Here is a 72,089-nt window from a genome sequence, read left to right as displayed (position 1 = left end):
ACACAATCTCGTGGGAATCCACCCGTCTAACAACTAATCACCAATGATCCCAGTAACATGGTCGAGTAACTGTGTGGTTGTAACATCAGGGGGACTCCGAGGTATCATCCTCGCTGGATTCCGAACGATGTATCCGTCAAGGTGGGCTTAAAGGAATCACCCTCGGGGGTCCCACACTTGAGGGGTTGCAAGATAGAGGCATCGTCGGGAATGGTGAAAGAGGAATCACCCTCGATAACCACGACCGACTAGATGTACTACAGAGATATCATCAGGAGTACTTAGCGAGGTGTCACCATCGGTACCCGATAGTATCTCTATAGCCTCGTACAACTAAGGGTGTGTATGTGTTGTGTCGGGTCTGGCTCGTCGATCAGGGATAGAGATTTGAAAACAAAGCGGGGCAACTGGACTACGTAGTCAGAAGAGATGACTGCTCCACCTATACTAAGCATATTTGAAGTACACTACTGAAAGTAGCACTTCATATGAAATAGGCTATGCATCTGATATAGGAGCTAACTACAACAGTAGCAAAATACTAATGCAAGCATGAGGGACAAAGACATAGGCGATATAGGAATGATCAAGGGGGGTTTGCTTGCCTTGCTGCTCTGCGGCAAAAGGCAGGTCGGCAGGGTCATAGATGTACCCGGCACGGGGTCTACCGGTAAGAAGAGGAGGAAGAAACAATAAATAATAGGAATGGTGCAACACGATGCATGACATGACAATATGCAAGCTAGGCATGAGCTAACGCAGGAACATCTGTCATAGACGGGTCGGAAGAATATCTGACGATATTTTCCGGGTCTCGGGCTACTACCGGTCAGATGGAAAATGATGGAAAAGTTCCACGTTTTATACCCTCGGGACACGTGATAGACGAATGGACCATGTATCCAGGTTCGTCTCGCTCTGATGATCAACTTTGATGTTGAAATTTTTTTGATCTGACTTACGGTTTATTTAATATTAATTTTTAAAGTTTTATTAATTATTTATTAATTAAAAATAGATTTAATTAAATGCTATTATGACTTCAGCATGATGTCATGGTGACATCAGCAGTTGACTGGTGAACAGACCAGTGGGGGAGCCACGTGTCATTCTCTATTAGGTTAATTATTTATCCTAATTAACAGATTATCTTATATATCTATTTAATTAATTAACTAACTAATTAATTAATATATCTATTTATTTACTTATTTATTTTATTAATAAAAATATATATATATATCTTTCTTTTTTCTTTTTTCTATCAACATGCATACATACCCAATACATACATACATACAAAATACATACGACATCTAATACATACATTTTCTTTTTTTATTTTCCAACACATCTCTCTGTTAACACTCTCACCTCTCTGCTCATCTCTCAACAAAGAGAAAAGGGACACCTCCATCTACACCTACACGATCCTAACGACGTCAGATCGGAACCGTGACCGTGCAAGGAAGAAGACGGTGGGAGGAGCCCGAAAAAGGGCTCACTGGCATTGACGGAAGGCCCAGTGAAGCCGGAGTTCTCACGGACGGGCGGAGGAGACGACGAGGACGAGCTCCTAGTGGTGGTGGTGGCCGTCTGTGGAGCTCTGGTGATGGGGCGGCGTGGCGGGGGGTCGCCATGGCCGGAGGTCGTGAGGGGACAACACTGTGGAGGCGGTGGTAGTGGTGGCCTTGTCGGCCGACGGTGGAAGTCAGTGCGGGGGGGGGGGGGGGCTTCGGTCCGGGGAGCCCGAGGGCGTGGAGGTGAGGTGGAGGCGCGGTGGGGAGGTGTGGTGGCCAGGGAGCACCGTGGGGAGAGGTGGAGGGAGCAGGGTCGCTTGAGGGAGAGTGCGATGTGTGGTTGACGAGGGGCGACGGGAACGGGGGTAGGTGGGGCGACGGGGAGGTCTAGGGGAGCGAGCGACGCCGGGGCCAGCTGGTGATGGTTAGAGGGGGAGCCGGTGAGATGGGTGAGACTTGGGAGAGGAACCGGTGGCGCCCGAGGGAGAGTGCCCTCGGTCGCCAGGGATGACGGGAACAGGAGTGTGACGAGGGTATGGGGAGCGACGTGGGGGATGGGGCTTACGAGGGGCTCCCTCCCCTCGTCAGATCTGGCGACGGGTGGGAGTGGCAGCGGTGCAGGTGGGAAGAGTGGAGCGTGGGAGGATCGCGTTAGGGTTTGCGTCTGGTGGGAGTGGGCCGGCCAGGCTGGGCCGAGTCTCAAGGGAGAGGGGGGTTGTTTCCTTTTTTTATATGTTATTATTTTACTTTGTTTTAACAGTTTATGTTTTATTTATGAATAGGCTATAATTCATTCCTAAAAATATCCAATTCGATTTCATAAATCATTAGGGAATATTTGTAACTCACCCAACATTTTGTTTTTGCATTTGAAAACTTTTCTCGTTTGACATTAAATTAAATATGATAATTTCTTTGATTTTTATTAAGTGACAAATTATATTAGATAAACTTGATGATGCGGGAGAATTAGTTTGTGATTACTATAGCTTAATTTTCCGGGGCGTCACATGAGCTATGGTATTGAAGTGCGATTAAGAAAATGAGAGTTATGGCTTGCATGGGATGAGGGAACCATCGGGAAGAAGGGCGAGAAGCTCGCGAAAGGAATTGCTGGAAACAGTTCTCTCTCAGAAGAGGGGCTGTTTACGGCAAGGGCAACATGGTCATTTTCACTATGTGATCACATGGTGGAAATGAGACCATCTTGTCACGCTCGACGAGACGAAGACGTGGGCTTTGGAATCACTGGAATCGGAGCTACAGGTAAAAAGATATGATGGTTTTGGAGTCAGGGACTATTCTGCAATAAAAAATATTCACAACGGGGTCCCTGGCAGCTAAGTTGGTCGCGCACTCAAGGAGAATACGCTTTCCCTTGACAAAAGCGTAAATGCTCCCAAAGCGTTTCCACTTAACTAACGTGGCAAGGCGGGGCCGGCCTCTAGGCCACTCACGCCTCGGGCCCGCGTTGACCTTTCCCTCATGTATCTCTTCCCCATTGGCTCCGGCCACCATTTGTTGTGCTCCGACTACCGTCGGGCTCATGCGACCGAGCTGCACCCGTTCCCCCATAGCATGAGCACGAAGGGTTGCAGAACGTCGATGACGTGACCCATGGCAGACGACGGCTCGGGCAACGACGACCTCAGTGCTCCGGTGACGGGGAGGGCAAGGGAATATGGGGGAGGGCTTCGCCGCGGATGGGTAACCCCACTAAAGAATATAGAGAGGAGTGAGGGGCTCGGGACCGTGCCAATTTAGGAGAGGCTCGGCGGCGGCCATGGCGACAATGGAGGGGCAGGAGAGGCTCCGCGGCTCGGGCAGGATGCTGGGAAGGGGGATGGGAGGGAGAGGAGGCTGCATGTCAGCTCGAGGTGTTCCGGGGTGGCCTATATATAGGCGCCCGACGACAAGTGGATGAGCTCGGCCGCCGTGGCGGCCTTAGCCACCTACTGGTGCTCCCCGGCGATGTGGCTGGCAACTTGCGGCCTTGGGAAGCCTCGAGGAGGGGAGGGGACAGCTCAAGCGAGCTCGAGAGAATGGAGGGGGAGAGGGCTCCAGGAGGAAGGGGACGACGACGCGGTGCTGCTAGACATGACTAGAGCTCGAGGGAGAGGAGGAATCGACAAAACCAAGGGTTCCATTGCTCAGAGCATGGTTATTGCATGCCAAAGGCATGGTCAACACGTGCACTAGCACTGAGAGGACAAGAGAGGGTCGCTCACCATGTCTAACAGATAGTCCATCCAAAGAGGGGTCCAACAGAGCTGATAGATCACCAAAAGGAGCTAAGTGTTGATGGGAGGCTTCATTGGAAGTTTCCTGCAGCAGGCTTGGTCCTTTTATCATGATCAACAGAGAGGAGATAAGAGAAAGTAATCATGTCTGGAGGTTTAGGGTAGGAAGGACTACAATACTGTGAAGTTTGAGATGAAGAGGACTAGGATTTAATATAGTTGCTTTGGTAATGGCTAATCTGGTCCAGAATAGAGATTTTGATGTGGCACTCACCTACTTGCTTGGATGGAGCTGAACCTTGGAGGAGATGGATATTTTAGGGTTATGAAGATGTTGTATAAATTTCATGCCATCTTGATAAGCCAAAGTGGCACTTCCTTCACACAGCATCCCATTGGACAGAAACTTAGGAGAATTACTGGGAATAAATGGTCTAGATAAAATGATCTAAATATTGGTTTAGAAAGGTTTTATACATAGGAGAATGTCCTGGTAAAATTTCAGAATTTATGGAGCAACATAAAATATAGTTGGTTCACAATCCAAAATAATGACCACAGACAAAGATTGGATTCTATGGTCACATGGTTGAAGGCGTGATGCTCAAATTTGGTGGAGAGGCATTATTCGAGCATATTGAGATGATGGCAAAGTTTCAACTCAGCTGAACACTCCTAGCTGGCACTTGCTTCACAAAGATTCTTTTGGATAAAAAACTTTGGAAATTTGCCAAGAAATATTTACTAGCTAAATTGAGTTGAATTTTGGCATGAGGCAATTATATGGCTAGTAAAGAGTGCCCACAAATTTTGAGAGAAATCAAGCAAATATAAAGGGTACTTGCTTCACAACTTGACAGATAGGGCAGAATCAGAAAAGGAATTTTGGGGAATATTTTTGAACATGGCAAGGAAATATTTTGTCATATTTGAGGAATATACGACCCAAGATATTTATGAGGATTCTTTGGGAATTTTTTGAGAGATAGAAATGGGGGTTTCTTCACAACTGAAGGCAACAGAGGTTATTCCTTTAAAAGTAAAAGGAATATTCCTAGGGAAAAGAATATTGAGATTGGCTCAAGATGAAAATGGCTAGGTCTTGGAATGGTTTGGGATTTGGCAAGCCACTAGGGAAAAGAAATACAGGATAATCCATTTAGGTTTCAAAGCTATCAAGCCACAAAAAGCAAAACCAGACCAAAATCGAAAGAAAAATAAATAGGCAAAATCCAGGGTGTTACACTGGTACGACCCCATCACAAGAATGACCACATATCACTCCCGCCACTAGTAATGTGGCCTCTTTGCTAGCATCGACCAAAGTAGTCAACAAAGCCCCGTCCCATAAAGGGGTATCGTGGTCCTATATGTAAGGTTGGTATGGTCGACACATCATAAATCTAATCCCATTTCCGAAACCACTCACAACAAATATTCCCGGTGCACCACTTCTCTCACAAGTGGTCACCTAACTCAACATCATCATGCTCGGGCATTAGTGGCACCCGACGGGGTTTTCGTAAAGCCTTTGATATCAACTTTGCATTACCATCATCCCGCACATGCTCTTTCTATGCGTAGAACTACTGTCTACTTGTAAATATATTATCAGCGTGACCCTCATATATGGTAGGGTCATGCTTATTGCAAGTGCCCCGGAGGAGCTATCGGAAACACCATGTTGGGGTGCACCGATTAATCTTGAGAGTAGAGTGACCAATGTGTCATGTATAGAAGTATTTCTTATACATGGTCAAAGTACTGCTTGCCTTGCTCACATAAGTCCTCGGGGTCTTCGAGGTCTTTCGGTCCAACTCCGAGTACTCCGTCTACTTCGTCAACTATCGTCGGAAACAAACATAGTAAGCCACACAACAAGTAGAAACAAAGATGCTATATAAATAGGAGTTTTATTTTTCTTGGACCTCTGTGGTCATTGGAAAAATACCTGAAGGTTGCTACAGGAGATTTGGACCATCGGAGATATTTGAATGGACGAAAGGAGGAATAGGTGATCCGTAAAGAAGCCTATAGAAATCATTTCGTTAAAAATGAGCGGAGGCACTCAATAAACAGAGCATGAATTTAGAAACATTTAGGAAGTTGTTTCACTGGATTTTGAGCTGGTATGAATATCCTAGGGATTTTATAACATGGAATAAATAGCAAAAGGGCGCTACTTATTCAAGGCAACAGAAGCATGCCAGATAAACATGTTGACTAACGCTTCAAAAATAGGGCCTGATATTAGGAGTCTCTGAAAACACTCCATTTGGGGTTGTTTTGAACCCCATAGGATTTTTGCAAGTTGGATCTAAATATATTCAAATTTGCATTTGAATATTAATACCACAGAAAGTTGCTCTCCAAAAATGTGCCAAGCACGTATGTGGATAGATCTTAAATTTAGGGACCTGTAGAAATTTGAATCATCAGATCCGGGCTTCAAATGAATTTTTGATGGATTTATGATGTTTCTAAAAAATGAAACGAGGCTTCACCACGGGCTGATAGTGCGCTCAGGGCGCAAGATAAGCAGATGGGCCGGCCGAACGGCTCCACCCGCGGGAAACCGGCTATGCCGAAAGCATATTCTTCAGCATGCGCCTCCGCAAGAGGGAGACTCCCACCAGCCACAGCGCGGTCACTTAAAATAGGGGGCCCGGCCGGTGTGTGGATTACAGGCGGGGCGCCCTGGCACACCCTTTTCCTTCCTCCAGCTCGATTTAAGAGCAAGAAGGGGAGGCAGGGCCGGCTGGTGCAGGGACTCGCTCAGGCGGATCCAGCCACTCCCCGGTGGCGCTCCGGCCTCCAAAGCCTCGGGGGGGGGGGGGGGCTCCCGTAGTTGACCAGGGGGTCAGCTCCACAGGGGAGCTCCTGGGCGAGGAGGCCTTCGGCCATGGCGGAGGCCAATGTCTGTAGACGCAGTGGGGGCGCTTTAGCCGCCGCGAGGTGGAAGGAAGGCATGAAGCAGCTTCGTGGTGGTGCTGGGCCACTCTGGAGGAGGTAGGCTATAGAGAGGAGAGGCTGGCCGCCTCAATTTGAGCCGAGGCCGACGCGGCGCCATGGAGGCCAGGGGAAGAAGAGGAGGGTGTGGGAGCTCCAATGGAGGTCCTGGAGGTTGCTAGGAGGGAGGAGGTACCGAGGGAGAGCAACAGAGTTCTCAGGGTGAGGAGATAAGAGAGGGGGTGATAGGGAGAGCTCGGTAGCTCTCGGGTGCTCTCTGGCATTGGGGAGCACGCGTCACAGAAGGAGCTTGGAGGCAAGGTGGTCTCGGGAATGGTTTGGACTGGTTAAGGGAGGGCGCACTCAGACGACTTGGGACAGCCGGACATGGCCTGGAAGATGAAGAAAAGGTGCAGAGCACCGTTCTTACACGCCAGGTTGGTGGTCACTACCCCACTTAGTGTCCCGGGCTACCCCTTGGCCAGGCCAAGGTGTCAGGCATGCAAGGCATCTGTGCCACCAAGAACTACTGGATATTGGACCCAAGTTTATTAGTGTAGAATGGGGTTTGACTGCCATTAAGTTTGCAGCAGCAAACATAAGGTTAAAGATGAGGGCACTTATTAGAGAAGTGATGGGGTGAAACCATGTATAGTAGTCTTAGGCATGGAAGGACTACAGTCTTCCCAACTTTCAGCTCAGTGGAAGGAGTTTAGCTAGAAGTTGAAGTTCAAAGCTATAGTTCAGCCAGAAATCAAGTTTCACATGTGCTTCTCATTTTTCCCACATGAGCATGCCATATCTTGTGTTGAAATCATCCGTTAGCATGCTAGAGATGCCCTGGAAGGATGTGGGGGCTTTGGCTTAAGCAGAAGTATAGCAAGAGGGGTAAAACGATGCTGCCAAGGTAGAAATTGAGAAGTAGATACATGGAGTCATCCTCCAATAATTGACCACTGGCCATAGAAAGGTTACTGGAGTTAAAAGGTAACTAGGGAAAGCTTTTGTCAAAATTTATGCTGAAGGGAAATAGATGAAGGGGCCAAAGCAGCAACTTTGGTGAATGCACACAAGGTGTTTGATGGAGGTTAGGGCTACCAAATGGATTCCTATTGATATGAGACTTAACAGGATCACATAATAGATGAAAATAAGCTTGGACACCAAATTTGGGATTTGGTGGAGAAGGTTTCCAATGTAGACTTGAATAACCCATCAAATCCACACCTTTGTGTGGGGGCATTATTTGAGCATTAAAGCATGCCCAAAAAGTTTGGGAACAATTATAGAAATTTTATAATTTAAAGTTTTCCAAGGTCAGAAATCAACACAGATTCTATTGAGGGCCTTCGGACAAGTTCTTCTATTCTCCTTGATGCACCACTTGGTCTGGATGCATTATTGGAGTATCACAACATGTACAACAAGTTTGACCACAATTGTAGACACTTGGCAATGTAGAGTTGCTCAAGTTTGGATCTGGACAGAAAGGGTTTTAGAATAATTAGGCGAACCAAATAAATTTGGATTGAGATGAAACTTGGCAAGATCATCTCATATATCATATGTGACATGCTATAATTTTACATGAATTTATGGAGGATATTTCTTATAGAAATATTCCAAAAGCTTGAAATAGGCACGAAGGGTTTTGCCCAATATTTTGAACATGACCATGTGTTGAAACTCATATATATGGAATATATATGTCCACTCAGTTCCCTAAATTTTCTCAAATATTTTGAAAACAATAAAAATAACTTTCCTTCATAAGGCACCATTTCTTGGTCTCACAAGTGTATTTAAATAAAATAGTAAAATAACTGTTTAAATAATAATATTGTGGTTTTGGGAATACATCTTGATAATGGATTTTAAATAAAATAACTTATGCAAAATAACTTCCTTAATTTGAGGAATTGTAGTACAAATCCGAACTCACGGGTTTTTGAAAGCTTAAATCAAGGAAGTGCTTTTTGGTGAAAGTAATATTTGGTGAAAATAGTTTATGGTCCTATTCACATGGCATGATCATTAGGTAGGAGCTTTGGGCTAAGGAGGTGAGTCTGGAGAGTAACAGGAACATTGGATTCAAACACAAGCAATAGGCAAGCAACCAACCATCACATCAAGCATCACAAGCAATGACAAAAAAATTAATTGGTCCTAATTTTGAAATAAAATTAATTAGTCACGAGAGTTAAACATCAGGTGTTACACATAGGGCTTCTGGATATAGGGATTTCTTATAAACCCATAAAATAAAATTACTTTGTAAAAAAGAGATTGTGAATTACCTTGAAGCCTGTCAGCAGGCCGTCGAAAGCCTCTTCCAATCCCTTAACAATGGATCGAATTTTTCGTAGAACCGCACTAAATAGAGTCTGGTGTTAAACTCATCCATCACTTAGTGAGGTTTTCCATAGATGAGTTGGAGTCTAAATTTGTTTTTGTAGACTACTAGTTGAGACTACGGGTTTTCGATAGCCACAAGCTGCATGGAAAACCTCAACCATGGAAAACCCGTAGTCTCCTCGGAATCCCGTTGGAAAACCTCAACCTCAATATAGCCCAAAGTATCCTTTGAATCCCGTGCACAAGACGTTCGCGAAAGGTTAAAAAAACCCAGCAAGGCTACGTGATGTTCCAACCATCCCGATAGGAGCCGTGTATCTCGTTCTTAGGGCACAATGGAAGAGTTATGGTTACCATGCCAAAACACCGAATTGCCCCGAGTAGCATTCATAAGCTCCTCTTGGTTGGACCAAGACTCATGAGGAGCACTGTCCCCGGGAGGTTGATTAATTATCCATGGGGGCGGCATGTCCCTATGTAATTTCATTACTTATTTGGAAAATGTATAACCAATGCTGGGCCTTGCTAGAAGAGTTTTATCCCAAAACAAAAATCAAGGAGGTCCCCATGACACTCCAAGCATATTAGGAGCGCTCAATATGGAACATAACACCAGTACACAAGTAACTAGGGCGGCAAAGGTGGAACAAAACATCGAGCTAGAAGGCCAAGCCTTCCTCCTATTATCAAGTATATAGGTGCATTAAATTAATTAGCAATAATATGGTGATATATGAAGGAACCCATGTTTTCATATGGAAGCAGCTTGCACTTGCAACTAGCAATGCTATAAGAAATCCAAGCAAGCGCTAACATAGCCAAACAATGGTTTGCTGGGAGGTGGAGGGGTAAACGATTTTCATGGCAATGTTTTAAGGCTTGACATAGTAGGTGGTATGCAGGAAGACATAGCGATAGTAACGAGACAACTAGCATGACAATGATAGTAGTACACGAACTAGCATAGTCAAACGAATCCACACACTCTAAAGCGGTTTCGGAACATTATCGAGAACAAACAATCTAAAAACAAACAATCAATACACGATAAGACCACAACATACGAATGACATGATGCACAAAAAATATGATGCATGTCCATTTAAATATGCATCACATGACAACAGACAACTTCTACACATTAAGTGAAGCTCAATATGCAACGAGTTGTATATTGATGGAACTCTACATTGAATTAGTTAGTTCACTCTCGTTAAGGTATATGACAATAATAAATGTAGTTAAACATTGCAAGAGGTAAAGAATAAATAGACTACACTATCTAGGCATTTTAAATGACGTCAGAAAGAACTTATAGCATTTCCGAAACGACCTCTAATTTCGAAATTGTCCCAGATCTAAACTAAACATATTTTATATTAAACAATAAAATGAAGTGGACCATGTGATTCTACATGTCATTCTAGTCGCTTTTCATATACAGATCATCTAAAACAGAGTTATGCATAAAAGATATGACCAACACAAGAAGAATATGTCATGAATGCAAAATGGATGCAAATGACAACCACAAACATCTAAAATCATGGGTGCAACAAGTTATTATGAATCTACATGAAATTCTAGGCAAGTTTAAATGAGGCCAGAACAATGAATGACAATTCTGGAAAGTCCCATTATGATTTTGGTACTGTTCTGCATATCATTTAACATCAAAATAAAGGCCACCATGCTATGCTACACATTTTTCTAGTCAAGTTGCATATTTGAAACATTTTAATCGGAGCTACGGTTATTTAATTATGACATAAATCGTTTTAATAGGCCATTATTCAAAATGAATGCAGACAGCAAGATAAACATTTTTAACATGGTTGAAAGTAGGATGTTAGGAAACTACACGGAATTCTATACAATTTTCATATATAATTCATTTCAATCCGGTGCATGGTTTATAAGATGTTAAATGCATGAAATATGTGTTTTTTGCCAATCTATAATACCCTCGTTAGTTGATAAATTCGTAGATGTGAAAAAAACCTTGTCATGGACGAATCTGGACAGAGGCCTGTTGCCAACTAGGGACAACATAGAGGACAACACACGGGCACAATATAAGTGAAAGGCGCTCAACTAGTGTCGCTTGGGCCAGCTTAGTGAGGCAAACTTGATGGGGCTTGTACTATGGAGTTGCGGGCGAACTAGACCTGCGGGGAAGCACTAAGTCCAGCACACGCACACAAACATTCGAGCCCTCTTGCTCGATTTGGTCAACAAGAGGGGCCCTCCGCTCCCTCGTATACCCTGTGCACAAGCAGTGTCATGGGGCCATCGGGATGTGGCGGGGGGGGGGGGGGTGGAATGAGCAACACACTGTTGGGGACAGCTGGTCGAGCCTCGTGGCGCTGTTTTCGGCCGGTGGCACAGCTCCATATGCACCCTGGTTTCCTAGACAACCAACAAAGAGAGGGAGATTACAACAGGGGGTGGAAAACCGAGGAAGGAGGAGGTCGCAGGGGCATGGCCGTGGACATGCAGTGATGTAGCGGCGGGGTGATGGTGAGGCGCTCCGGCGGCTATGCTTGCCGGCAACGGCCGAAGGCTGAGGCATGAGCTCAGTGGAGATAGGGGTCACATGATCCGGTAACGGATCGATGAGGCGAGACGGGTTGGACATAGGAGATAGGGAAAATATGGGTAGCCCGGCAAAATGGTTTTAATATAAGAAAAACGTCTATGATTTGACCGGCTATAGTGACGCTATATGATTAATGGTTCGGGTATCAAACAAACTCCAATTGCGATGAAATTTTGCACGCAGCCTACCTACACTATATTATTAAGACTACACGCCAACTTTTAACACAATCCGGGAATGTTTCATACACAATTTACAAACAATATATAAACGATGCCCCTCACGCGTACGTGTGTGGTTAGTATCGAAATGGTGAACATCAAAATGGAGAAAACAGGCAACTAGCAGCGGATGCAAATTTTGAAAAATGATGGCAACAGGGTGACGAAGCAATGCGAATGATGCGATGATGAATGCTGCAACTAAACGAATCACCTGACGACAATAGAATAAAAGGAAATCTTCTGGAGCGTCAGTTCCGGGCTGTCACAACTCTCCTCCACTAACAGGAGATCTCAACCCGAGATCTAGGAACGAGCATAGGAAGAGGAAGAGAAGAGGACAAGCTAAATCTTAGTAGCTTCTTTGACAAGCGAGTGAAACCAATGATCCTTGAATATTGCAATAGAAGAAGAATGACATGAGTATCAAACGAGAATTTAAATGAAATTTGGGCAGCACTTCGGTAGAAAAGAGAGGCAAAACGATGCGATGGAAATAACTTTAAAAGAGGACACAACACTCTAGTTAAATGGACAAGCAAGGAAATACCATGATCTTGAAACAACAAGATAATGAATGAAAGAGAGCAACATCACAATTCCTCCGAAACAAAAGAATATAAGCTAGATCATTGGAAAGAAAAGAACGAAAATAAAATGACAATTTCTACCATATTTGAATTGAACACCATTCTAACAATATGAATTAAATGTTGTTTTGGAACATCAACAACAAATAATAGGTTTACCGTGGGCTTATGGAAACCATCTCATAGTTATGAGGTAACAACCAGCCACTAACGGAAATAGAAATTCCTTGGGAGCAACAAGATATGCAAAACTTTTTTCACGAGAGGATAAGAGAATACTTGGATCACTTGGAAGCACCACAATAGCAACAATCCTTTGGCCTCGTTTGGTTAAGGGGGATTTGGGAGGCTTTGAGAGGGAGGGATTTCAGAGTATTGGGTGAATCCCTTTCTTCCACCCAATCCTCTTAAATCCCCAAGGCTTTGCTTCCACTAGTCCCTCCAGGAGGGTTTTGAAACACATGAATAGGAAGGGATTGAAAGGGAACAGAGTGGATTGGGCTAAGCAAACCCCTCCTATCAAATGGACGCTCGAGGATTTGTGGGGTTTCTGGCCCTCCCGGGGATTTTCCTCTCTAAACCTCCCCAATCCCCCTAAACCAAATGAGGCCTTAGGAAAATGATTTAGGTGAAATCCAATCCAAGACAGCTTCAGTGATGAAATGATGGGTTGAAAATATCTCATGATTGAAGAAATTGTTAGGTTTAAATATCTCATACTTGAAACAAATTCTCTTGAGTCAAGAATGCGATATCGCCACATCAAAGGATAATGAGGGAATAATTGCAATTTAAATGCAAGATAAAGACTACTTGAGGTACCACCACAAGAATTTTGAGGAACACTCAAGAAAGAATTACATACTCAACGAACCACCATGAAGAAACACTTAAAGAACATCAAAATGAAAGTATGATAGAAAGAGTTGAAGGTTGCAAAAAGAACAAGATTGGGGCCTTTCCATGATTTATATGAAGGTTCGTGAAGAGATATTTAAGAAAAGTTGGAACTCCCGAAAGAAAACATGAATCACTTGGGATAAAGAATTTGATATCTTGAACAACCTCGTAAGAAAGATTCAAATCACCTCAGGGGAAGAAGAACAAGAATTATGTTATGGTTATCCTTCATCAAGTTAATTTGATGACAACAAGTGATTTGGCATACTACTTGTTGCTCTTGAAGAAGATTGAAGATAGATAAAGTCACAACCTGAACAAGTCCAGAACGACAACACCGATAAGAATTAGAACGAATCGAAATACTTTGAATGAATGGAGATACATGAGAACAAAGAGATCATGATCTACCTAGGATGGAACTTGAAAGGTGTAATAGATTAATTGAGATTCGAATGAAGGACAACAATTTAGAAGAATTTGAAAACGAAAGCGCAATCTAGGAACGAAGAAATCTTCTGAAACGATAGCCTTCGGAGGATCGAGAAATGAAAACTACACTGAATTGCTCTAGATAGATATGGAAGGAATTTCTTTTGCTCTGAACCAAATCAAGATGATAACAAAAAGCAGAAACCATGAATCTTCAAGAGAATGAACCAAGATTTAAGAGAAACTCTTCTTCAGTCTTCATTGCAGAGAATGATGAGAAGGAACACCACCAAATATTTGAGATACTCTAGAATAACGAATAAAGAAAAGTTGAGGCATTAGAAAAATTTATTGAAGCGATCTTGGAGGAGGAATATGGCTAATAAAATCCACACTTACATCATACTTGAATAGAAGAGCTAGGTAAGATCCTGGGAAACCTTGTTGGTTATGGTCCCACTCAAAATAAAACACCGTTGAATGGATTGTTAAGAAAAATTGATTGCACTGGTACAAATGAGAACTTCATGAGGTGAGACCCTCGAAATAATTGAAAGGATTTGAAAAGAAACACAATCTTCTGAGATATCTTCGATGCTATGGATAAAATAGAGAGAACGAATAAATAATAGAGGCTTTGATAGGAATTTCTAGCACTAGAAAGAATTAAACGAATGAAAAGGATATGATGAACACCGAAAGATGGAAATGAATCCATCGGATAAGAACACGGACATGAAGAAATGATGACCACAGCACTTGAGCATCTTCATAATGAATCACCAGATACAGTATGGAAGAGAAGATAACAGAAGCATTAGTGAAAAGAAAGGAACTTGAATGATAATTTATTCACTAAAGAAAAATGGCAGGAGGTTGGAAAAAACAAAGAAAACTTAGGACAGATGAGATGAACTCTAGAAAGAAATACGAGGATTGATCTTCCAAATATTTGAGAGGATTGAATTGACTAGAAGAGAAGCACACATGTTGGAAAGAATTAACATGAAAATTTGACAGGGCAGAAGGATTAGAAGTCCCATAGACATATGAGAACACCACTTAGGGAAGATGTGAAATAAACACTTGAGATCAAAGCAACTTGAATTACCATACTCCAAAAAACAAAGGAAGATGCTTGCAAAACAAGACATGAACAAATACATAATAGATATTATGTCCGATAATTTCTATGGTAAGGCTCCCACGGGCTGGATCATACATTGGATTGTCATATTGAAAGGATGCTCGAATATGCTCCCTAGGCGTAGCGAACTATAAGGCTTGACAGAGCATATTTGAGGAAGCATATCGGCACTATCCTATGTAAGAAAGACCGTGAACAAGAGAAGCACTAGATGTTGAACCCCAACCTCACATCATGCATGTGTTGGAAGATAGCCTAGGTAACTACTTGAATTCCCATGTTAGAACTTTCGAAATCTTTCTTCGTTATTCTATCAGGTTGCGGGTCAGGAACCCACTCAATGTAATCAGTTGCAGGACCTTTCCCCCAATAGTCAACATATATCTCGGAAGTTACAAAAACTCATCTACCTCGGACCTTCGAAAAACCAACCGTGCCAAACTGGTACATCATCTGAGCTATCTCCACCAGTATTGGGGAAAAGTCATGACACTATTTTCCACCAAGCAACGTATTGAAGCGCTTCGATGTCCTTGTCCAGAGATACTAAGGAAGCTGAACGGTAATGATGTGTTGAAAACCCCTTGGAGCTTTACGCCTTGATAACAGGAGGCACGGAGACAGAACTCTATCACATCTCCATCACATAGATTCCAAAATACCTTCGTGATCCTAAAAAAAATTTGAGCGAGAAGAGGTGTAGGATTAAAATTCCTAAGTCATAATTCCTCACGAAAGCATAGAAGAGGATTAAAAAGAATCCTACTCTTCGTCATAACTAGACTAAAAGTAGTTTTTTCCCTAGACTCGACTCGACAAAGTTTGATCAATCATGGGGGCTCCTAGGTCGGTACTTCTCTGATACCAACTTGTAACGCCCAAGATGCGATCCTATCCTTATTTGTGGCATGAGGGCCTCAACAGGGATAGAAGCGCATCTCGTCATTTCGCAAGAGTGGATATCATTACAAGTACATGTAAAGAAGAGATGAGTATATGGAATTGGCTTACACTCGCCACAAGCTAAATAATGATCATCTCAATACAACTATACAATAATTCACCATTCAGAAGAGCACGGTCCGACTACGGATGAAATCAAACGAATATAATGATGTCCATCCTTGCTATCCTAGGCTAACTCCTATAACCCATCCTAGATTGATGAGAAGAAGAACAAGAAACTATAAATAGAACAATCATCGCGCTCACGTCAAAGTATTGCATTACCTATACTTGTAACTATTGTTGTAGTAATCTGTGAGCCACTGGGACTCAGCAATCTCATATCCAAAGGTATCAATACTAGCAAAGCTTAATGGTTGACGTATGGTTAAGTGGTGAGGCTGCAACAAGCACTAAGCATTTATATGAGTGGCTAGCTTACGAGTACAAGAATAAGAGGTGGTTATCTATGCATAAACGGACGTGAACTAATAAGTATCAAGAAATGATCCTCAACACCTAATAACGAGTCAAGCATATCCCCACCTTGTGCGCTCTCGGATGCAGAACTCACGAGTAGAGACAGTCACGATTATGCACATAGTTGGCATATTTTATTTGAGTTTACTTCAAGTTTGCTATGAACGGCTGTTAAACAAAGTTTTCAAGTTGCCACATAATCGTGGGCATATCTCTGAGAAAGATTTAACCCTGTAGGGTGCTCCAACTGAACCATTACGAACTAGCCACAAGCTATTTGGAAAACCTCAACCACGAAAAACTCGTAGTCTCCTCGGAATCCCATTGGAAAACCTCAACCTCATCCTTGGAATCCCGCACACAAGAAGTTCTAGAAAGGTAAAACAAATCCAGCAAGGACACCTGACGTGCCGACGATCCCGATAGGAGCCGTGTATCTCTTTCTCAGGGCACAAGGATGAGCGTTGGTTACCATGCCAAAACACCGAGTTGCCGCGTGTAGCATTAATAAGTCACTCTAGGTTGGACCAACACTCATGGAAAGCACTGGCCCGGGAGTTGATTAATTATCCACGGGGGCGGCAGGTTCCTATGCAATTTTATTAGTTATTAGGAAAATGTAGTACAAATGTTTGGCTTTGCCAGAGGATTTTTATCCCAAAATGAAAATCAAGGGGGTCCCCATAACACCCCAAGCATGTTAGGAGCGCTCAATATGGAAAATAACACCGGTACACAAGTAACTAGGGCGGCAAAGGTGGAAATAACTCCGAGCTAGAAGGCCAAATCTTCCAACTTTTTCCATGTATATAGGTGCATTAAATTAAATAGATATAATATGGCAACATATCAAGGAACCCATGTTTTCAAATGGAAGCAACTTGCACGTGCAACTAGAAATGCTATAAGAACGCTGAGTAAGGTTTGCTCACAGGTGGAGGGGTTAGAGTCTTTTCATGCCAACGTTGGAAGGATTGACATAATGGGTGGTAGGCAGCGAGACGTCGCGATAGAATCAAGACAACTTGCAGGACAATGAGAGTAGTGGTATCTAGGGAAATAATCATCTTGCCTGAGATCCCGCTTGGAAGAAGAATGAATCCATGAAGAAGATGAACCAGAGTAGTGCAATGAATCCTCACACTCCGAAGCGGTTCCGGAACTCTACCGAGAAGAAACAATTCAGAAACAAACAATAAACACACTATAGCACCCAGACATATGCATGACATGATGCGCAGACAAATATGATGCATGTACGTTTAATTATGCATGACATGGCAAAGCACAAAAAACAACACACATTAAGTGACGATTAATATGCAACAACTTGCGTATTGACGAAACTCGACATTGAATTACTTAGTTCACTCCCGTTCAGGTACACGACAATACTAAATGTTGCTAAACATGGCAAGAGGTGAAGCATAAATAGACTACATAATGTGGTTGGAAACAACTTATAGTATTTCCAAAATGACTACAAATGTTAATTTCAAAATTGTCCCAGATCTAAATTTAACATATTTTATATTCATTAAACAACAAAATAAAGTTGACCATGTAATTCTACGTGTCATTCAAATAAATTTACATATATACATCATCTAAAACGGAGTTAGGTATAGAACATATGACTAACACAAGATGAATATGTCATGAATGCAAAATGTATGCAAAGGACAACCACAAGCATGTTAAATCATGGATGCAACAAGTTATTATGAAATTGCATGAAATTCTTGGCAAGTTTCAACGAGGCGAGAACAAAGAATAACAATTCTGGAAAGTCCCCATATGCAAATTAAGTTTTTGGTACTGTTCTTCCTATTACATAATTTTAGAGTTCTTAAACAGCTAAAGTAATGCCACCATGTTATTTTACACATTATTCTAGTCAAGTTACATACATGAAACATTTTAATCAGAGCTACGATTATTTATTTATGATATAAATTGTTTTAATAGGCAAATAATTACAAATTGCATGCAGACAGCAAGATAAACATTTTTAACATGGTTGAAAGTAGGACGTTATAAAACTACATGAAATTCTACACATTTCTCATGTATAATTCATTTTAATCTGTTGCATGGGTTTTGAGATGTTAAATGCATGAAGTATGTGTTTTTTGCAAATCTTTAATTCCATAGTAAATTGGTAAATTTGTAGAGATAAAAAAAACATGTCATGGACGAATCCGGATAGAGGGTTATTGGCAATTAGGTGCAACATAGCAAACAACACACATGCACAATATAAGGAAAAGGTGCACACCTGGGGCTGCTTCAGCCATATCGATGAGGCAAACTATATGGGCCTTGCCTCCTGGAGTTGCGGGCAGACTGGACCTATGGGGAAGGAGCGTATGTGGCCCACGCACACACGCATTTGACCCCTCTTAATCGATATGTAAACTAGATGGGTGCTCCTCTCCCTCGTCTACCATGTGCACGAGAAGGGTCATGGGGCCATCCGCTCTAGTGACTCGAGACGACAACTAAAGACGGCTCGTGGCGACCGGGACGCACGCGGGGGCTGGAATGGGTGTAAGACTGTTGGGGACGGATGGACGAGCCTCGAGGCGCCGTTTCCGACAGGTGGCGCAGCTTCTATGTGTCTTGGTTCCATGGACAACCAAAAGAGAGAGGGAAATGAGAACAAGTGGAGGAAAACGGAGGAAGGGGAGGTCGCAGGGCCATGGTCATGGACCTGTAGTTCTCCAACTTTGGGTTGAAGGTGAGGAGCTCCGGCTGCTGTGCTTGCCGGCATCGGCAAAGACGGAGGCAGGGCCCTTAGCCGAGGTTGGGTTGTTGGATCCAATGACGGGACCGGTGAGGCGAGGGGCTCTGGCTGTTGCGGCTATTATGGGGCAAGCTCCATCTAGGGATGGAGACGCGGCTAGGGGCACAGGCTAGGGTGTTGGGCAAAGGAGCTCAAGGAGAGGTGATTATATCAGGCGCGAGCTACTGGTGGCACCACCGGACCAAGGTGGCTGCGGGCGCCAGGACACGTATGGGTGGAGGGGCAGGGGGCTCTCACTACAGGAATCACCTTCTTTGCCGTCTGCCATCACACACGGCAAAGACAAACACCCGGACGGCAAAGACAGTACCACGGACGGCAAAGATTGTCACGGCCGGAAAATTTTGTGCGTCAGCCTACGATGGCAAATCACCTTCTTTGCTGTCTGCCCCACCGAAGCGAACGGCAAAGCTCTTTGCCGTCCGCTTCCCTGAGCCGCAGTCGGCAAAGAGCTTGAGACGGCAGCCGAGAGGCGTTGCCTCCGTTATTGGTTAACGGAGGCTCTTTGCCGTCAGCCTGCTGGTCAATCTTTGTCGTCAGCCTGCTGGTCAATCTTTGCCGTCTGCCTTGTCCTCCCCTCCACCTCTCTTCACTCCTGCCAATCCTCTGTGCCCTCTTCTTTGCCGTCTGCCACCCAGCAGGCAGTCGGCAAAGAGCCCAGCAGGCAGACGGCAAAGAGGCAAAGAGCCTATAGGCAGACGGCAAAGAGCCTATATGGCCAGCTGCTACTGCCCAGGAAGCACAGCTGGGTGCCATGTGGCACCTTTGCCGTCTGCTGGCTGATGGCAAAGGCCTTTGCCATCAGCCAGCAGACGGCAAAGAGCCCATATTGTCACTATTTTGTTTATTTTATGTTATTTCACAGCAATAATATATATAATTAAGTGCACATATATGATATATAGTTCACAACACATATATGATATACATATAAAGTTCACCAATGTCATTTGTTCATCAATGGACATCCATATATCGAAAGAAACCAACATATACAAAGTTTCATCCATATATATATACATATAGTTCCACATATATTGTTCATCAACACATACAAAGAACCAACACATTGTTCATCAACTCAAATAAAAAAGGAAACTAAAGCACTCCAACGCCAGCTTCCATGCATGTAGTACATCCAATCTGCAAAATGGGAATAAGAAAGTAAGTAGAAGAAGAACAACAACATATATGACAAATAAGCTAAATTGAAGAAGAAAGAGAAGAAGAAATAAGAGAACAAGGAGAAGAAAAACAAGAAGGAGGAGGAGGAGGAGGAGAAGGAGGAGGGGGAGAAGGATAGAAGGTCCTTGGCCTTCTCCTCCTCCTCCTCCTCCTCCCTTCTCCTCCTCCTCCTCCTCCTCCTCCTCCTCCCCCTCCTTCTTCTCTTCTTCTTCTTCATCTCTTCTTCTTCTTTCTTTTCATTTTCAGCTTATTATGGTAGAAGAAGAAGAAGAAAGAGGAGGAGAAGAAGAAGAAAGAGGAGGAAGAGGAGAAGAAGAAGAAATCAAGAAGGAGGAGGAGGAGGAGGAGGAGGAGGAGAAGGCCCTTCTCCTCCTCCTCCTCCTCCTTCTTCTCTTCTTCTTCATCTCTTCTTCTTCTTTCTTTTCTTTTTGCCTATTTCTTCTCCTCTTCTCCTCTTGTTGGAGCTAAATTACCTAATTATGTCTTTTTTGAGCTAAATATTCCAATTATGTCATTTTAGAGGAAAAGAAGCTAAGTATATAATATTCATGAGCTAACCAAGGTTCTTATGCCATTTTTAGCTTATTACGGTATTTTGGAGCTAAATGGGCTAACTATGTCATTGTTGGGTTAATTAAACCAAGTATAATATGAAAGAGGAGAAGAAATAGGAGGAGGAGGAGAAGAAGAAATCAAGAAGAAGGAGGAGGAGGAGGAGAAGGAGGAGGAGGAGAAGGATAGATGGTCCTTGGCCTTCTCCTCCTCCTCCTCCTCCTCCTCCTCCCTTCTCCTCCTCCTCCTCCTCCTCCTCCTCCTTCTCTTCTTCTTCATCTCTTCTTCTTCTTTCTTTTCAGTTTGAGCTTATTATGGTAGAAGAAGAAGAAGAAAGAGGAGGAGAAGAAGAAGAAAGAGGAGGAAGAGGAGAAGAAGAAGAAATCAAGAAGAAGGAGGAGGAGGAGGAGGAGGAGGAGGCCCTTCTCCTCCTCCTCCTCCTCCTCCTCCTCCTTCTTCTCTTCTTCTTTATCTCTTCTTCTTCTTTCTTTTCATTTTGCCTATTTCTTCTCCTCTTCTCCTCTTGTTGGAGCTAAATTACCTAATTATGTTTTTTTGAGCTAAATATTCCAATTATGTCATTTTAGAGGAAAAGAAGCTAAGTATATAATATTCATGAGCTAACCAAGGTTCTTATGCCATTTTGAGCTTATTACGGTATTTTGGAGCTAAATAGGCTAACTATGTCATTGTTGGGTTAATTAAACCAAGGATAATATGAAAGAGGAGAAGAAATAGGAGGAGGAGAAGAAGAAGAAGAAATCAAGAAGAAGGAGGAGGAGGAGGAGAAGGAGGAGGAGGAGAAGGATAGAAGGTCCTTGGCCTTCTCCTCCTCCTCCTGCTCCTCCTCCCTTCTCCTCCTCCTCCTCCTCCTCCGCCTCCTTCTTCTCTTCTTCTTCATCTCTTCTTCTTCTTTCTTTTCATTTTGAGCTTATTATGGTAGAAGAAGAAGAAGAAAGAGGAGGAGAAGAAGAAGAAAGAGGAGGAAGAGGAGAAGAAGAAGAAATCAAGAAGAAGGAGGAGGAGCAGGAGGAGGAGGAGAAGGCCCTTCTCCTCCTCCTCCTCCTCCTCCTTCTTCTCTTCTTCTTCATCTCTTCTTCTTCTTTCTTTTCATTTTTCCTATTTCTTCTCCTCTTCTCCTCTTGTTGGAGCTAAATTACCTAATTATGTCTTTTTTGAGCTAAATATTCCAATTATGTCATTTTAGAGGAAAAGAAGCTAAGTATATAATATTCATGAGCTAACCAAGGTTCTTATGCCATTTTGAGCTTATTACGGTATTTTGGAGCTAAATGGGCTAACTATGTCATTGTTGGGTTAACTAAACCAAGGATAATATGAAAGAGGAGAAGAAATAGGAGGAGGAGGAGAAGAAGAAGAAATCAAGAAGAAGGAGGAGGAGGAGGAGAAGGATAGAAGGTCCTTGGCCTTCTCCTCCTCCTCCTCCTCCTCCTCCTCCCTTCTCCTCCTCCTCCTCCTCCTCCTCCTCCTTCTTCTCTTCTTCTTCATCTCTTCTTCTTCTTTCTTTTCATTTTGAGCTTATTACGGTAGAAGAAGAAGAAGAAAGAGGAGGAGAAGAAGAAGAAAGAGGAGGAAGAGGAGAAGAACAAGAAATCAAGAAGAAGGAGGAGAAGGAGGAGGAGGAGGAGGAGGAGAAGGCCAGGGGTCTTCTCCTCCTCCTCCTCCTCCTCCTCCTCCTCCTCCTTCTTCTCTTCTTCTTCATCTCTTCTTCTTCTTTCTTTTCATTTTGCCTATTTCTTCTCCTCTTCTCCTCTTGTTGGAGGTAAATTACCTAATTATGTCTTTTTTGGGCTAAATATTCCAATTATGTCATTTTAGAGGAAAAGATGCTAAGTATATAATATTCATGAGCTAACCAACGTTCTTATGCCATTTGGAGCTTATTACGGTATTTTGGAGCTAAATGGGCTAACTATGTCATTGTTGGGTTAATTAAACCAAGGATAATATGAAAGAGGAGAAGAAATAGGAGGAGGAGGAGAAGAAGAAGAAATCAAGAAGAAGGAGGAGGAGGAGGAGAAGGAGGAGGAGGAGAAGGATAGAAGGTCCTTGGCCTTCTCCTCCTCCTCCTGCTCCTCCTCCCTTCTCCTCCTCCTCCTCCTCGTCCTCCTCCTTCTTCTCTTCTTCTTCATCTCTTCTTCTTCTTTCTTTTCATTTTGAGCTTATTATGGTAGAAGAAGAAGAAGAAAGAGGAGGAGAAGAAGAAGAAAGAGGAGGAAGAGGAGAAGAAGAAGAAATCAAGAAGTAGGAGGAGGAGGAGGAGGAGGCCCTTCTCCTCCTCCTCCTCCTCCTCCTCCTTCTTCTCTTCTTCTTCATCTCTTCTTCTTCTTTCTTTTCTTTTTGCCTATTTCTTCTCCTCTTCTCCTCTTGTTGGAGCTAAATTACCTAATTATGTCTTTTTTGAGCTAAATATTCCAATTATGTCATTTTAGAGGAAAAGAAGCTAAGTATATAATATTCATGAGCTAACCAAGCTTCTTATGCCATTTTGAGCTTATTACGGTATTTTGGAGCTAAATAGGCTAACTATGTCATTGTTCGGTTAATTAAACCAAGGATAATATGAAAGAGGAGAAGAAATAGGAGGAGGATAAGAAGAAGAAGAAATCAAGAAGAAGGAGGAGGAGGAGGAGAAGGATAGAAGGTCCTTGGCCTTCTCCTCCTCCTCCTGCTCCTCCTCCCTTCTCCTCCTCCTCCTCCTCCTCCTCCTCCTCCTTCTTCTCTTCTTCTTCATCTATTCTTCTTCTTTCTTTTCATTTTGAGCTTATTATGGTAGAAGAAGAAGAAGAAAGAGGAGGAGAAGAAGAAGAAAGAGGAGGAAGAGGAGAAGAAGAAGAAATCAAGAAGAAGGAGGAGGAGGAGGAGAAGGCCCTTCTCCTCCTCCTCCTCGTCCTCCTCCTCCTCCTCCTCCTTCTTCTCTTCTTCTTCATCTCTTCTTCTTCTTTCTTTTCATTTTTCCTATTTCTTCTCCTCTTCTCCTCTTGTTGGAGCTAAATTACCTAATTATGTCTTTTTTGAGCTAAATATTCCAATTATGTCATTTTAGAGGAAAAGAAGCTAAGTATATAATATTCATGAGCTAACCAAGGTTCTTATGCCATTTTGAGCTTATTACGGTATTTTGGAGCTAAATAGGCTAACTATGTCATTGTTGGGTTAATTAAACCAAGGATAATATGAAAGAGGAGAAGAAATAGGAGGAGGAGAAGAAGAAGAAGAAATCCAGAAGAAGGAGGAGGAGGAGGAGAAGGATAGAAGGTCCTTGGCCTTCTCCTCCTCCTCCTGCTCCTCCTCCCTTCTCCTCCTCCTCCTCCTCCTCCTCCTCCTCCTTCTTCTCTTCTTCTTCATCTCTTCTTCTTCTTTCTTTTCATTTTGAGCTTATTATGGTAGAAGAATAAGAAGAAAGAGGAGGAGAAGAAGAAGAAAGAGGAGGAAGAGGAGAAGAAGAAGAAATCAAGAAGAAGGAGGAGGAGGAGGAGGAGGAGGAGAAGGCCCTTCTCCTCCTCCTCCTCCTCCTCCTCCTCCTCCTTCTTCTCTTCTTCTTCATCTCTTCTTCTTCTTTCTTTTCATTTTTCCTATTTCTTCTCCTCTTCTCCTCTTGTTGGAGCTAAATTACCTAATTATGTCTTTTTTGAGCTAAATATTCCAATTATGTCATTTTAGAGGAAAAGAAGCTAAGTATATAATATTCATGAGCTAACCAAGGTTCTTATGCCATTTTGAGCTTATTACGGTATTTTGGAGCTAAATGGGCTAACTATGTCATTGTTGGGTTAATTAAACCAAGGATAATATGAAAGAGGAGAAGAAATAGGAGGAGGAGGAGAAGAAGAAGAAATCAATAAGAAGGAGGAGGAGGAGGAGAAGGAGGAGGAGGAGAAGGATAGAAGGTCCTTGGCCTTCTCCTCCTCCTCCTCCTCCTCCTCCTCCTCCCTCCTCCTCCTCCTCCTCCTCCTTCTTCTCTTCTTCTTCATCTCTTCTTCTTCTTTCTTTTCATTTTGAGCTTATTATGGTAGAAGAAGAAGAAGAAAGAGGAGGAGAAGAAGAAGAAAGAGGAGGAAGAGGAGAAGAAGAAGAAATCAAGAAGAAGGAGGAGGAGGAGGAGGAGAAGGCCCCTGGCCTTCTCCTCCTCCTCCTCCTCCTCCTCCTCCTTCTTCTTCTCTTCTTCTTCATCTCTTCTTCTTCTTTCTTTTCATTTTGCCTATTTCTTCTCCTCTTCTCCTCTTGTTGGAGGTAAATTACCTAATTATGTCTTTTTTGGGCTAAATATTCCAATTATGTCATTTTAGAGGAAAAGATGCTAAGTATATAATATTCATGAGCTAACCAACGTTCTTATGCCATTTGGAGCTTATTACGGTATTTTGGAGCTAAATGGGCTAACTATGTCATTGTTGGGTTAATTAAACCAAGGATAATATGAAAGAGGAGAAGAAATAGGAGGAGGAGGAGAAGAAGAAGAAATCAAGAAGAAGGAGGAGGAGGAGGAGAAGGAGGAGGAGGAGAAGGATAGAAGGTCCTTGGCCTTCTCCTCCTCCTCCTCCTCCTCCTCCTCCCTTCTCCTCCTCCTCCTCCTCCTCCTCCTCCTCCTTCTTCTTCTCTTCTTCTTCATCTCTTCTTCTTCTTTCTTTTCATTTTGAGCTTATTATGGTAGAATAAGAAGAAGAAAGAGGAGGAGAAGAAGAAGAAGAAAGAGGAGGAAGAGGAGAAGAAGAAGAAATCAAGAAGAAGAAGGAGGAGGAGGAGGAGAAGGCCAAGGGCCTTCTCCTCCTCATCCTCCTCCTCCTCCTCCTCCTCCTCCTCCTTCTTCTCTTCTTCTTCATCTCTTCTTCTTCTTTCTTTTCATTTTGCCTATTTCTTCTCCTATTCTCCTCTTGTTGGAGCTAAATTACCTAATTATGTCTTTTTTGATCTAGATATTCCAATTATGTCATTTTAGAGGAAAAGAAGCTAAGTATATAATATTCATGAGCTAACCAAGGTTCTTATGCTATTTTGAGCTTATTACGGTATTTTGGAGCTAAATGGGCTAACTATGTCATTGTTGGGTTAATTAAACCAAGGATAATATGAAAGAGAAGAAGCAATAAGAGAACAAGGAGAAGAAAAACAAGAAGGAGGAGGAGGAGGACGAGAAGGAGGAGAAGGAGAAGGAGAAGAAATCAAGAAGAAGGAGGAGGAGGAGGAGGAGGAGAAGGATATGCCTTCTCCTCCTCCTCCTTCTCCTCCTCCTCCCTTCTCCTCCTCCTCCTCCTCCTCCTCCTCCTCCTCCTCCTCCTCCTCCTTCTTCTCTTCTTCTTCATCTCTTCTTCTTCTTTCTTTTCATTTTGCCTATTTCTTCTCCTCTTCTCCTCTTGTTGGAGCTAAATTACCTAATTATGTCTTTTTTGAGCTAAATTGGCTAATTATCTCATTTTAGAGGAAAACAAGCTAAGTTTGGAGGAGAAACTTACCATAGTGGTCATCAAGGCGGAGAAACACCACGGTTGCTCGCGCCGGCTTCGTCTGGAGACGGTTGCCCTGGAGAAGGCTCTGGACCCGCGCCCACCATCTTTCAACACCTGCCATGAATAGTACAACATAAAAAAATTGAATGACTGACATGAATAATAATATGTACATGAATAGTAAATATTAAAATATATATAATTTAAGTTTTGAATCTTACAAACTAATAATCATCATCAATAAATGCATCATCATCATCACTATCACGCATGTCTTCATGAATGACGTGCTCATCGGGTTCAACGGCGTGAAGTTGTGAAAGGCCTTCCTTTAATCGTTGAAGCATTGACAGGTCATCCGCATCAGTAACCTCTACGAGTTCCAGGTCTTCTGGTTCCGGCTCAGGGCTGGAGTCGGATTCATTGTCGCTGTCTACTTCCATGTTCTTGGATGAAGCACGGCGGTTCTTGAAACGTTTCTTGGAAAGACGTGCTTCTTGGAAGAATTCTCCATCATATGTGTCTGGGTTAATGTGAGGTTCATAATCCTGTTCATTTGGGAGAGGTGGTCTGACATGTGGCGGAACTTCATAAACAACATACCAACCTTCCAGATTCTTATCCGCTTGGCATGCCCACGGTAGGTAGAAAACTTGGGTCGCCTGTTGAGCCGTAATATAGACATCGGGAACATCTAAATGGGTGTTTGGATTGATTTCGACTAGTCCTATATGTTCATGAGTCCTTCTAGTCTCCTTCGGCTGGAACCAATAACATTTGAAGACTACGACATTCGGTGGGTTTTCACCATAGAATTGAAGTTCATAAATTGCTTCAACTCTTCCATAATACTCGATAACACCTTTGCCGATAGCAGAGACACCACAATTTGTAGATTTCCGGTCGGGCATAGATAGCTCTGTGCCAAAGGTACGAAAGAGACACCCGTTGATGTTGTATTTCTCAAATGAACGGACCTTATAGTCAAAACCATTAGCGACTTGTCTCAATTCGGCGTCCATAGACTCTGAATTAGCCTACAAGTTTAATACGAAACGATTGTTGCATTAGCCGCAAGTTAGACCAAGAATGAAATGGTCCATTATTGATAATTACCGTTTGTTTGAACCAAGAGATGAAACTGGGATAGCCGCCTCCTGTCTTTGACAGAAGCTCATACTCTTCGACGGAATCATTTTCGATCACCGCTCCATCCGAGAATTTGACGACGTAACAGCTGTTTGAAATATCCGGGAATAAGAGCAGTTCAAATGAATTAGAAGTTACGGGAAAATGTGTCGAGAACTCACTCGATGTACGGCCGCACTTCTGTTAGGTTGTTGAAGATATACAAAGAAATGTTCCGCCATTCTTCGATATCCAACGTTATTGGTTTCGAAGCACCGGCTGGTGCGAGCTTCCCTTTGAATAGGCTGAGGTTGGACCCACCTTTTTTAGGGTCTCCATCATTGTGCCGAGGCTTCGGATTATGCAAATGATGATTTTTGGCTTCGTAGTGTGCTGTCACAAAGTTTGCCACCTCCTCAGTAATGAATGCCTCAGCCATCGATGCTTCAATTCTACGCTTATTTTTACATTTAGCTCGAAGGGTCTTCTGCATCCTCTCAGTTGCATAGCACCAACGATCTTGCACCGGCCCACCCAATCTTGCCTCGGTCGGTAGATGTAAAATCAAATGCTGCATTGGATTAAAGAAGCCCGGTGGAAAGATCTTCTCTAACTTGCACAACAACTCCGGTGCAAACTCCTCCATGTCTTCTACCACGCCAGGCGACAATTCTTTCGCACAAAGAACACGGAAGAAATAGCTCAGCTCCGCCAGTACTAGCCATTCATCCTCAGGAATAAAGCCACGTAACATCACCGGCATTACCCGCTCTAGCCATATGTGCCAATCATGACTCTTGAGACCAAAGATTTTTAATTTTTCAAGACTCGCTCCCCTCTTTAGATTCGCTGCATACCCATCGGGAAACATCAAGTGCATTTTGACCCACAAGATAATTTCCCTCATAGCTGGCCTTCCAAGATTGAACCAGGCCTTTGGCTTCGACCACTTCTGCTTTCCTTTGCCTTCTCACATGTTTTGTAACGGTCTATGACATAGTGTCTCTTGATCGACTCTATCCTTAATATTATCCTTTGTCTTCCCATCTATGTCGAACAATGTACCAAAAATAGCCTCTCCTATATTCTTTTCAGTGTGCATCATGTCGATATTGTGTGGAAGAAGGAGGTCTTTGAAGTACGACAGATCCCAGAAGCATGGCTTGTGAGTCCACGCGTGTTTTGAATTATACCCCTTGAAATACCCTGGACGCTCTGGATCAGGCTCGAGGGCGTTTAACTGATCCAGGATCTGTTGGCCTGTGAACGCATGTGGTGCCAAGTTTTTGACAACTTTACCTTTGGTAAAGTTCTTCTTGTCTTTTCTGAACTGATGGTCAGGATCCAGGAACTGTCTATGCAAGTCAAAGCAAGAATACTTCCGACCCTCCTTCAACCAATGAAACTGAAGAGCTGCCTTGCATTGGGGGCACGGGAACCTTCCATGCACACACCATCCAGAGAATAGCGCATACGCTGGCAAGTCATGCATAGAGTACATGTACCACACATGCATTTTGAAGTTTTCTTTTCTAGCGGCATCGTATGTCTTGACCCCATTTTCCCAAGCTTCTTCCAATTCATCCTTAAGCGGTTGCAGGTACACATTCATATTCTTCCCCGGATAATTGGGCCCTGGAATTATCAACGTCAGAAATATGTTCTTTCTTTGCATAATCTGCCCGGGGGGGAGATTAAGTGGAATGACAAATACAGGCCAACAACTGTATTGGGTTGCCGTCATGCCGAAGGGATTAAAACCATCCGTGGCGGCACAGACTCGAGGATTTCTTGGATCTGTCGCTTTATCCTGATGCAATCCATCGAAATGTTTCCACGCTTCCCCATCCGATGTGTGTACCATCATCTTATTCCCATCCGCATCTAGTTCGGTTTTTTGCCCAATTTGTGCCATGTCATCTGTCTGGCTGTCTCTTCGACCATGAAAAGACGTTGAAGTCTTGGTACGATTGGCATATACCGAAGAACACTAACTGCGATTTTGGTCTGCCTCTTCTCACCCATACCGTTGTCTACCACAAGATACCTGCAAGACTCGCAATTGGGACAATAGTCCAAGTGTGCATACTCCTTCCTAAATAAGACACATCCTTTCTCACATGCATCTATCTTCTCATAGGGCATCTTAAGTACACGAAGTATTTTGTCCGACTGGTACAGGTTTGCAGGCATGTCATGGCCTTTGGGTAGGAAACGTCCAAATAGTGTCATCATCGCGTCGTAGCATTCTCTTCCCAAGTTGAACTGAGCCTTTAGAGCCATTACTTGTGCAATTGCATCCAGCTGACACAGCACGGTGTGCTCATGGAGAGGACATTTTGAAGACTCCAACATTTCATAAAAGGCCTTTGCAGATTCCTCCATCTCATCTTCCGAATCCCGAGCATCATCAAAGTCTTGCACCATGTCTTCGATCACAGTACCATGCTCGTCCGTGCGACGATGGACCACCTCAGCTCTTGTGCGTTGTATAGACTCACCATGAAATGTCCACAACGTATAATTAGGCTTAAAACCCCTCCTCTGCAGGTGTTTAATCATTACGGCCTCTGTCGTCTTTTTATAGTTGTCGCATCCAGGACAGGGGCAATAGTTTCTTTCCTCGCCATTTGCGAATGCGGCTTTCACAAATTCCTTCGTTTTAAAAAACCATTCTTTCCTCATCTCTTTCTGACTAGGGTGACCGGTATACATCCACGCACGATCACTCATCTTGCGTAGCTACTAAAGACAGAAGAAATATATTTATATATAATTCATCATCTATATTCATCGGTTAATCAGGTTCGCCATTTTTATTACGTCCAGGCAACCTACACGCTAATAGGTAAAGATAGGTCCTAATCCCACCCGAGTATGTGTAGATTGGGTTCGTTTTCCCATGCTCTGCTCCGGATCCAACGCAAAATTTCGGCAGCACCTCCCCGCTGTTCTCCTGATACACGTCTCCGCAATAAACAAAGAGGATGTGCATCCGGAGAACAACAGGGAGGCACTGACGAAATTCCGCATCGGATCCAGAGCACAGCATACGGGAAAACGAACCCAGTCTACACATACTCGCGCTGTCATGGATAATGTTGGACAATTCGAAAGGATGGCGGTTATAAATATGCAAAGACATGCATATTTACAGATGTCGCCCTTTTGAATGGGAGACGCATACTGGTCACGCATACTCATGATTGAAGAAACCTATAGCTAGCAAGTTTCATCGGCACGAAGACCGGGACAGAGCAAATTAAGGGGGTAGGAGGAGAAGTCATTTGTGCTCACCAACAAACGCAAGGGCGGAGCTTGTCCAACGCATGTGGAGGTCGTCGAACAACTGCACATTGAAATTCACCCGATCAACACAAATATGATGTTTTTATAATTAACATAACTATATGACCTAACTCATAACTATGTGGGTCAGTGTCCTCGCGGGTCGAAGGTCACTGGCGTCAGGGATTGGGGTCTTTTCGGTCAACAAGAGGCCGAAGAGGTGTCGGGGCTCGGGGGTTGGGGGTCAGTGGCGTCGGGGTCGGGGTAGGGGGTCGGGGGTCGAGGGTGAGTGTTGTCGGGGGTCGGGGGTCGGGGGTCGAGGGTCAGTGGCGTCGGGCGTCGGGGGTCGGGGGTCAGTGGCGTCGGGGGTCGGGGTAGGGGGTCGGGGGTCGAGGGTGAGTGTTGTCGGGGGTCGGGGGTCGAGGTTACCTATAGAACTTTCTAGGTTACCTATAAAACTTTCTAGGTTACCTATAAAACTTTCTAGGTTACCTATAAAACTTTCCAGGTTACCTATACTACTTTATAAAACTTTCCAGGTTCCATAAAAAAATATTTCATGCCGGGGTGTCGTCGAGATGTCGTGTCGGGGCGTCGTGTCGGGGTTTCGGGGCATTGTGTCGGGTGTCAGGGGTGTCGTCGAGATGTCGTGTCGGGGCGTCGTGTCGGGGTTTCGGGGCATCGTGTCGGGTGTCAGGGGTGTCATCGAGATGTCGTGTCGGGGTTTCGGGGCATCGTGACGGGTGTCAGGGGTGTCGTCGAGATGTCGTGTCGGTGCGACAACTACTATTGCGAGCTGTTGTAATATCCTCAACGTTGTGGCTAGTGCAAACATAGGCGGCGACCGGAGGGCTCTACACGGTCAACTACAAAACTAACAACTAACCTAACACACAGTAGGTAATTAACAACTAACCTAACAACTAACCTAGCTCGAGGGGTAATACCACTAACAACTAACCTAATTACCACTAACAACTAACAAGTAACCTAACTAACCTAATTACCAGTACGTAACCACTAACCTAACTAACAACTAACAACTACCCTAACTAACAACTAACCTAACTAACAACTAACAACTAACCTAACTAACAACTAACCTAACTAACAACTAACAATAGGTAATTAACAACTAACCTAACTAACCTAACTAACCTAACCACTAACAACTAACCTAACTAACCTAACTAACAATAGGTAATTAACAACTAACCTAACTAACCTAATTAATGAATTAAACGAAAAAAGGAAAAAACTCACCGAGGAGGAGGAGGGCCGCAGGAGGGGGGGGCGCAGGGCGGCGGTGGGGTGTGTAGGTGGGGAGGCGGCGGCGGTGCGGCGGCGGCGGCGGTGGGGCGGCGGCGGCGCTGGGGGCGCAGGGCGCAGGGAGGCCCGCAGGGGGGGGTCGTAGGGCGGCGGTGGGGAGGTGGGGGGGAGGCGGCGGCGGTGGGGCGGCGTCGGCGGTGGGGGCGCAGGGCGCAGGGCGTGCGTGGGAGAGAGAGAGAGCGCGTGGGAGAGAGAGAGAGTGCGTGGGAGAGAGGAGAGAGATAGGCGCGCGGCCCCGTTATCTTTTCGGGGGTCCTTCTCCTTTGCCGTCTGCCGCTGATACCCTTTGCCGTCCGCCACGGACGGCAAAGCTAGTCAGGCAGACGGCAAAGGGGTGGGTGGGGCCGGGGTGGGTTGAGGAGAGAGTAGGGTTGGGGTGGGACAGCTTTGCCGTCGGCCATCCCTACCTTTGCCGTCTGTCAGCAGACGGCAAAGAGGTGGCTGATGGCAAATATTTATTTTGCCATCAGCCTCCTCTTTACCGTCTGTTTTTTGCCAACACACGGTAAAGAGGTTCTTCGCCGTCTGCTGGCTGACGGCAAAGATTTCGCGGACGACAAATATAGGAATTCTAGTAGTGTCTAGTGCTTCATGAGGTGGTTGAGGGAGCCTCGAGCGACTACGGTCGGTAGGAGAGATGGAGGTATTGGGTTGGTCGGCACCAAAATTGCGGGAGATGGTCAGATCGCGTGTGGATCTAGGAGGATCCCGAGGTGGGAGGTACCTCGTGGCTGGCTGGTGACAGTGATGGAACTATGGATGAATGGGACGCCTCCCAGGGTTTCATCTACTTAAATAGCTAGGATGGTTAGTGGGAAAAAATAGGACCCTCCAATTTAGATCGGACGATCCATATAAATAGGTTAGGGATTCTAGTTAAAAAATCGCTGACGGTTTGGGGTATTACGGTGTTGATCCGGACCCAATGGTCACGATCGTATATTTTGTGTTTTGGGAGGTTTTTGTGCGCGCACGAGGAGTTTGCGCACTGTGCAGAAGGGTTGGACATAGCAGAGACGGAAACACCTGTAGCCCGCAACAGAGTTTTAATATACGAAAAATGTCCGTCATTTGACCGGCTATAGTACGGTTATATCTTTAATAGTTCGGGTATCAAACGGACTCCAATTGCGATGAAATTTTGCAGACGGCGTACCTACACTATATTAAGACCGCACACCAACTTTCAACCAAATCCTAGAAAGTTGTATACACTCTTTATAAACAATATTTAGATGATGTCGTTGGCACGTACGTGTGTGGTTGGTCTCGAAACGGTCATCGACAAAATGGAGAGAAGTGTCAACTAGCAGGTGACGTAAGTTTTGAAGAAGTACGACAACAGAATGCCGATGCAATGCGGATAATGCGAATGATGCGATGATGAATGCGACAAAAAAAAGAATCACATGACGACAATGGAGTAAAAGGGAATCTTCTGGAGCGTCGGTTGTAGGGTGTCACATGTGTTGTAGTTTCCCCTCTCGGAGAAGCTGGTACGGATGGTTCCGGAGGTCGAAAGGTCTCCAGAATTTTCTTCAGAGAAGACCCAGATAGTCTAGGCTCTCCCTCCTTGCTGGTCAGGAAGGTTTTATCGTCCTGTTATTCGACGTCCGAGGTGTTTGCCTCAGACATGATGTCATCACCCCTTACCCTGGTTTCCTATTCTAGGGGGTTCTCTTGAGACACTACGTACCCCAACTCCTCGATGGCTCGGGGATATGTGTTACGTGAAGCGGCCGTGCTTTCTACTAGGTTGGCCAGCAAGGAATCACCCTGCGAAATTAGATTGGTGGGGAAATCATGTGGCGGTCTACAATACAGTAAGAAGGCCTAACCATCAATAACATTATCTCAATACGACAAGATGTTTTGGCCTTTCGGATCCATACCTTTGCGCTCGGGGCTTCACCCTGAGGCTCCTTTGACGAGCACTTTCAAAATCCTCGGATTCCTTGACGAACTCCGGAACATCATTGAACAGGGCCACCGAGGCTGTGCATTGCCTCTTCGGGGCAAAGGGAGCCTGATCTTCCTCGACGTCTTTGGACGATGCTCTCTACTTCATGTGAGGGGAACCAATCTCCTCCCCATCTTCTTGCTCTTCTACCTCAAGATGAGAATGAGCGATTGTGTCCTCATACCTGGTGTCTAGAGGTCCTTTCGGCCGATGACCCTCTCGGGCCTTCTTCTTTTCTTCCTTCTCCTACTAAGACATGTACAACTTCTTGATTGGCATGGATGTTAATAAGGTCATCCTCGGGACCTCGAGCAAGGGCACCATACAATGATGTGCTAGCGATTTTTCACCTAGATTTGTGAGTATGGAGGAGAACAGAGATGAGAATCTTGTATTAAGGAGGAAATAGCAAACACATGATAAAATCTTACCGGTCTAGGAGGGTTAGTAACATTAATGTCGATCTCCTCCTCTTTGGCATGCCATGTCTTCTGTGGCTTGAAAATGTTCTGCACGGTGACCGGGTCGCCCGGACTATACGACCACATCGAAATATCCCGATGTTGACATGGGAGGAGCTTGTGATGTAGCATGACTTTAACAATGTTAGTGAGCTCAATTTTTTTCTAGCACGATGGAGATGCATTTGTGAGCACATTTACCTGTGGAGCCTCCCCCAATCCAGGTACTTCTCCTTCCAGGATACAACTCAGATGAGAGGACACGATCTGAAGACCAGAGGTGCTTCGCCTTCGGCATTGCGTGACTAAGTGATATAGAACCATTCCTTTTGCCATACCTTAACGGTGTCTATGAAGATCCATTTCAACCATCGAACCAGGGTGAGCTTGCTAATCATTGCTCCCCCGCAGTCTGCCTGCTTGCCATTTAGTACTTTTGGCTTGACGTTAAGGAATTTCATCCATAAGCTAAAGTGGAGTTGGACTCGCAAAAAGGTCTCACAAACTACGATGATGGCCAAATATGCAGAAAATAATTTGGAGAGATCATGAAAATCTAACCCATAGTAAAACATTACATCCTGGAGAAAGCTGTAGAGAGGGAAGCCAATACAGCGAAGAAAATGGGGGATAAAAACAACCCTCTCGCCTTCTCTAGGCGTAGGGATGATTTGGCCCTTCTCCCGAGCATGGTGGACGAAGTTTGTCGACAAATAAACGACGCTCTTCAACTCCAGGATGTCTTCCTTAGTGACATAGGACGCCTGTCACTTGCATTTCAACCCGAGATGGTCATGGCCGAACTAGGGAAGAGGTTCAAGGGGTTTGGGGAAGGATATAGGTTGAAGGCTGGAGTTTTGAGGATTGGGAATGGCAACATCGATGTGAGATCTAGAAAGCATAAGGATGCTGTGGTGGCAGTTTTCCTTTTATAAGTTCCTGATATACCAAGAGCCCCTCTAATGTGACATGAACTTCGCGATTTTTTATAAATCGTGTGGTTATGTGCATGTGGGATAACCCATATCACAAACCATATCCCTAGAAAAGAGGGACATGATATCCACAATGGAACGTGTTAATAAAGACTGTCTCAAACCACTCTTGCGTGGTCGGTCATTGGTCTTGACTAGCCGCGACCTTTCGTTAGAAAGGGTGTCAGACAAACCAGTGTTCGTTATCGAACGGTCGGCTTGGGAGGATAAACTCAATCGTTATGAATATATGTATATTATTTGGAAATGGGGATGTCATCGGTGGACGAGCTATTATCGGTTGAATGTAAAAAGGGGAGAACTCGCCCTACAAGCCGAAGACTTTGGACACATGAAGCAGCTCCATGTCAAGACTACGTCCTTGGAGGCTAGTCGTGGGGCTACCGAGCGAGTCTCAGACTAAGGGATCCTCGGGAAGGTTACCTATTTCTATGGTCTAGACTCCTGGACCGTCCTTTTTTACATTATTGGACTTTGGAGAAATAAGACGATGTTGCATCCAGGACTAACTCGTCCAAAGATTTGGCTTGCAACCCAAGGCCACGTGGTAGTCAGCTTATTTCCTCCTTAAGGTAACTAGCATTGTGTAACCCTAGTACCCCTGGTATGTGTATAAACACAAGTTCTTTAGTTCATAGGACAAGTTAAGATCATTATTCATAGAGTTTAAACCACAACATAAGGTCTCGACGTGGTTCAACTATGTACTTAATACCCCGCCATCAATACAAACAAGAGCGAGACGTCGGTTTTTACCTCCATCAAGAGGGCCCGAACCTGGGTAAACATCGTCTCCTTAGTCTCCTGTTATCCATTGATTGAGATCCATAGTTTGGACCCCCCCCCTACCCGAGATCTGTCGGTTTTGACACCAACTCATCCACCAAGGGAGAGGGGTGATAGGAGTTAACCATCGTGCGACTATGACCCGAAACAACAATAGGATATTAACAAGGAATAGAATAGCTCACACATCATCGCCATGCCTTTTCAATATTTAGACAAACAAGGTATTAAAAATATTATTACCAGTACTTCCGCGAATCAATAATGATGCACTCATACCTTTTTCACATTACCACATCAATATCATTAACCCACAATTTCTCCTTATGTGCTACATCTTGGTTTCGATTATCATTCATTGAATACCTAATATGTTTGGACTAGCCCTAAGACCCATGCAAATTACCATTACTATTTGTTAACTATCAAACAAATATAAGTGAATAATGAGAGTGCAAATGTTTCAATAAAATCTACCTGCCACCGTGCCCAAAAAGATATAAGTGAAGTACTAGAGCAACTCCTAAGATCAAAACATATAAGTGAAACACATAGAGTGTTCTAACAAATCATGATGAATGTATGTCTCTATCAAGTTGGTGTGTCCAGAAAATGATGTTTGTGGCAAACTAAAAATAAAAAGCAAACGACGCTCCAAGAAAAACTCATATCATGTGACGAATAAAATGTACATACAAGTGACATCTTTCTGGGCATCCGCAAGCTTAAACTAAAGCAAACAGCGCTCCTAGCAAAACTCTTATCATGCAAACTAAAGATAGAAGTGAATTGACACGAAAGAGGGGATGCCTTCTGGGGCATCTACAAGCTTAAACGCTTGAGTCAAGCTAGAATATTACTATGGGGTTCCTTGGGCATCCCCAAGCTTAGGCACTTGCCTCTCCTCATTCATTTGTCCATGTCGATAACACCCAAAACTTAAAAACTACAATCACACAAAACTCAACAAAACTTCGTGAGATACGTTAGTATAAGCAACATATAAAATAATTAGGTTATATTATAAATTGATTCATATTTAATTACAGCATAATTGCTACTGTATTCTAACTTCTCCACGGCTTATACCCCCTATACAATGCATATCATCATCAAAACAAGCAAACTATAGAAGAGAAAACAGAATATGTCTAAAACACAATAGTTTTTAGTTATCTGTAATGAACCTGTACTTCTTTAACTCTAAAATTCTTAAAAATTAGGAAGACCTGAGGAATTTGTATAGAAATATTGTGTAAACATAGAAATTCTGCATTGGACGTCAAAGTTTCTATTATTGCACTATATCAATTATAATTGTCATTCAAGTCATCCCAAAGTCTTACTTGTTACAAACACTAATTTAAATATAAAAGCAAAGTAATTATATAGGAAATAATAATGGCATCACACCAGAACAGAAAGTAAAAAGAAAAAAATTAAGATAACTATTTGGGTTTCCTGCCAACAAGCGTTATTATTTCATGCCCCTACGTAGGCATAATGCATATGATCAAGTGTTTTCATCCTTGACATAAAGCTCCTCAATAACAATAGGAGACTTGAAATAGGATTCTTTATCAAGTTTATAAATTTGGATGCAAACCAATCATTTTGAGGTCTTCGTTCATTTTTGTAGGAGGAGTACTAACGCACTTAGGAATATATATGAATTTTGGACTTTTACTTCAAGAGGTACTAGCATTAGTACTTGAGGGTTTAAAAGCAGAAGCTACTTTATCAATAACTTCCTTCATTTTATCTATCCTATTCATACATTGTTCCATCCTATGATCAATAATAGTATCCTTCTTCTTCAAAGTTTTCTAAGTCATTCCTACCAATAACCCAAATTGAGTGATATGATTATGAAGCTTTTTGTCTAATTCCTCAATTTGTTCATTACGAGTAATTTTAATTTCAATAGCGTCAATCCTACGCATGAAATATTACAAAGTTAAAATGGTCCTATTAACAATGCTGGGAGGTGATTCCACAAGATTTTTATTAGTGTTATAGGCATCCAAAGTATGACACATTAAGAAATTACCAGCGGTTATGGTGTCAAGAACAAACCTATACCAAGTTGTCGTACCCACGTAAAAAATGGGAAGAAAGGTAGTAATGAATTTCTTATGAGTTGATTTATTTTTAGAATTGTAAATACTATACCAAGAATCTTTCGAACTTTCTCCTCCCCTTTGTCTAATATCGAACACTTCATTCTCTGAAGTGCGAAAAAGAGGGGGGGAACTAGCCATAGTAACGAGCAAAGGTAAATATTTTTGTACTTTTTATTTTTTAAACAAGCAAATTATAATAGCTAATAAAAATAAGAACATGTGCATGATAATTCATGTCAAGTTACTTGATAGTTGGTGATGATATTCCCCGGCAACGAAGCTACAAATCCTTTCTGATACTTCTGATATGCGTTAGGTTTTCTATGAACAGGAACAGGTAATTGCAGCACAATACAGGTAAGTATTTCCCTTATGTGACATCCTCGACTTTTGCAACAGTAATTATTGTGATTAAGCTACAGTGATCAACCGCTAATGATGCCACGTCATCGAATTCCATCTCACACCCGCGTTGATTCGAGTCTGTCCGGATCCAATCGTTTGAAAACAAAAGAAAAAGTACTTTATAAGTTCATTACAAATATTAAAAGAATATGTATATGAAAGAGAGAATTAGAAGTATGTATAATAAATTGTAAAAGAAAGTATAATAAAAGAAAGTATTTAAAAAGAAAAATCAGTTAGTAAAATAAATAGGAAAGAAATAAATAATAAAAAAGGCAAAATAAAACAAAACAAAATAAAACAACAACAAAAAAAAGAAAAGGAAAAAAACAACCCCCACCCCCCTGGCCGAGCTGGGCCAAAAGGGCGAGTTGGCCAGCCCACCCGCGCCCCCTCCCGCTCAAACCCTAGCGAACCCCCCGTGTCTCGCTCGCCTCCCTCCCACTCGCCTCCCACGCCGCCGCCAGCCTCCCCCTCGTGGGGGGCCCCACCCTCCCCCACGACAGCGCCCCCATCCCTCTCTCTCTCGTGATCCTCCCCCAACCCACCGACAGACCCCCCACCCCCACGAGAGAACCCTCCTCTCCTCCCGTCGCCCCTCTTCCCCCCTCAGATCCTCCCCTCCGCCCCGGCCTCTCCCGCCGGCGAGCTCCCCCGCCGGCCCTTCTCTCCATCGCCTCCTCCTCCCCCGGCGCCCCCCCCCCCCCTCACGGCCTCCTCCTCCCCCGGCGGCCCCTCCCTTCTCCCGGCCGGCGAGCCCCCACCTCCGCCGCGCCGGCCAGCAGCACCACCCTCGGCCTCCACCCCGCCGGCAGGGGGCCTCGGCCACCTCGGCCCTCCAACCTCGCCGGCCTACCACCCGCCGCCCCCGTCGGCCTTCTCCCGCTCGGTCCAGGAGGGATTGGGCAGGGAGACATCTCCACCTCGCCGGATCCGGCCGGCTCCCCCTCGCCGGCGCGTCATCACCATCATCACCGTCCCCATCACCACCGGAACCACGCCGTCTCCTCCGCCCCTTCCCGCGAACTCCGGCATCACCGGCCCCTCCCGTCAACGTCGGTGAGCCCCTCCTCGGGCTCCTCCCACCATGTCGTTCTCCTCGCCGCCCCGGTTCCGTTCCGGCAAACGGGACCCCGATCCATCGACGGTAGACTCCGGTAGGAAGGATTGAACTTTTTGTTCTTCTAGGTGGAGTTAGCAAAGAACCTCTCTGTTTATTTGTTAACAGAGAGAGGGAGATGAGAGTTTTGAGAGAAAAGTAAACAAAAACAAATGTTGTATTCCGTACGTATGTATGTATGTATTTGATACCCGTATTTATGTATGTATTGCGTATATAGATATTGGAGGAATACAATATTTGCATGTTTATATCTATGGAAAGAAAATGAGTAAATGGCCTTAGGCCACTTACCGGTGGGGCCAATGCACCCGCTGTCTATGACAGGGAGGCCCCACGCGATAATTAAAAATAATAAATAAAAATAATGTTTTTATTAAATAAATAAATAAATAGATGTATTAGTTAAATTAATTAATTAGAATAATGAGAGAATGCCACGTGGGTCCATCATTAAATTAAACTGTTAAATCAATATTTAATCGATATTAAAACTTGTGCCTATGACGTTGGGGACCCACTCGTCAGTTGACCAGTCAAATGTTGATGTCAGCATGACATCGCGATGATGTCATATGGGATTTTATTATGATAGCTAAATCTGTTTTTCATTCCTAAATAATTAATAAAACTTTGAAAATTAATATAAAATAATCCGTAAGTCAGATCAAAATAATTTCAACATGAAAGTTGATCAGCAAAACGAGACGAACCCGGATACACGGTCCATTCGTCTGTCACGCGTCCCTAGCATAGAAAACTTGGAACTTTTCCATCGTTTCCAGTATAACCGGTAGTAGCCCGAGACTCGGAAAATATCGTCAGATATTCTTCCGACCCGTCTATGACGGATGTTGCTTCGTTAGCTCATGTCTAGCCTGCATCTTGCCATGTCATGCTTTGTGTTGCATCGGTGCTATTATTTATTGTTTCTTCCCCCTCTTCATACCGGTAGACCCCGAGACTGACGCTGCTGCCGGGTACATCTACGACCCTGCCGATCAGTCCTTTGTCGCAAAGCAGCAAGGCAAGCAAACTCCCCTTGATCATTCCTGTATCGCCTATGTCTTTCTTCCTACTGCTTGCATTAGTATTTTGCTACTGTTGTAGTTAGCTCCTATATCTGATGCATAGCCTGTTTTTGATGAACTGCTACTTTCAGTCCTGTACCTTTAACCTGCTTAGTATAGGTGGAGCAGTCATCCCCTCTGACCCCGTAGTTCAGTTGCCCCGCTTGTTTTCACTCTCGATCTCTGATCGACGAGCCAGACCCGACTCAGCACATTCACCCCCCTTCGTTGTACGACGCTATAGGGATACTATCGGGTACCGAGGGTGACACCTCGCTAAGTACTCCTGATGATATCTCTGTAGTATAGCTAGTCGGTCGTGGTTATCGAGGGTGATTCCTCTTTCACCATTCCCGATGACGCCTCTGTCGTGCAACCCCGCGAGTGTGGGACCCCCGAGGGTGATTCCTCTAAGCCCACCTTGACGGGTACATCGTTTGGAATCCAAAGAGGGTGATACCTCGGATTCCCCCGATGTTACAACCACACAGTTACTCGACCATGTTACTGGGATCGTTGGTGTTTAGTTGTAAGACGGGTGGATTCCCGTGACACTGTGTTGCTGGCCTAATTAAAATGTTAATGCATTTGGGTATTTGATCTGGGTTGGTCGGAGACCTTTTCGCACTAACCGGCTACGCGGGAAGAATTATGTGTACTCGACGTCGCGGTATTAGCCGAAGCTTTTCAGATGCCAGCAATGCAGCGGCGCGCGCCCGAGTGGTCCCGAGATGCATCGCGCTTGTGAGTAAGGGATGCTAGGACTGACGTCGGCCGCCCACGCCACGTGCAGGAGCGTGAAGGGGAACTGGGCCCACGAACCCTTTGTGCTTAGGATTTAGACTGGCGGGCTGGCCTCTCTGATTAGTCTTAGGTGGGGCTGCGACGTGTCGATATTCCGAGGCCGGGCAGGACCCAGAAAAGTATGTCCGGCCAGAGTGTTATCGAGCGTGACGGGACATGTGGTGCACCCCTGCAGGGATGAAAATTAACTATTCGGATAGCCGTGTCCACGGTTACAGGACGACTTGGAGTTGTGCCTCGATCTTTTACAAGTACAATTGTTACTTAACTGGAATTAGTTTGCCTCGGGATTGCTTCCTCATAGGGAGTCGAGGGAGGATCTTTAGGCGTGACCTCACTTTAATATTGCTGCAACAATATGACTATTAATGTGTTACCTCTGTTCTACTCTCATCTATTGCTGCAAGACCCTGAAGATGCTAGTCTTCGATAGCACTAGGCCTTCTCTCTCTATTCTCGCATTGCTGCAGTCAGCCCGCATATAAACCCCCCCTTCTTTGATACTGATGCATAATTAGAATAGTTCTGATGTAAGACTTGCGAGTACTTTGGATGAGTACTCACCGCTGCTTTGCTCCCCCCTTGTTCCCTTGATCCGTTTGCTGCGACCAGATGATGGAGCCCAGGAGATGGAGGTCCCCGCCGCCGACGACTGCTACCCCGACAGTGCCTACTACTACGTGGAGGCCGCTGATGATCAGGAGTAGTTAGGAGGTTCCCAGGCAGGAAGCCTCGCCTCGTTCGATCGTTGTATCTTTTGTGCTAGCCTTCTCTAAGGCACCCCATGTTTTATGTCTGTACTCAGATATTTTCTGCTTCCGCTGACTCGTGTGTTTATCGAGCTTTCGTATTCTAGCCCTCGAGTCCCCTGGCTTGTAATATGAAGCTGATGTTATTTTATTTGTGTCTAGAGTTGTGTTGTGGTATCTTCCCGTGAGTCCTTGGGTTTGATCGTACGCATTTGCGTGTATGGTTAGCGTACGATTAAGCCGAGGGCGTCACAAGTTGGTATTAGAGCCAACTGCCTGTAGGTAGCCCCCTTTCCAACTCCTTGGCCGAAGTTTAGTCTAGTGTTTGAAAAACTTTACTAACACTGATGTTGTGGCTTACGGGCCCACATCTCAATTGGGTGGTATTAGTATCTTTTACTCCTTTCCTATACTCTGGGCTCTACTTTCTCTTCTCTTTCGGGTCAAAGATTTTACTAACTCTAACATTAGGTTCTCGAATCACATCGATCCGGAGCGCTGGACTATCTACTCTCTCTCCTGAATATGTATTACACACACTGTCATTGACATCCGTCAATCTTATTTTCAGATGCGTCCCGCAAGACAGCACGTGCGCCTGACACAGGCCACCGAGACGACTGGGTTCCCGGCCATTTTGGTCGATCTCCTGACCAGGCTGGGATATCGCTGGTACCCCGAGTACACTGTGTTCGAGGATTTCCACGAGTACAACCAGTACCAGTACCAGGCTGAGGTTCGCATCTTCGACCAGAGGGGCGGCGAGACCCTCGAGCGCCACGTGTCCTGTGGTATTGGAGTGTCGGTCGAGATGGCCGTCCATGATGCGGCCTACATCGCCATCACCCATCTCCGTGGAGCGTACCCTCACCTGGAGGAGAGCCCTTTCAGATACATCCCGCATGCTCCTGCTGGGGATGAGACTGGGTCTGATCTCACTGCCTACGCTTCTGACATTCGGGCGCGCAGCGACCGTTCCTACGTCGCTGTCTGCGCCCCCTACGTGACGCGTCGCTACGACGCGCGGGTTCTGGTGCAGTACACTGAGGCAATGGATCGTGCTTTCCGAGCTCTGACTGTGGAGCTGTATGCTACGCGCGCTCGTCATTACGACGCGTTGACAGAGCTACAACCATCACACTGTCCGAGGGTTCCACCTATGCGCATCCGTGAGCCGAGCAGGACAGAGCTACCATCAGCTCTCGAGTGGACTGTTGTTGGGGGTAGAACCCCTGCACTTGGACCTCAGTTGCTTTACTAGATGCGGTACCCTCACCAGAGTCACAACGGGACACAGGGTCCTGTCCCTACCTTCTATCACCGCCAGCTACCAGGATTCGATCGTCCTCTCCGACGTTGATGTAGCCTTATCGCTACATCTCGTTGTGGTACTCTTCCACCGCGTGCCTGCGCGCCGCCTAGTGAGTCCAGGGTATCGTCAAATGCGTCCGGGCTATCGCCAAATTTCGAATTTGTAATCGTTAGCCTGTAATCAAACTTATGTATGGGTCTGTATGTCGAACTCAACTACTATGAAGTATCTATCGCATTTCCATTTCATTATGCTTGATTACTTCATGAATGCGTGCGATGCCTTTCAATTACTTTAAGCTAAACTACCCCTGCTAAATATTTAACAGGATGGTTAGACCAGCTAGCCGCCCGCGTGGCCCTGCCAACGATGCACCACCCCCGCCTCCTGAGTATATGGCGGGGATGATCCAACAGTTTGAGCTGAACCGCCAGTTTATGCAAGGGCTCATGGATCAGTTCCAAAGGCCGAACATGAACCAACCACAAGGCGTGACACTGCAAGACTTCTGCCGCCTCAACCCGGCGATCTACCGCAGCTCAACTCAGCCTCTAGATGCTGATGACTGGCTCCGTGACATTTCTTATGAGCTGGAGTCTGCCAATGTGCCCCTGGTGAGTTATGTCAACTTTGCCGCCTACTTTCTGAAGGGTCCCGCTGCTCAATGGTGGGACAGTCACAGGCGCTCTCAGCCCGATGGAACTATCATCACTTGGGCAGAGTTCAAGGCTGCTTTCCGTGCTCGATACAGTCCCCAGGGAATCATGGACCGGAAGAAGCGTGAGTTCCGCAACTTGGTCCAGGGCAACAAGACTGTGGATGCTTATCAGCGGGAATTTCTGGAGTTATCTCGGTATGCTGAAGGAGACATTGCGACTGATGCACGCAGGCAGGAGAAATTCCGTGAAGGCCTCCACCCTGATATCAAGCTGACACTCCTCGTTTAGGACTATGCTGATTTCGCCACCCTGGTGAACAAGGCTATTCAGGTTGAGACTGGTCTGCAGGAATACAAAGATAGCAGCAAGCGCAACCGTGACATGGGCTCATCTTCGGGCTCATCTGCACAGAAGCGGAAGATCTGGATTCCCAACAACATGTACCATGCACCTGCTCCTACTCCGAGGCCGTCCTATGCTGCACCTCGCCTGCCTCCTCCACCACCTAGGCAGCCGAGGCTCCCAGCTCCACCGCCTCGAATTCCTCCTTCCCGTCCTGAGGACGGGCTGTGCTTCAAGTGTGGCCGTCCAGGTCACCGTGCTAGAGACTGCAGGCAGAAACCGAATCAGCTGACACTTCCGGCAACTGGCAGTGGCAACAACCAGAACCGCAACTTCAACACTAAGCCTGCTTATGTTCGTGGTCAGGCCAACAACATTGATATGGGTCAGGCTCAAGACCAGCTTGCTACCATGATGGGTACACTTCTCGTTAACTCAGTACCTGCTTCTGTATTGTTTGATACAGGGGCATCGCATTCCTTTATGTCGGAAAATTTTGCATACATGCATGACATTAGGAGCGAAGAGATGAACATCCCGATAGTGGTAAACACCCCTGGGGGCGAATGCCGAACCTCTGTGGTTTGCCCCCATGTTCAAGTTGAAATTGAAGGATTAGAATTCCTTGCCGACCCCATCCTACTAAAGTCATCCAACATTGATCTCATATTGGGGATGGACTGGTTGAAAGCTCATACGACATCGATCGTTTGTGCCACCAAGACCGTCCACCACCTACACCCTTCAGATGAAGTAACAAGCTACCATGCGCATCTCGTCCGTAATGCTGAGGCACGACTGTATGCTTTGAATGCATTAAATGCGTCGCCTCTTGAAGGGATTGAAAACATACCAGTGGTCCGAGAATTTCAAGATGTCTTTCGAGAAGAACTTCCGGGAATCCCCCCTGCTCGAGTTGTCGAGTTTGTCATTGACTTGGTACCCGGTACCACTCCTATTGCCAAGCGTCCTTATAAAATGCCACCACATGAGCTCCTTGAACTTAAGCAAGAAATTGACAACTCGCTCCGTCTGGGTTTGATCCTTCCGAGTTCCTCTGCTTGGGGAGCACCTTCTCTCTTTGTTAAGAAGAAGGATGGGACAAATCGATTGGTTCAAGACTACCGTCCTATCAACCAGGCCACTATTCAGAACAAATATCCTCTCCCTCGGATAAATGATTTGTATGAGCAACTTGCTGGTTCCACCATTTTCTCTAAGCTGGACTTGAGATTGGGATACCACCAGATCCGTGTTCGCAAGGAGGATATCCCAAAGACCGCCTTTGTTACTCGATATGGATCATACGAGTACACCGTCATGTCCTTCGGCTTAACCAATGCACCGGCAACCTTCTCTCGATTGATGAATTATATATTCATGGACTACCTCGACAAATTTGTCGTGGTATATCTGGATGATATTCTGGTTTTTTCGAAGAACAAAGAAGAGCATGCTGAGCATCTTCGTCTTGTACTGGATAAGCTTCGGGAGCATAAACTCTATGCGAAGTATTCCAAATGTGAGTTCTGGCTAGACGAAGTGACTTACCTTGGTCATGTGATTTCCAAGGATGGTATTGCGGTCAACCCCGAACGAATTCAAGCTATTCTTGACTGGACTCCCCCGAAGAATGTCAAGCAAGTTAGAAGTTTTCTCGGACTCGCCAGCTATTGCCGTCGATTCGTCGAGAACTTCTCCAAGATTGCGAAGCCCTTAACCAACCTGCTTCACAAAGGTGGTAAGTATGAATGGACTGATAGATGTCAGGAAAGTTTCCAGGCGCTCAAGGACAAACTGACGTCCGCTCCAGTACTTGCTCCTCCATATACGAAAAGGGACTTTGTCATATACTGTGATGCTTCTCGTCAAGGAATAGGTTGTGTCCTAATGCAGGATCGCAAGGTGATCGCTTATGCTTCACGTCAACTGCATGCTCATGAAGAGAACTACCCAGTTCATGATCTCGAGCTTGCCGCAGTCATTCATGCATTGAAGGAATGGCGACAATACCTTGTCGGTAATCGCTGTGAAATCTACACCGACCATCAAATTCTAAAGTACTTGTTCACTCAACCGGAGCTGAACCTGCGTCAACAAAGATGGATGGAGCGTATAGCAGATTTTGACTATAGTATACCTTATACCCCTGGCAAGGCTAATGTAATGGCTGATGCCTTAAGTCGCAAGTCATACTGCAACCACCTCCAGGTTCATCAGGTTCACGATCGTCTGCAAGAGGAATTCCGTAAGCTGAACCTCCACATTGTTCCTCAGGGTTACCTTGTTCCCCCTCGTGAAGAATGTCAAAAGATGAACCTTCGTGTTGTTAATCAGGGTTCCCTTAGTAACCTAGTGGTTGAACCAGATCTTGTGAGCTCCATAAAGAATATACAAGACTTTGACGATGACGTCGACATGATTAAGAGCTATATTGCGAAGGGTAAACCCTCCTTTTTCACTATTGATGAAGGTGGCGCCTTGTATTTCAAGGGTCGCCTATTAGTCCCAAATAAGAAGGAAAATCTCAGGATGACTGGGAAGGTGATGGAAGAAGCTCATGACACACCATTGTCTATTCAGCCGGGTAGTACCAAGATGTACCAAGACATCCGGCAAAGATTCTGGTGGCCCAATATGAAACAAGACATTGCACGCTATGTGGCAGAATGTGATATATGCCGGCGTATCAAAGCAGAACACCAAAAGCCTACTGGAACTCTGCAACCTATCTCTATTCCCGAGTGGAAATGGGACCATGTTGAACTGGACTTCGTCACTGGTTTTCCCAGATCTCAGAAAGGTAATGATGTTATTCTAGTCGTCATTGATCGACTGTCCAAAGTTGCACATTTCCTGGCCATCAAAGAAACGATTAATGCTAGTCAGCTGGCAGATCTTTATATGTCAAGAGTTGTTTCACTTCACGGTATTCCGTTGGTAATCAGTTCAGACCGTGGCAGTTTGTTCACTTCAAAATTCTGGGAAAGTTTTCAGAAGGCTATGGGGACTCATCTGTCCTTCAGCACTGCATTTCATCCTCAATCCCAGTGACAAGTTGAACGAGTCAACCAAATTCCCAAGGACATGCTTCGAGCTTGTGTCATTTCTTTCGATAAGAAATGGGAGGAATCTCTTCCGTATGCCGAGTTCTCTTACAACAATAGCTATCAAGCTAGTCTGAAGATGGCCCCTTTTGAAGTATTGTATGGGCGAAGGTGTCGAACTCCTCTGAATTGGTCAGAAACTGGGGAACGATCACTCTTCGGTCCGGATATTATTCAACATGCCGAATATCAAGTCCGCATTATTCATGAGAATCTGAAGGCTGCTCAGTCTCGTCAGAAGAGTCAGTATGACCGTCATCATCAAGATATGGTCTATCAACCTGGCGAAAAGGCTTATCTTCGTGTCACACCAAGGAGAGGTTCACACCGTTTTGGAATCAAGGGCAAGTTAGCTCCTCGTTATATTGGTCCTTTCACTGTTCTCGAAAGGCGTGGAAGAGTGGCTTATCAATTGGAACTGCCGGCGAACCTTTCTCAGGTTCACGATGTCTTCCATGTTTCTCAGCTCCGTCGCTGCTTCAAGGACCCTATTCGAGCAGTGGATCACGATATGCTCGAACTACAACAAGACCTCTCTTATAAAGAGCATCCGGTCCGCATTCTCGACCAAGCTGAACGTAAGACTCGTCGCAAGGTCACCAAGTTCCTTAAGGTACAGTGGTCAAATCACTCTGAAGATGAAGCCACTTGGGAACGCGAGGATCATCTTCGTGATGAATACCCCGGGCTCTTTCCCTCTACCTCTTAATTCTCGGGACGAGAATTCTTGTTAGTAGGGGAGAATTGTGACATCCTCGACTTTTGCAACAGTAATTATTGCGATTAAGCTACAGTGATCAACCGCTAATGATGCCACGTCATCGAATTCCATCTCAGACCCGCGTTGATTCGAGTCTGTACGGATCCAATCGTTTGAAAACAAGAGAAAAAGTAATTTATAAGTTTATTACAAATATTAAAAGAATATGTATATGAAAGAGAGAATTAGAAGTATGTATAATAAATTGTAAAAGAAAGTATAATAAAAGAAAGTATTTAAAAAGAAAAATCAGTTAGTAAAATAAATAGGAAAGAAAGAAATAATAAAAAAGGCAAAATAAAACAAAACAAAATAAAACAACAACAAAAAAAAGAAAAGGAAAAAAACAACCCCCACCCCCCTGGCCGAGCTGGGCCAAAAGGCCCAGCTGGCCAGCCCACCCGAGCCCCCTCCCGCTCAAACCCTAGCGAACCCCCCTGCCTCGCTCGCCTCCCTCCCACTCGCCTCCCACGCTGCCGCCGGCCTCCGCCTCGTGGGGGGACCCACCCTCCCCCACGACAGCGCCCCCATCCCTCTCTCTGTCGTGATCCTCCCCCAACCCACCGACAGACCACCCCACCCCCACGAGAGAACCCTCCTCTCCTCCCGTCGCCCCTCTTCCCCCCTCAGATCCTCCCCTCCGCCCCGGCCTCTCCCGCCGGTGAGCTCCCCCGCCGGCCCTTCTCTCCATCGCCTCCTCCTCCCCCGTCGCCCCCCCCCTCACGGCCTCCTCCTCCTCTGGAGGCCCCTCCCCTCTCCCGGCCGGCGAGCCCCCCACCTCCGCCGCGCCGGCCAGCAGCACCACCCTCGGCCTCCACCCCGCCGGCAGGGGGGCCCGGCCACCTCGGCCCTCCAACCTCGTCGGCCTACCACCCGCCACCCCCGTCAGCCTTCTCCCACTCGGTCCAGGAGGGACCGGGCAGGGAGACATCTCCACCTCGCCGGATCCGGCCGGCTCCCCCTCGCCGGTGCGTCATCACCATCATCACCGTCCCCTTCACCACCGGAACCACGCTGTCTCCTCCGCCCCTTCCCGCGAACTCCGGCTTCACCGGCCCCTCCCGTCAACGTCGGTGAGCCCCTCCTCGGGCTCCTCCCACCATGTCGTTCTCCTCGCCGCCCCGGTTCCGTTCCGGCAAACGGGACCCCGATCCGTTCACGGTAGACTCCGGTAGGAAGGATTGAACTTTTGGTTCTTCTAGGTGGAGTTAGCAAAGAACCTCTCTGTTTATTTGTTAACAGAGAGAGGGAGATGAGAGTTTTGAGAGAAAAGTAAATAAAAACAAATGTTGTATTCCGTATGTATGTATGTATGTATTTGATACCCGTATTTATGTATGTATTGCGTATATAGATATTGGAGGAATACGATATTTGCATGTTTATATCTATGGAAAGAAAATGAGTAAATGGCCTTAGGCCACTTACCGGTGGGGCCAATGCACCCGCTGTCTATGACAGGGAGGCCCCACGCGATAATTAAAAATAATAAATAAAAATAATGTTTTTATTAAATAAATAAATAAATAGATATATTAGTTAAATTAATTAATTAGAATAATGAGAGAATGCCACGTGGGTCCATCATTAAATTAAACTGTTAAATCAATATTTAATCGATATTAAAACTTGTGCCTATGACGTTCGGGACCCGTTGGTCAGTTGACCAGTCAAATGTTGATGTTAGCATGACATCGCGATGATGTCATATGGGATTTTATTATAATAGCAAAATCTGTTTTTAATTCCTAAATAATTAATAAAACATTGAAAATTAATATAAAATAATCCGTAAGTCAGATCAAAATAATTTCAACATGAAAGTTGATCAGCAAAACGAGACGAACCCGGATACACGGTGCATTCGTTTGTCACGCGTCCCTAGCATAGCAAACTTGAAACTTTTCCATCGTTTCCAGTATAACCGGTAGTAGCCCGAGACCCGGAAAATATCGTGAGATATTCTTCCGACCCGCCTATGACGGATGTTGCTGCGTTAGCTCATGTCTAGCCTGCATCTTGCCATGTCATGCTTTGGGTTGCATCGGTGCTATTATTTATTGTTTCTTCCCCCTCTTCTTACCGGTAGACCCCGAGACTGACGCTGCTGCCGGGTACATCTACGACCCTGCCGATCAGTCCTTTGCCGCAGAGCAGCAAGGCAAGCAAACTCCCCTTGATCATTCCTATATCGCCTATGTCTTTCTTCCTACTGCTTGCATTAGTATTTTGCTACTGTTGTAGTTAGCTCCTATATCTGATGCATAGCCTGTTTTTGATGAACTGCTACTTTCAGTCCTGTACCTTTAACCTGCTTAGTATAGGTGGAGCAGTCATCCCCTCTGACCCCGTAGTTCAGTTGCCCAGCTTGTTTTCAATCTCGATCTCTGATCGACGAGCCAGACCCGACACAGCACATTCACCCCCCTTCGTTGTACGACGCTATAGGGATACTATCGGGTACCGAGGGTGACACCTCGCTAAGTACTCCTGATGATATCTCTGTAGTATAGCTAGTCGGTCATGGTTATCGAGGGTGATTCCTCTTTCACCATTCCCGATGACGCCTCTGTCGTGCAACCCCGCGAGTGTGGGACCACCGAGGGTGATTCCTCTAAGCCCACCTTGACGGGTACATCGTTCGGAATCCAATGAGGGTGATACCTCGGATTCCCCCGATGTTACAACCACACAGTTACTCGACCATGTTACTGGGATCATTGGTGTTTAGTTGTAAGATGGGTGGATTCCCGTGAGACTGTGTTGCTGGCCTAATTAAAATGTTAATGCATTTGGGTATTTGATCTGGGTTGGTCGGAGACCTTTTCGCACTAACCGGCTACGCGGGAAGAATTATGTGTACTCGACGTCGCGGTATTAGCCGAAGCTTTTCAGATGCCAGCAATGCAGCGGCGCACGCCCGAGTGGTCCCGAGATGCATCGCGCTTGTGATTAAGGGATGCTAGGACTGACGTCGGCCGCCCACGCCACGTGCAGGAGCGTGAAGGGGAACTGGGCCCATGAACCCTTCGTGCTTAGGATTTAGACCGGCGGGCTGGCCTCTCTGATTAGTCTTAGGTGGGGCTGCGACGTGTCGATATTCCGAGGCCGGGCAGGACCCAGAAAAGTATGTCCGGCCAGAGTGTTATCGAGCGTGACGGGACATGTGGTGCAGGGATGAAAATTAACTATTCGGATAGCCGTGTCCACGGTTACAGGACGACATGGAGTTGTACCCCGATCTTTTACAACTACAATTGTTACTTAACTGGAATTAGTTCACCTCAGGATTGCTTCCTCGCAGGGAGTCGAGGGAGGATCTTTAGGCGTGACCTCACTTTAATATTGCTGCAACAATATGACTATTAATGTGTTACCCCTGTTCTACTCTCGTCTATTGCTGCAAGACCCTGAAGATGCTAGTCTTCGATAGGACTAGGCCTTCTCTCTCTATTTTCGCATTGCTGCAGTCAGCCCACATATAACCCCCCCTTCTTTGATACTGATGCATAATTAGAATAGTTCTGATGTAAGACTTGCGAGTACATTGGATGAATACTCACCGCTGCTTTGCTCCCCCCTTGTTCCCTTGATCCGTTTGCTGCGACCAGATGATGGAGCCCAGGAGATGGAGGTCCCCGCCACCGACGACTGCTACCCCGACGGTGCCTACTACTACGTGGAGGCCGCTGATGATCAGGAGTAGTTAGGAGGTTCCCAGGCAGGAGGCCTCGCCTTGTTCGATCGTTGTATCTTTTGTGCTAGCCTTCTCTAAGGCACCCCATGTTTTATGTCTGTACTCAGATATTTGCTGCTTCCGCTGACTCGTGTGTTTATCGATCTTTCGTAGTCTAGCCCTCGAGGCCCCTGGCTTGTAATATGAAGATGATGTTATTTTATTTGTGTCTAGAGTTGTGTTGTGGTATCTTCCCGTGAGTCCTTGGATTTGATCGTACGCATTTGCGTGTATGGTTAGCGTACGATTAAGCCGAGGGCGTCACACCTTAGTTATGTAACCAAGGTTTATCCAAGCAATAGAAATATCAATCATCAACCGTCTTTAGCGACTTCACATAAACAAGCAAATAACTTGCACCCAAAGCGGGCAAGAGGGTTTTGAATCCCCTTGATCTCATTATTTGCAAGAAAATGAGGTGTGTAAATAATATAGAGAATTGTAAATTGCAAAATAAAATAAATGAAAATTAAGAACATCAACGAAAATATATGTTTTCTGAATATATAAGTGAATAGACCCGGGGGCCTAGTGTTCTATAGTGGCATCTCTCGTGAAAGCAACATAAGGTGGGTAAACAAATTACTGTTGGGCAATTGACCGAAAATCGGATAGTTATGTGATTTTCACGGTAATTATCATGTGTATATAGGAATCACGTCCATAAGAAAATAGGCTGACTCCCCTTACACCTACTACTATTACAGCACTTCAAGAGCGCTTCTATACTTGGCTCTCTACGTATTAAGTTCATGACAAACGGAGTAATGCTTGGAGAATGATGGCATGATGTAGAAAAAAGTATATTCAACAATATGAATAAACATTGTTGTTTTATCCTTAGTGGCAACAACACAAAGATAGAACTTGCTCCCTTCTGTCACTGAGATACAGAAACTCATTAGGTTGAACCCACTACAACGCACCCCTCTAACAAAAGAAATACGAAACTACTTGGCTAAAGAAATTCACTAGATCGGAGAAAATTATGAAGCTATGGTTATCATGCATCTAAGAATCACAATAATTTCATAGAACACTCAAATAATTTGTATGAATAATCTGAACATAACCACACAATTAGTTGGATCCCAACAAACACACTATACAAAAGAATTACGTCGGATAGAACAAAGCGAAGATGCGATGATCATTGTATTGGAGATCAAGAGAGAGAAAGAGATAGCCATATAGATACTAACTACAGACCCATATGCCTCTGATTAACTACTCGCTTATCATGACGAGGGCAACAAGGTTGATGAAGAGGACCTCCATGATCGATCCCCTCTACGGCAGAGTGCCGAAACGGGGCTCCACATGGGATCGCCATGGAAGAACGCCTTGCAGTGGCGAAAGAAGTGTTCCTCTCTCATATTAAGTGTTCCACATGGGATCTCTCTTATGCATGATTTCATATCCTTGTAATTCTCTTTGAGTTGTGGGTTTTGTTTAGCCGACTAGATCTATGATTGTTGCAATGGGAGAAGTTCTTGGTTTTGGTTTCATATCGTGTGGTGACCTCACCCAGTGACAGATGGGGTAGCGAGGCACGCATCGTGTTGTTGCCATCAATGGTAAAAGATGGGGTTTTTATCATTGGTTTGAGATTATCCCTCTACATCATGTCATCTTTCTTAAGGCGTTACTCTGTTCGTCATGAACTCAATACACTAGATGCATGGTGGATAGCGGTCGATGTGTGGAGTAATAGTAGTAGATGTAGAAAGTATCGGTCTACTTGTCTCGGACGTGATGCCTATATGTATGATCACTGCCTTAGATATCGTCATGACTTTGCGCGGTTCTATCAATTGCTCCACAGTAATTTGTTCACCCACCGTGATATTTGCTATTTTCAAAGAAGCCTCTAGTGAACACTATGGCCCCCGGGTCTACTCCACACCATATTTTCAGCCTAACACTTTTTACTTCGTTCCACTTTCCGCCTTTAGATCTCACTTTGCAATCAATCTTGAAGGGATTGACAACCCCTTTAAAGCGTTGGGTGCAAGCTCTTTTGTGTTTGCGCAGGTACTGTGGACTTGACGAGATTCTCCTACTTGATTGATACCTTGGTTCTCAAACTGAGGGAAATACTTACTGCTCCTGTGCTGCATCACCCTTTCCTCTTCAAGGTAAAAACCAACGCAAGTTCAAGAGACAACAGAAGGATCTCTGGCACTACTGCCGGGGAAGGACTTTTGTTGCCGTAGCAGAATTTTTTTTGGCGCCGTTGCCGGGGAGGATGAAGTCAAGAACTCATCCAAGTAAGTTTCGCAAACTCATCTCTTGCATTTACTTTGTTTGCCAGTTGCCTCTCATTTTCCTCTCCCCCACTTCACAATTTGCCTTTTTCATTTGCCTTTTTTTGTTCACCCTTTCTTTCATTTTCCTTTCCTTTGCTTGTGTGCTATGTGCCTTCAATATGCTTGCATCTTCGATTGCTGAAAATCTATTGATATGCATCCTCATCCACTTCCTAATCTCTTTAAGAGATCTAATTATGTTGATCCAGTTGCTAGTGAGTTGAGTGCACTTGACTATCTTTATGGATTTTTGCTTGAGATGCTTGAATCTAAAAATTGTGAGGACGAAATTTATGAAGTGATTCACGAGGGCTCCTTTGATTAAAAGCATGATTGCAATGGTTTCACTATAAATTCTATTAGTGACAATCATGCCAAAAATATGCAAAACCCTAAGCTTGGGGATGCTAGTTTTGCTATGACCACTACTTATTGTAATAATCATGATTGGGGTGATAATCTTTCTTATGATATTGAAAATTTGTTTAAACCTCATGATGAATATGATATTTGCAATAATATTGAAAGTGGGTTTGGAGAAGTCATGACTTTGTGTGTTTATTTTAGTGTTTGAGCCAAGCAAAACATTTATGACTAGTCTTGGTAATGGTTGTTTGATCCTGCTGGAAAAAGACAGAAACTTTTGTGTCATGAGATGATTTTTCGTTTGTAGTCAGAAAGAGCTTTTGAGTTGACCCTTTTTGCTGCTGGTTTATATGCCGTTTTCCCAGGTAGTCGTAATTTTTCAGAATTTTTGAGGTACCAGAAGTATACAGAGTATATAGATTGCTACAGACTAGTCTATTTTTGACAGATTCTGTTTCTGTTGAGTTCGTTGCTTGTTTGGATGAAACTATGGTTAGTATCGGGGGGTACTAGCCATGGAAAAGGTAGAATATAGTAGCCCAACACCAATATAGATAGAATTCAAGTTTTCTACAGTACCAAAAGAGGTGGTTGTTTGTTTTCTTGTGCTAATGATATCACGAGTTTCTGTTTAAGTTTTGTGTTGTGAAGTTTTCAAGTTTTGGGTGATGTTCTCATGGACAAAGAGATAAGGAGTGCAAATAGCTCAAGCTTGGGGATGCCCAAGGCATCCCAAGCCAAATTCAAGGACACCAAAAAGCCTAAGCTTGTGGATGCCCCGGGAAGGCATCCCCTCTGTCGTCTTCAATTCATCGGTAACATTACGTGGACCTATATTTTTATTCACCACATGATATGTGTTTTGCTAGGAGCTTCTTGTATCGTGGGAGTCTTTTCCTTTTGTTGTGTCACGTTCATCCTTGCTACACACCTTTTTGAGAGAGAGAGACATGCACTCATCGTGATTTTGCTAGAATGCTCATACTGCTTCACTTATATCTTTTGAGCTAGATAATTTTTCTTTATGTGCTTCACTTATATCTTTTAGAGCACGGTGGTGCGTGACTTGGTAGTTGTCTTATGCTATGAAAGTAGTCCCAAAGGTGATAGGTACCCAAAGAGGATACAAAAACCTCCATCTTCATGTGCATTGAGTAGAAAGAGAAGTCTTGATTCCTCTCAATTAGTTTTGAGACGTGGATTCGGTAATATTAAAGAGCTATGTTAGTAGGGTGTTGTGAATCTAGAGATACTTGTGTTGAAGTTAGTGATTCCCGTAGCATGCACGTATGGTGAACCGCTATGTTAGGAAGTCGGAGCATAATTTATCTATTGATTGTCATCCTTTGTGTTGAGGTCGTGATCGCACGATGGTTAACACCTACCAACCCTTCCCCTAGGAGTATGCGTTTAGCACTTTGTTTCGATTACTAATAAAAAATTTCGCAACAAGTATGTGAGTTCTTCATGACTAATGTGAGTCCATGGTATAGATTCCCTTTCACCTTTCACCTTTGCTAGCCTCTCTAGTGTCATGCAACTTTCGTCGGTACACAAACCCATTATACGCCTTCCTCAAAACAGCCACCATACCTACCTACTATGGCATTTTCATAGCCATTCCGAGATATATTGCCATGCAACTCCCACCGTTCCGTCTCATGACTTGTGCCATCACTCTCATATTGCCATTGCATGATCGTAAGATAGCTAGCGAGATGTTTGAACATCATACGCCAAGCTAGATCGTTGCACATCCCGGTACACTGCCGGAGGCATTTCCTCTGGAGTCATCATAGTTCTAAGCTTTGAGCTGTGATTAAATAAAAGTGTGATGATCATCATTATTAGGGGATTGTCCCATGTGAGGAAATAAAAAAATTGGCCAAAGAGCCCAAATAAAAAAAAGAGAAAACAAAAAAAGAGAAAAAAGAGGCCTAAGAGCCCAAATGAAAAAAAGAGAAGGGACAATGCTACTATCTTTTTCCACACTTGTGCTTCATAATAGCAGCATGTTCTTCATGATTGAGAGATTATTGCTTTGTCACAACCTTATGCTAGTGGGAATCTTCATTATATAACTTGGCTTGTATATTCCAATGATGGGCTTCCTCAAAATTGCCCTAGGTCTTTGTGAGCAAGCAAGATGGATGCACACCCACTAGTTTTCCTTTTGAGCTTTCACATACTTATAGCTCTAGTGCATCCCTTGTATGGCAATCCCTACTCATTCACATTGATATCTATTAATGGGCATCTCCATAGCCCTTTGATACGCCGAGTCAATGTGACCATCTCCTCCTTTTTGTCTCACAATCACCACCACACTCTATTCCACTTGTTGTGCTATATCCATGGCTCACGCACATGTATTGCATGATAGTTATAAAAAGTTTCAGAAAGTAAGAGTGCGAAAACAATTACTTGGCCAATAACGGGGTTGTGCATGATTTACATTAGTTGTGTGAGGATGATGGAGCATAGCCAGACTATATGATTTTTTAGGGATAACTTTCCTTGGCCTTGTTGTTTTGAAAGTTCATGATTACCTTGCTAGTTTGCTTGAAGTATTATTGTTTTCATGTCAATAGCAAACTATTGTTTCGAATCTTACGGATCTGAACATTCATGTCACGTGAAAGAAGTTGCAAAGGACAACTATGATAGGTAGCATTCCACATCAAAAATTTATTCTTTATCACTTCCCTACTCGAGGACGAGCAGGAGTTAAGCTTGAGTATGCTTGATACGTCTCCAACGTATCTATAATTTTTGATGGTTTCATGCTATTATCTTGTCAAACATTGGATGTTTTGCATGCCTTTTATATATTTTTTGGGCCTAACTTATTAACTCAGTGCCAAGTGCCAGTTCCTCTTTTTTTTTATGTTTTTGACCCCTTTCAATGGAGGATTTTGAACGGAGTCCAAACGGAATGAAACTGCCAAAAAGATTTTTCCGGAACCTAAGAAGATCGGGGAGCCGAAGAATCAGGGCACGGGCCACCAGGGACCCCATAGGCCCTCATGGCGTGGCCAGGGGGGCCCACAGCCCCCTGGCTTGTGGGCTCCCTGAGGCTCCATTGCCCTTGGTTTTGCGCCTATGTATTCCCTAAAATTCCAAAAAAAATGAGGAGATCATCGAAAGTACTTTTCCGCCGCCGCAAGCTTCTGTCTCCGCAAGATCCCATCTAGGGCACGTTCTGGTGCCTTGCGAGAGGGGGGGATTCGAATACGGAGGGCTTCTTCATCAACACCATGACCTCTCCGAGGATGCGTGAGTAGTTCACCATAGACCTATGGGTCCATAGCTAGTAACTAGATGGCTTCTTCTCTCTCTTGGACCTTCAATACAAAGTTCTCCATGATCTTCATGGAGATGTATCCGATGTAATCTTCTTTTGCGGTGTGTTTGTCGAGATCCGATGAATTCTGGATTGATGATCAAATTATCTATGAATCTTATTTGAGTTTCTTCTCATCTCTCTCATGCATGATTTCATATCCTTGTAATTCTCTTCGAGTTGTGCGTTTTGTTTGGCCAACTAAATCTATGATTATTGCAATGGGAGAAGTGCTTGGTTTTGGGTTCATACCGTGCGGTGACCTCACCGAATGACAAAAGGGTAGCGAGGCACGCATCGTGTTGCTGCCATCAAGGGTAAAAAGATGGGGTTCTCATAATTGGTTTTAGATTATCCCTCTACATCATGTCATCTTGCTTAAGGCATTACTCTGTTCGTCATGAACTCAATACACTAGATGCATGCTGGATAGCGGTCGATGTGTGGAGTAATAGTAGTAGATGTAGAAAGTATCGGTTTAGGGTAGTGAACACTATGGCCCCCGGGTCTTATCCACACCATATTTTTGGCCTTACACTTTTTACTTCGTTGCACTTTCCGCCTTGAGATCTCACTTCGCAATCAATCTTGAAGGGATTTACAACCCCTTTAAAGCGTTGGGTGCAAGCTCTTTTGTGTTTGCGCAGATACTCTGCACTTGGCGAGATTCTCCTACTGGATTGATACCTTTGTTCTCAAACTGAGGGAAATACTTACTGCTCCTGTGCTGCATCACCTCTCCTCTTCAAGGGAAAAACAAACGCAAGCTCAAGAGACGACAGAAGGATCTCTGGCACCTCTGCCGGTGAAGGACTTTTATTGCCGTAGCAAAGGCCAAGTCCAAGGGGTCAGGCAACGAATCTACCCCATGGTCCGAAGAAGACAAAGCCGCAACAGGGGAGAAGGCCAGTAGTACAATCTGCAATAACCACCTCACCATGGGCCATGACATCTCGAAGTGCCGCCAAGTAGATGAACTTGCCGAAAGCAGAAGCAAGACCATGAAAGGAGTGCTAAGGAGAAATTATAGATCGGCGCAGGTGGTTATCACAACAAGAATGACGCTGGCCATATAATTCACCATAGCAAGGCTAAGCAGCAAAAGGATAAGCCCGCTAGGGATCGAGATAAGATGTCTGACAATGAGGATGGTGGTGAGGACTAGGATGAACAAGGATCAGAGGGATCCGAGTTCTAGAGGGCAGTAGACGCCATGTGTTTTGACGGAAGTGCATCTTTGCACTCCTCTAACCGTCAACTCAACAAATGAGTCCATGAGGTCAAAATGCAAGAACCAGCGGCTGGGCCAGAAAACCCCTCAAGTGGTCCAACACTCCCATCATCTTCGATGCTGAGGATCACCCTAACCGCATAACTGCCGCCGGGTGTGTACCATTGTTGGTTGCAACAAGAATTAGCAACCTCAAGGTCAAGAAGATGTTGTTCGATGGTGGGGTTCACTTGAACTTGATCTCGCATGACGTGATCATGCGGTGGCAGATCCTTGACACAGATCTGAAGCCAACAGGGTCCTTCTAGGGTGTCAGCATAGGAAGATCCCAGTCGAAGGGAATGATTATTCTTGTGGTAACATTCGGCAGCAAGCTCAACTATAGGAACGAGAGAGTTATTTTTTATGTTACAAGGATATTGCTACCATACAATGGAATCCCGGGACAACCAATGCTGGCAAAATTCATGCTAGCGTAACATCTCACCTACAATATATTTAAGATGCCAGGGCCGATGGGCAAGTTCACCATCCACACCGACAACAAAGATGAAGTTCTCTGTGCCGAAAAGCTCTTCTGGGAGGCAGTAGCAGCATCTACGGACAAGGCACTTGCTCCTGCCAGCCAAGCTCCTGGGGAGGGGGATAAGAACAAAAAAACTCCGGAGAGGATTCTGGCGGGAACTCCGGGGACAGCACCCCAGGGTGTTGCACGCCTGTCGATGACTTACCACAGACCGGTTTCTCGAAGAACAAGAAAAACAAAGTGACCACCCTTAGACAAAGAAAGTAGCTCCGTAGGAGGACGGCCAGGTCGGCACTTTCACCATTAGTGCCACCCTCGACAGCAGATCGGAAAATGCGTTGGTCACCTTCCTATGGGCGAATGTTGATATGTTTGCTTGGCAGCAATCTGACATCCCTGGTGTTCCCACATAGGTGATCAAGTACGACCTTGCAGTTTGTCCCCATGCACTTCTTGTCAATAAGATGGACTAGAAGCAAGCTCTAGAGCATCAGGAGTTCATTGCCAAGGAAATGTAGATGATGGAAGTGCAGGTCTGATCAAGGTGTGCTCCACCCCACGTGGCTAGAAAATCCCGTGGAGGTGCGGAAGGCTAACGGGAAATGGAGACTTTGCATAAACTTCGCAGGTGTCAATTAGGATTATACGAAGGCATCTTTTCCCATGTCACGCATTGATCAAATAGTAGACTCAACTACTGGTTGCACCTTATTGTCGTTCCTTCATGCCTACTCTGGCTACCACCAAATCTTCAAGGCCGGGGAAGACGAAGAAAAAATCGCATTCAGTACCCCACGTGGCACATACTGCTTCAAATGTATGCCTTTCGGGTTGAAGAGTTCTGGTTCAAAATTTGCAAGGGCCGTCTAGATTGGTTTTGGGCCGAAACTATGCAGGAATGTGGAGGCATACATGGATGACATGGTCCACAAAACTGAGGACAAGGCCACCCTATTTCAAGATTTAGAAGAGACCTTTGCGAACTTGCGCAAGATCAATTTGAAGATCGACCTTGAGAAATGCTTGTTCGGAGTCCTTTACGCCAAGCTCCTCGAGTTCTTTGTGTTATAGCGCGGGATAGAAACCAACCCCGTGCAGATTGAGGCAATTGAGCAATTAGAGGCACTCAAGTGCGTCAAAGACATACGCCGCTTGGAGGGTTGCATCGCTGCCGTCAGGACGTTCATTTCCAAGTCTAGAGAGTGCGCCCTGTTGTTTTTCGAAATCCTAAAAAAGGCAGGGCCAATGAAATGGACTCCAGAAGTGGACGTTGTGCTTCAAGATTTGAAGAAATATCTGCCCTCAGTTCCAATACTAGTCGCGCCAAGGCAATAAGAGCCATTTCTGCTATACCAGACTACAACTAATCAAGTGGTCAGTGTTGCGCTGGTAACAGAAAGAGAAGTTGAGGCAGAGGAGGCGACATCCCCGAATGAGCAGCCGGCAAGCCACATTCAACTCTGGCAAATCAAGGAGCCTACAAGAGGGACACATCGCTAGAAGCAGAACATCAAGTCATGTAGAAGAAGAAGATGGTGCAGCGACCAGTTTACTTCGTCAGCTCCCTCCTATAGGGGACTAGGTTAAGGTACTCTAGAGCACAAAAGATGCTTTTTTGACTTGTCATGGCCTCCCAGAAAGTTGCGCCATTAGTTCCAAGCACACTATACTGTTGTCGTCACACACTTTCCATTGTAATGCATCTAAACAAATCTAAAAGCAACTGGTAGGATTGTCGAGTGGGTGCTGGACATGGCAATCTTTGACCTATGATTTGAAAGCATGGCAACCATACACAGCAGGGCCTTGGCAGCATTCATTTCTGAATGAACTCCAATGCAAGGCGAAGAAATTCCATAGACAATCCTCCCTGACAGGGAAGCGCCTTAGGAATCGATCATGTACTTCGACGGGGATTTCTTGCTGCAAGGCGCCGGTGCCATAATGCGACTAGTTACACCCAACGGAGAGAACCTCAAGTATATGGTCCAAATGCACTTACGCCGGGCATTATCGACAAACGACACGACAAAGTGTGAAGGAGTTCTTGGCGGTTTTCGAATAACAACCGAGCTTGGCAGCAGAAAGTTGATAGTCCGAGGGGATTCACAGATAGTTATGGGTCAATTCAACAAGGATTACTAGATCCCTCTGATGGAATCCTACACAAATGAAGTGAGGAAGTTGGAAGAGCATTTTGACGGTCTACACATGAAACACATTCCGCATGCAGAAAACAACACTACAGATTACCTCTCAAAACAAATTGCTCACAAGTTGTATGTGGAACAACGTACTTTTGTACTTTGACTAACTGGGTCATCTGTTACACCGTCATATAGGCAAGCAAGGAAAACAAAGATTAGTTCTGGCAACTACCTTCTAGAAGAGCTACCAGCCGCTGCCAAGATGGTTGTCGGGATCAACAATTCTCCTGCCAGTGTGCAGTATGCTCAGGCAGGCCCAGTGGTCCTTGTCATCAAATCCAGTGCTCCCACGGCCGAAGAGATGCCTTTAGTCCTTGTCGTCGAGACACATGCTCCAGCATGGGTGCAAAAAATAGTCCAGTACCTCCAGACAGGTGAACTTCTCGAAGAGCAAGAAAAATTTGAAAGAGTAGCCTCACATGGGGTGACATTGAAGTTCATTCCCTAGAAAGATGGACAATAGCTGTTGGCAGAGATACATGAAGGGATCTATGGCTCATACCTGGGATCATGAGCTCTTTTCAGAAAGGCGTTCTAGCAAGGCTTTTACTGACCGGCAACACTTCAAGACGCCTTGGTAGTGGTGACTATGTGTGAAACATGCCAGATCCACAACAACTAGATACATCGGTCAACACAAGTCCTCAAAACCATCCCACTCTCGTGGCCATTTGTGGTCTATGGGATCGACATACTCGGCCATCTCCCCCGTGCCATCGGGGCTTTGAATTCTTGTTTGTAGCAATAGAGAAGTTTACAAAGTGGACCAAAGTGGAGCCAATGAGGACGGTGATGGTGCAAGCAGAAGTCAAGTGAGTGAGAAGGATCGTTAGCATTTCACAATACCCAACAGGATCATCACTAGCAATGGCACACAATTCAACAACAACATTTTCATGAAGTACTACGAGGACATCGATTGAAGATTTTCTTTGTATCAGTTGCACACCCTAGGAGCAACAACCAAGTAGAGAGGGCAAATGTTGAAGTGTTGCGGGTCCTCAAGACAAGGACCTTTGATAGCTTCACAAGCATGGGAGGCGCTGGATTGATGAACTATCGACGGTTCTTTGGTCTATCAGAACGACACCGAATCGAGCTACCGGTGTCGGCGTTACGGGAATGAGGTTACCAGACCTGCCAGCCTACGGCCCAAGGCTGGCCCACTTCATCGACCGAAAACCAACAGGCCCGACATCACTCAAGGTAAGGCCCTCGCGTGGGACCAAGCCTCGCGAGGAGGAACAATATCAAGACCCGCATGGAGCCTCCTCAGGACCCCTCCAGAGCGGCGGATATTCCTAGGAGAGACACAGCCTCAGGAAAAGGGTGACATGGCAAAGGACAAGCGCACAGCGGAGAGCAGGACGGTGCAGTTCCCACATTAGTAAAAATGGGACAAGGACACGTGCACGTCTTCAAGGAATCTCCCAATGGTTTCCATTCTGGTGCAATAAGACCATGGCCTCCCTCCGGCAGGACGGGCGTCATCCCTGAACCCGTCCCTAGAGCGCTGGCAGCCACTTTGCACGCGAAGACCACTTTTGGGCAGGGGAAGCATGTTCCCGTGTCCCCCTACAAAATTGGTCATTGTGGGATCCCTTCTCGCTGAGATGATACGGGAAGTGGACCGGGGCCACCGCTATATATGGTGATAGGTTACTTCATAGATGGGAGATCAATTCATTGATCAACCTGTGCCACGCAAATACAATCCAGTCTCCGGAGGCCCTCAAACAGTGTACTAGTTCATCCACCGACCTCCAAGAGAGGCAATCCACCAAAGCAAGAGTAGGGTATTAGGCTTCTCAGCGCCCCGAACCTGGGTAAATTGTCGTGTTCTGTGTCTTCCTCACCATCGAGTGAGTTCCTTGCCATTCTCACAGAGTAGCGAGATGGTGAGACGAGTTGGTGAGAGAGATCTTCATACATGCCCCTGAGTTCGAATCTTTATGGTTTTGCGGTCCCCGAAATCCGACAAACGGCAAGACACCCTTCTTTCTAGCCAATGGTGCAGAAGTGGTACACACCACGACACTCACATATGGGTCACCTCGAGTACAAGCTTTCGATGAAGAAGAGCAAGAGCATGTGAGGCAAGATGATGCCACACCCATTGAGGAAGACCATCTCCAGGTTGCACAACGTCACGGTCGATACCAGCAAGCCACGTGTCGCTATCACAGCCGTAGTGTGCGAGCCATGGCCGTTGATGAAGGTGACCTTGTACTTCAACGGATCCAGTCCGCGAAGGGAACAAACAAGTTGATGCCAAAGACGGAAGGCCCTTACCAGGTGATAGAAGTCACCAGGCCCGGCACAGTCCACCTAGAGACCGAAGATGGCACCCCGGTGCTGAACTCATGGAATATTGAGCACCTTTGCAATTTCTCCCCGTGAGGCGCAGTTGCCATTTTGCTCGATCACCCCTTTTGTACAAACGGCTCAACAAGGCTTGTAATCCTTTGTACAAAGCCACACGAAGACCATGGTCATTGTCAATAAAGCTAAGTATTCTACAACTCCTTGTCATTGTACAGATTAATTTTTAAGTATCATACGTGAAAACTTGTGGTAACTTTTCACTTGCTCAAGGAAGAAGGGCTCCACACGTACAATTATTCTCGGGGAGAGTGATTCCATGCACACTTGCGGCTACATTCAAGGGCAACCAACTTGCAGCAAGGGATACAACATAGAGAAAGCTTAGTCAACGTTTTTCTTCATTGAGAGTTGTTTTCCCTTTGAAATGATCCGACTCGTATGACAAAAATCATCACGCGAGGAACCCTTGTCGAATATAACTACACTTCTTGTTGTTTCGAGTCTACTCAACAACCCGAGCAGCTGCGGAAAGGATGGCAAGTTAGTCTGGTCGGTATCCATGTCGTCGACAAGCTGCTAATAAGCATTCCTGAAGCACTCACAGCAAGAATACGCGCGTCGGCACAAATTTCTAATAAGCATAGGAAATGAAACATACAAGTGTGAATTGCCACTTGACAGACCTAATAAAGCTTAAAAACATAGCGGACAGTACCCTACAATTTTCGTTGCATTTTTTGCAGGAATATAAAGGGTACTGTTTAAATATAAAAGGAGATCTGCCACTATGATGTGGTGGGTGATCTGGAAACGAGGCCTCGCGGAAGGAGCGCCAAGTCCAAACGAACTAAGCCAAGGCGTGGAGCCAAATTCCCAATCCCGCCACAACGCCGTCATGCCTAGTCGGATTCGTCGCACTCTAGTTTGATGTTGGGGGAGTTATCTTCATCATCTCTATCGCTGGAGGTATCAACTTGCTATGACTCGACCTCTACCGCAACAATCCAACTCGCTGCCGGAGCTCCCGAAGAACTTCACACAGAGCAACGCATCCCCATCAAACTTGAGCTGCAGAATATGCCCTCGAATCAAGAACATGGCGCTTCGACGGGAAAATTCGAATGCACGGCGACCCTCACGAAAGGGCAAGGGAGACGCAACCAACTGCGGGGACGCGGGTGCAGCACCACCACAAACTCATGCGGTGTGTCCCATGGAGGGGGCTGCGCCGGGGACAACAAGAAAGGAGCGTCATGGTGACCACCTCAACATGGAGCGCCTCGTCCTCCTCGTCCTAGAGCGATGGTCCTACCATGGGAGCCAGCACCGGGCCCTGTTGTTTTGACCACAATGCACGTCTAGGAGGGGGTCCTTGAGCCATCCGTATGTTCTCGGACTCAACCTCCGCCCCTTGGCATTGCGACAGTGGCTCTCGGTGGAAAGGAATAATATAAAGAAGAAGGGCAATGGAGGGTGGAGGTCTAGTAGGGGAGGAGGTGAACAGGCGGGGCTAGCTCTTCACTACATAGAAAAATAACTGCACACGGCCAAGCGCACTACCATAGTGTTCGCCCGGCTCCACCAATACCATTCCCTGCATGCAACATGTGGTGTAAAGGAAAGAGTAACGAACGAGAGGGCGAGCACAAGAAGTTGGACCGGGATGACCAGCGCCTCTATGAATTCATGCCGTCTATTTTTTTGCACTCGAGGAATGAGCAAAGGCCACCTCTCCTCGTTTGACGTGCCCACATTTCCCAACACGTGCCATGTGGGCATCATTTCGATCTACGACTCCCACGATTCGCATTCAACGCATGTCATGGGAAAACGATGAAAAACCATCATCACAACCGCTGAAAAAATCGGCCACGTATCTGTGCACTACTTTTGGGCCTAGCCCAACAAGTGTCGCACACTTTAGTGTGGCCCAGACCCTGGGGCTACTGTGAGTGTACTAAAGAATTGGTACCTTAGTACCCTGACTTGTCACACACAACAGTGGCCACTGACTCCGTAACAGCAGACCTTCCCTTGCAACGACACCATGAGAATGCCGCTAGCACTCTCGGGCAATCGAAACGAGAAGAATGTTGTTCACGGCCCACCAGCGCATGGGGTCGTAGCAGTTTTCGAGGGTAGAGTATTCAACCAAAATTTGTTGATTCACCAAATAGGAGGTGAGAGGATACTCTCAAGTATTAGCAGATGAATATGTCAGACTCAACCACAACTGAAAGATATGTATCTACAAGCAAAGTAGTAATAATAAAGTAGCGAGTAACGGCAGTGGCAAGGAACAACAGTAGTGACAGCAGTAGCAAGTAGCAACAGTAGCAAGCGACAATACTAGCAATAGTAGCAGTAGAGCAAGACAAGTAATAGCAGCAGCAACAGTAGTAACAACAGCAGAGCAAAACAAGTAACAACAGCACCAACAGTAGTAACAGCAGCAGTAGGACAAACTCATAGGCAATGGGTCGGTGATTTGTTTTGGATGATATATTCATCATGCAATAGTTATAACACAGAGAGATATGTGGCTAGCTCCCGTTCGTCAATGTGATGTAGGCATGCATTCCGTGTGTCGTCATACGTGCTTAGGGAAAAGAACTTGCATGACATCTATTGTCGATCCCTCCCGTGGCAGCGGGGTCCAAAAGGAAACTACGTGATATTAAGGTTCTTCTTTTAATAAAGAACCGGACCAACGCCTTAGCACTTGTTGAACACATGAACTCCTCAAACTATGGTCATCACCGGGAGTGGTTCCGGTTATTGTCACTCCGGGGTTGCCGGATCATAACACATAGTAGGTAACTACAGCTTGCAAGATCGGATCTAAAACACACATATATTGGTGGCAACATAATAATTTCAGATCTGAAATCATGGCACCCAGGCCCTAGTGACAAGCATTAAGCATGGCAAAGTAGTAGCAACATCAATCTCAGAACATAGTGGATATTAGGGATCAATCCCCATCAAAACTAGCTTGATTACATCATAGATCTCATCCTACTCATCACCGCCCAGCGAGCCTATGAATAGATTACTCACGAACGACGAAGAGCTTCATGGAATTGGAGAGGGAAGAAGGTTGATGATGACGATGGCGACGATTTCCCCTCTCCGGAGCCCAAGACGGACTCCAGATCTGCCCTCCAGATGAAGAACAGGTTGTGGCGGCGCCTCCGTATCGCAAACGCGACGAAATCTTCTCTTTTTAATTTTTCTGGGACGAAAGTGAACTTATAGACCTCAGATTGGGGGCGGCAGAGCTGTGTGGGCCCCACAAACTTGCCCACCGCCACCACGGGGGTGGCGGAGCTAGGGATTGTGGCCCACTCGCCCTCCCCCTCAGGTGGATCTTGGCGCAGATATTTTTCATATTTTCCAAAAATGCTCCCCGTAAATTTTCAGGACGTTTGGAGAACTTTGATTTCTGCACAAAAAGAACACCAAGGCAATTCTGCTGATAACAGCGTCAGTCGAGGTTAGTTCCATTCAAATCATGCAAATTAGAGTCCAAAACAAGGGCAAAAGAGTTTGGAAAAGTAGATACGATGGAGACGTATCAACTCCCCCAAGCTTAAAACCTTTCTTGTCCTCAAGCAACTCAGTTGACAAACTGAGAGAGAAAGAAAAACTTTGACAAACTCTGTTTGATCTTGTTGTTGCAACTATGTCTAACTCATAACCAGAATTTCAGCAACATCACAAGGTAACCACATAAGCAAGTGACACAAAGGTCTCACGGTAAACTAATATCAATGGCATAATCAGCTAATGAGCAAATAATAATGAGTTTCGAATACCAACACTTCAATCAAAACAAGCATGAAGCAATATGAATACGTGGTATCTCGCTAGCTCTTTCTGAGACCGCGAAACATAAATGCAAAGCACTTTCAAAGATCAAGGGCTGATTAAACATTGTAATTCATAGCAGCGAAGATCCAGTCATAGTCATACTCAATATCAATCAAAAGCAATGCATAAAAATGACAAAGGTGCTCTATAATTGGTGCTTATATAAGAGGAGGATGACTCAACAGGAAAATAAATAGATAGGCCCTTCGCAGAGGGAAGCATTGATTTGCAGAGGTGCCAGAGCTCAAGCTTTGAAAATAAAGATAATAATTTTGGGTGGCATGCTTTCATTGTCAATGCAATGACCAAGAGTTCTCAATATCTTCCATGCTACTCATGCTATAGGCGGTTCCAAAGAGAAAAATAAAGTTTTAACTCCCCCAGCACCAATCAATCACACTCCACGGCTAGCCGAATCCTCGGGTACCGTCCATACTAACATCAATCCGAGGGGAGTCTTGTTTTACAGTTATGTTTTCGATTTAAGCATGGAACTGGGCATTCCAATTACCTGCCCCTTTCTCGTGAATGACAGTGAATAAACACATGTCGAGGATAACACTCCTAGCATGGAAGATACCAATAGCCCCCTGTCACCACATGAGCGGTTCGGGCATGCAAAACATATTATTTCTTGAAGGTTTAGAGAGTGGCACATGAAAATTTACTTCGAACGGCATGTAGATACCGCAAATAGGTAGGTATGATGGACTCTCATGGACAAACTTTTGGGTTTATGGAAGTGGATGCACAAGCAGTATTCCGCTTAGTACAAGTGAACGATAGCAAAAGACTGGGAAGCGACCAACTAGAGAGCGACAACAGTCATCAAGATGCAATGAGTTTGACTAACATTGAATGCAAGAATGAACAGGATATAAATCACGATGAACACGAACATCATAGAGGCTATGTTGATTTTGTTTCAACTACATGCATGAACATGCGCCAAGTCAAGCCACTTGAAACATTCAAAGGAGAATACCATCCTATCATACTACATCATAGTCATCTCAAAATCTATGTTGGTAATCAAGACAAACCATTATAAGATCTCAGCTAAATAAGCATGGCATCAAAAACTATGATCTCTAAGTTGTCATTGCAAACATGGTTTTCTTACAACAAAGCTGAATCTGGGTCGACAAGCTAGTCATATTTACAAAAATAAAATAGATAGAGTTCATACCAGCTTTTCAGTCTGAGTCACTTCATCATATATCATCATTATTGCCTTTCACTTGCACGATCGAACGATGTGAACAATAATAAGAGTGCTCGTGCATTGGACTAAGCTGAATCTACAGGCAAACACAAAGGAGAAGACAAAGTAATATGGCTCTTTGAAAGCTAAACAGGTAAGCATGCAAGAACCACTAAACATTGAAACCAATATCTTCTACCTTGACCCAAAGAAAAAGAAAACTATTTACACGGGAAAACTCCCAACAAGCAAAAGAAGAAAGGAAAATCTTTTTGGGTTTTCTCAAAAGGACACAAAACAAGAAAACAAGAAAACAAAAATAAACTAGCATGGATAATACAGTGGCAAAGTGTAAACACCGGCTAACAAAGTGAAAGCATCAGCATGAATGTAATGTCGGTGAGAACACGTACTCCCCCAAGATTAGGCTTTTGTCCTAGCTTGGTCTAGTCCCATGGTGGGAAATCACCAGCTCCAGGATACTCCGAAGCAGACTATGGATGCCACTGCTGTGTGAGCTCCTTGGCTCCCATTGATAAACTGGCGTCTGGTACTCGACTGGCGGCTCGGGCACGGGCGCCTGTGGTTGGGCCAAGCCCCAATATGCGTAGATGTCCGAGGGCATAATAGTGTACCTACCTGCATGAAGATCGAACAAAGATGGAGCAGGCAAAGTAATAGTCTCTAGAGTACCCTGACTAAATACGAGGTTATAAATCACCCGTCTACTAGCAACTCTATCCAGAAAATCATGGCGAAACATGCTGTCATAATCCAGATATTTCACAGGGAGAAGCATCTCTCCTTCCTCTCCCAGTCTAATGGGTATCTCAAATTGTCTTGCAAGAAGGGTAGCATAGATACCTCCATAGACGACACCCTTGGAACGGTTGATGTTCAACCGCTGGGCCACTATAGCACCTAGGCTGTAAGTCTTATCGTTATCAAGGCCCTCGCGCAAAACCTCAAGGTCTGTAGAACTAAGTGATCTATCCTCCCCATGGCCAATCAAACATTTTCCCACAAATAGTGATAAGTACCGAAGCACAGGAAAATGTATGCTAGCAATTCTAGCGTGAGACACTCCTCTCTCCTCTCCAACATCAATAGTACCAATGAAATCCTCCATGTCCCGTGGGCGAGGGTCACGGATATCCCCAACATAAGGTAATTTGCATACATTGCAAAAATCCTGTAGCGTCATGCACTAGGGAACATCGTATATCATGAACTCAACGATGGGAGGATTCTTCCTCGGATAAATGTTGAAGCTTTGAACGAAAATATTGGTAAGGAGGAGGTATTGTGAGCACTTATCTGCAACGAACGCAGTAAGACCTACGTTATCCACCAAGTAATAAAAGTCTTCATAAAGTCCGGCGGCGCGCAAGAATTAATCACTTGGCCACTCGCACGCTCGAACTTCTGTTACTCGAGGACCTACGTACTTGGGGTGGTTCTTCTCATCCTCCTTCAGGTTACGGCTTGAAGAGCCTCTCAATAACCTCCTCATCTTTTCCTTTTTCTAGCTCTAAAAAATTCTGAAATTTTTAGAGACTTCAAAAGAAAAGTGAATAAAGATTAACCCAACTTGTAGCAACTACTCCTACTAGTGCCTAGAGACCGTATCACGCTCTAAAACTACTTGGGACCAGCTAAAATCAACATTTCTAGCTCAAGAACAGGGTCACCAAGGTAGCAAGAATACGCGAAGGATAAAGCACGAGAGCAAAACCTAATTGGACCAATTGAGGAGTCACTTACCAAGGAGTAATTTCTCCAAAACGGTTCGGAGAATGGTGCTTTGAGCAAGGAGATCGAAAATCACAGCCAAATGAGCAAGAACACGGGTTTGAGCTGCGAAACAATTTTTTCTGGAGGTGGAAGAAGAGGCTGGGAGATGGAATGAGTGGAGGGGGTCCCTGTGGGCCCCACAAGCTTGCCCTCTGCCACCAGGGGGGTGGCTGTGGCAGGGCTTGTGGCCCACTGGTCTGGCCGGCAGGCCAGCTCTCAGGCCCAGTAATTTTCAAAAAATCCAGAAAAATCATACTAAATTTTCAGGACCATCGGAGAACTTTTATTTTCGAGGTATTTTTCTCTGGGACGCTAAAATAGAAAACAGGAAAAACTAAACTAATTCCATCATTTTTATTCTAAGCAACAGAAAATGAAAGCTTAAAAC

Source organism: Hordeum vulgare, chromosome 2H, assembly GCF_904849725.1.
Source record: "Hordeum vulgare subsp. vulgare chromosome 2H, MorexV3_pseudomolecules_assembly, whole genome shotgun sequence".
Taxonomy (NCBI): domain Eukaryota; kingdom Viridiplantae; phylum Streptophyta; class Magnoliopsida; order Poales; family Poaceae; genus Hordeum; species Hordeum vulgare.
This window is presented reverse-complemented; position numbering follows the sequence as displayed.